We start from the raw sequence: 72089 nt of genomic DNA, 5'->3' as shown, positions 1-72089 counted from the left end.
ATTAGTGCTGACTCTTAAATAACTTAAATTATGTATATGAAACACATACACTAACGCCCTCTAGCTGTGAAAAACTGTCAAATGCATTCAGAGTAGAGGCGGCCTTCAAGGGCTTAGAAATTTGCATATGAGTCTACCTAGGTTTAGCTTTCAACTAAGAATACCAAGAGAACAAAGCAAATTTCATGATAAAAGTAAATTATAAAGTTGTTTAAAATGACATGCTCTATCATGAAAGTTTAATTTGGACTGTACTACCCATTTAAATGAATCCACCACCCTTTCTGTAAAAAACTGCTTCCTTACATTTCTCCTGAACCTGCTACCCTCTAACTTAAGATTGTGGCTCCTTGTTTTAGAATTCCATTTTTTGTGTATGTGTGAAAAATGTTTTTAACTTTCAATTTACCAAGTCACTTCATATATGTGATGGTTTATATCATTTCATCTCTTTCCCTTCTCTCTTTTATAATATACATATTTAGATCTTTAGAGTTTTTCTTTGTACGTTTATATTTTTGGACATGTACCATCTTAGTAAGACGGTTTGTATATTATTTATATTCTTCAGGAGATATTGTCTCCAGAACTGCATACAGTACTTACGACAAGGCCTAACTAGTTATCTGTAAAGTGGCATAAGAACCTTGTTATTTCTGCTGCTAATACCTCTCATTTTGGCGTACTTGCCCTAATCATACTGTAGATCAGATGTGTAACTAGAAACCACAGGGCCCAGGTGCAAGAATTCTACACCCCCCCCCCCCCCAAAAAAAAAAACAACAAATGTAAATTTGATACATATCTTTTTTCTTTTTTTTACATTTAACACAGGAAAACAAAATGTGAATCAGATTACATGTCTACAAGAGGTACCCTGTGCCCACAGATGGTCTGACCCCCTATTGCTGTATATAGTGACACTGTTTACCCACCAGTACTGTATAAAGTGAGTTAGTGACACAGTCTGTAATCTGCCAGTGAGATGGCTGGCCTGACCCTACTCACCCCAGTACTTTATAAAGTGACCACAGTAGTCAGTGACATGGTCCAGCCCCCCGTGCTGTATTTAGGGTTGCCACCCGTTTGTTAAAGCACAGAACACTTATAAGTTACACATGCTGCAGGCTGTGCAGGGAGGGATATGAATAGTGCTGTCCAGAAACACAATACATGTTCCTCCCTGCACACCCTGCAGCATGTGTTACTCATAAGTGTTCAGGAAAACATGGCTGAGGTGGCAACCCTAACTGTGTAAAGTGACACTGTTTACCCCCTGCCCCCTCCCATGCTGTAGTAACAAGGTCTGTAATTTGCTGGTTCCACAAACACACACACACACACATACATGCATAAATACACACACACACATAAACACCAATGGGCAAAACAGAAACACTAAACCCTGTAGTCAGAGACACTAGTAAAGCATCATGTCACACTCACATGATATCAGTGCAGGCAGTGGCAGGTCAACGTTTTGTATTGGGAGTTGCGACCCCTGCACCCCCTGTAGTTTCACCCCTGCTGTAGATTCAGGAACATTACCTCTACGCCCATTTTTAGCAATAAACATAAAGGGACATTAAACTGATCAATTCATTTATGCATCAGAAATGATTCACTATATTGCAAAAGATCTGCATGCAAAATAAATGTTTTAAAGTGTTAAATATTGTATTATTTTCTTTTAGAAAATATGCCATGTTTTACCAGCCCAGGATACACCCATTGAAAAGCCTCTTGAATGTTGTTTGTATTGCTTCCTTTTCAGTGGCCAATTAGGAAAATATATAAAAAAATACTCCTAAATATGTCATCAAATCACTGTGCAATATGTAGGAGTGTCAGGGTCTTGCATTCCATTCTCTCTGGGTTTAAGTGGAAATGCTACAGTTTTCAAAGTTAAATTACTGTAAAACAGGCAAACGTGTAAGTGCATTGCAAAGTCTTTTAATTATGCATAATTAAACATTTTATGGACAATACAATTTTAAGATTGATGTCCCTTTAATAAAGCTTAACTGAAAATCAAAATGCTGATAGAAACAAAGATATTATTTCATATTATTTCAAGTTTATGCAAAAGAGCAGAAGCAGATTAATAGATAATCTTCAACAGGGCTACAGTTATCACATGATAATATAGAGAGAACAAACATTTTATCAATATCTTAAAAGTCAGCAACATCCTTGTACAGCTAACAATACTTCTGGGCTCTGGATAGTAATACCCATTATAAAATATAAATGGAATATTAACACAATATCAACAGCAGGTAAATGTTGGTTGTCCCAATAGAGAAATAGGTTGCTGTGAGGAAGAGCAGCTTAAAGGGGCATGAAACTCAAAGAAATGTTTAATGATTCAGATAGAACATACAATTTAACAAATAAACAACTTTCTAATTTACTTCTATTATCTAATTTGCTTAATTCTCTTGGTATCCTTTATTGAAGAAGCAGCAATGCACTAATGAGAGCGAGCTGAACACACTGGGTGAGCCAATGACAGCAGGCATATATGTGCAGCCACCAATCAGCAGCTTCTGAGCTTACCTAGGTATCATTTTCAGCAAAAGATACCAAGAGAACAACATATATTAAATAATAGAAGTAAATTGGAAAGTTGTTTAAGATTACATACTCTATCTGAATCATAAAATCTTAAATTTATGTACCGCGATTTGTGATCTGTAGAAATAATGCAATCAAAAGGTGAATGGAATACAGGCTATAAACATACTATGAAATGGTCAAAATAATAATTTGAACACTAAGATACATTGGTCAAATACATGATCATGGTCACCCGCAAAAAAATTTCAGGAGGACAAAAAATCTGTGTTTGTGGCTTCTGCAGGATTATTGTTTTTTATTATTTCTTGGAGGCGATCACCAACAATATACCCCAACAATGATAATGTTATGATTGTGCTTCAGGTTGCACTTACAATACAGGGCATGAGGTTTACATTTTTTATACAAAGTTGTTCTCTTAATTAGTATCCTTTGTTGAAAGAATATCTAGCTAAGGAATTAATGTTGTTTGTATTGCTTATACTATAAAGGGGAATATGGATTCCCTTTATTTTACTATTGCTTTGTATAACTTTAAAATATAGCACAGTGACATTTACATTGTTTGAGAGCCGGTTAATAGCAATGTGTCATGAACGTCTCATGATATTAGGTTGTGAGGGGTTAACTTTTTCTCTTTGTTATCCCCCCCCCCCCCCCGATAAGTACCAGAGACCTGGTGCCTCAAGTCAGTAAGCTGTCAACAAAGAGTTACACAAGACAGTGATATCTATCAAGACAGAGAGCTGAGGTCAATTGGAGATGAAACTCTAGGGTATATTAAAGGGACAGTTTACTCAAAAAACTTCTCCCCTTTAATTTGTTCCCAATGATCCACTTTACCTGCTGGAGTGTATTAAATTGTTTACAATTAGCTCCTTTACCCTTATATTGGCATTTGAAATTGTTGATTTAGCATGTGGTATCCCCACCTATTCTGAAAGTTTGTGGCCGCAGGTCCCAGCTATAGATAAGCTTTGTAAAAACAGCCAGCAGAAGAAACTACACTCCAAGTGGGATATAGCAGAGATAAGGTAATAAAATGTTGATTTTCCATTGTTCTCTCCAAGTACTGGTAATTGTTTTATGGAAAGATACAAGATAAAGAAGCAGGTATATGTATACAGTGTGATACAGTAATGAGATCTGATTATAACTACAAGCTCAATCCATTTTATTAGGTTGTGGCTTCAAAACACAAAATCAGAGCTTTAATATACACAAAAAAACATAAAAAGCTATTTTTCATACATTTTTTCTCTGCAGTTGGTAAAAAAAAGCAATTGGGTGACCAAATATGTCCGACATGTCATCAAGAATAATCCTCAAGATGTCGTAATTGGACTGCTTATAAGATTATGTGTACTGTATATACATAACTAAAATTATAAGCTATCCTATAACTTCAGTTAGGGATTGCAATTTGGTTTATGGCTTGCCATAAAACGGTGTGGCTACCTTCCTTGTATACTCTGTAAGGGGCCTGGTCAGAAACCTGACTTCAGGAAAAAATATTTTTGTGATTTCAGCAAACTAATGTTGTCATTCAGTGGGGAGTCAAGCTGGGTTGTACTGGATGTCCATTTCTTCGCCAAAACTCTCTTTGGGCAGGAAATACATTTTATCTTGCTAGAAGTGGGTAAATAGGATTTTCTGTTATTTTTTCACATTTTATTTTTAAACTGTTTGACTGGTGTAATTCTGTTTTTGTAACATCTTTACAGACTGTTATTAGTATTGCTTTTATGTACTTTTTACAAAATTGTATTTTAGTTTTTTTTTAATCTGGATGAGGCAACCAAGGGATTTCCGAGCTAAAAGTGTCATGGTGGTTGCATAGTAGAATTAGTGTGGGTGGGGTTAAAAGGGATTTTTTTTAGGTCTAGTGCAGACAAAAGGTGATTTAATTTCAACCCTCTCACCCAGAAAACTAAATCACAGACTTGCTTGGAGTAGCTGGTTGTGACACCATTGTTACTAATCAACTGATTATTTCCCCTGTGCTCCAGTTCAGATATCCTGAAAATCTTGCCTGTTGGAGAGGCCTGTGGACTGGAGTTGAAAAACCCTGCTCTAGTAGACCAAATATAGTATATTCAGGTGGGTTGGAGTGGACTGAAACAAAAATGTAAAACAGGTTATCCTCTAAACACAGACTACTATTGATTAAATAATGTTTAAAGGAACAGTAAAAAATAAACTTAAATTTATTGGATAGAGCATGAATTTTTAAACTATCTTCAAATGTACTTATATTATCAATTTTCCTTAGTTCTCCGAGTATCCTTTGTTAAAGAATTACCTTAGGTGAGTTCATGATAGTGTCAACGTGTCTTAACCCCTAGACGCCATTAGGACATTCCATGCCATCCTAAAAACAATAGGCTTTAACATCTTTAGGACGGCATGGAACGTCCTAACTTTTGCAGCGTCTTGGTATAAACCCCAGTGGAGTCGACTGGAGAATGTGCCAAGCAAAGCAGGCAGTCCACCTGGAGCCAATCGACATTGTTTTGAGTCACATGATCACAATAGCAATCATGTGACTTCCTTCTGGCACTTTTGTTTACGTTCTCAACTTGGACGGTTGCCTCCATCCTGAAGTGGGTTAAGCCATCTGGTACACTGCTTATAGCAATGTTTTACAGTTACAAAAGCACTGCTGATATAGACACATGCACATTCCTACCTAGATTTAGCCTTCAACAAACAGACACTGAGAAAACAAACAAAAATAAGTAAATTGAAAAGTTGTTGAAAATTGCATCTGAATCATGAAAGTTTTGACTCTATTGTCCCTCTAACTAGAGATAATGTTCCAATCACTACATCTTGATAAGCAGGACCAGATTAAAGCTGGTAATTAAGGGTGTGAAAGTAAGTCTACAATAGTGTTCTAATAATAGGTGTTTTGAAGGAAGCATTTCATTCACTAACATATATATTATCACTCAGCTGAAACTCAGGTATAGCTATGCTAAATTTAAATAAGAAACCACCCTGTGTGACACCCAGTATATTTGTACATTATATGACTCAGATAAGCTTTTTTTTAAAAAAGAGCATGTCCTAAATATTTTCATAATACCTCCTAATAATTTAGAGGCTAGTAGCACATTTATTTATACCCAAACATCTTACATAATATCAGACTGATGTCAGATAAATGTCCAGCTTGTTATATTTGTGTAAATGTATATGAAAAAAACAAATTCACAACAAAGAATGAACAGAGTATCACATGCTGAAACATAAGAGGGGGCGTCCTTAATGTGTACAGTGGTATTAATGAACAATTGTAGCAGTGAAGATTAGTGACACTAATATATCAATATACACAGTGGTGAATATTATATCAATGAATACAATATTGCATATATTCTACAGTTGATAATCAAAGGGAAAAGTCCTTAGGTGACTTATAGATGGTATCAGTGTAGATGAGTAGGTAGGCACAATCAAGGCAGCTATCTGTAGAGGATCAAGGCTGCGACCCAGGATTCTTTTTACTAAGCCTGATGAAACAGCCTTGTAGGCTGAGAAACGCGTTGCTAATATTTTTAACTGTTTAAATAAAGTAAGTTTTATTACTTAACACTTGCTGCCTGTTTTCTACCATCTACACCCTAAATCTGCTATTGGACTACTGAGAGTTCCTGAATGCCGGTGACTAAGTCTACTGGGTGACCATATTGATTCCAGTTTGCCCCTGTAGCACCAAGGGAGATGCTCTATCAAATGCCATATAGGTACCCTTTTGTGCTTTGTATTGTCCTCTACAGATTGCAACACATCCACTGGAGGTCAGTCTTGTGGGTGACTGTTATTGACCCCAGATCGCTCCTTCCACACCACTAGGGGTGTCTTATCTCATGTGAGTGCAACCATTTCACCTTCATCATCTTAAAATATTTCCAACAATATTGGGCCATGTGGCGCTTCTGACCTCTTCTATTTACTGCAGAGTATCACATGACTAAAACATTTTTCAGGATTTTGTATCAAGCTGACAGTATCAAGGAGAATCTGGACTCAGCTTGAAAAGATTCATTTTCAACAACGGATACCAAGAGAATTAAGGGAACATAAAATCCAACATTTTTATTTCATGATTCAGATAGAAAATACAATTTTAAACAATTCTCAAATTTACTTCTATTATCAAATTGTCTTCATTTTCTGTTATCCTTTGAGGAAAAGCAGGAAGGCAAGTTCAGAAGTGTGCACGTGACTGAAGTACTATATGGCAGCAGTTTTGTAACTATGTTATTCATTAGCAAGAGCACTAGATGGCAGCACTATTCCCTGTCATGTAGCACTCCAGACACGTGCATGCTACCTATCTAGATATCCCTTAGAAACAGAATAACAGGAGAAATAAGCAAATTTAATAATAGAAGTAAATTGGAAACTTTTTGAAAACTGTATTTTCTGACTCATAAAAAAAAATGTTGGGTTTCATGTCCCTTTAAGTAAATGTTATATGTCTCTTACACTTACAAACTCTGCTTGAATCATGGAAGTTTAATTTCAATTTTCATGTCAGTGGATAACTAAATCACAAAATGGCAGCACTCATGACTTAAAGGGCCATAATACCCAAATGTTTAAACGCTTGAAAGTGATTCAGTATAGCTGTAAAAAGCTGACTAGAAAATATCTCCTGAACATCTCTATGTAAAAAAGAAAGATATTTTACCTCAAAAGTTCCTCAGTAGCCACCTCCCATTGTAAAGGATTTCTAAGCAGCATTTTAGTGTGTCTGTCCTGGGACATCTGAAGGGATGAGCATCGTGCACTCTCATATTATTTCACCAATAAGGTAAAGGAAGCTTACTATGAAATTTCATGAGAGTTAAGTCAAATCTCATGAGATTGGCTGCTGTTCATTTCTTCATTTTTTTAATTTTTTTACCTGCAGCTGGGAGCAGCTAAGTATAACTTTTTATACAGAACTTACTCTGCTGAGCTGAGGAGATTGTGAGGTAAAATATCTTCCTTTTTTACACAGAGATGCTCAGGTGATATTTTCCTGTCAGCTTTTTACAGTTATACTGCATCAGTTTCAAGTGATTTAGCATATGAGTATTATGTCCCTTTAAAGGGACATGAAACCCAATTTTTTTCTTTCATGATTCAGAAAGAGCATGCAATTTTAAACAACTTTCCTATTTACTTCTAGTATTTAATTGCTTCCTTCTCTTGTTATCCTTTGCTGAAAGGTTTATTTAGGTAAGCTCAGGAGCATCAAAGAACCTAGGGTCTAGCTGCTGATTGGTGGCTGCATAGATATATATAATGACCAATTGTCATTGGCTCACCCTTGTGTTCAGTTAGAAACCAGTAGTGCATTGCTGCTTCTTCAACAAATGATACCAAGAGAATGAAACAAATTTGATAATATAAATAAACTGGAAAGTTGTTTAAAATTGTATGTTCTACCTAAATCATGTAAGAAATTTTTGGGGTTTCATGTCCCTTTAAATAAATAATGAAAGTTATAAAAGTATATTATATATGTTTTAAAATACACAAATTTTTTTTTTTTGTTTAAATATTTTTTATTACATTTTTTTCCAAAAAATAACAAAGCAACATAAATAATAACAGTTTTACAGAGTGCGAATGAGTTATGCAAGAAAAAAAGAAAATATGGATACCATATACTCATACTCTGATTATACAATTTACAGGCATTTTGCTGTATATAGTTGATATAATTAAAGAAATATACCTGAGGAGGGGGGGGGGGTCAATGAGGGGATGTAGGAGGAGGAAATAAACTAGGGAGAGGGGGGAGAAGGAGGGGTTTGAATGTTCATTTAACTGCTTTATTATGTTAGCACACTATAATAAATGGTGATTTCTTCTCCAAGTAACAATATATGTTGATTACTTACAGACAACCTGTTTTACTTGCAAAGCAACATACCTATCCCTCAGGTCATTAAAATGATCACACATCCATTTAAACTTGTTTTTGTCAACAGCAGGTTCTAAGTAATCAAACACAAGTGTTTGTTACATCTAAAATAAGGCTTTTTTTGTTAAATAGCTGTTCCTGTACTGAGGTATTTCACCAATAAAGTGGTTGGAGACATGTTTACCAGCCAGTGACGAATCGGTCCTTAAAGACCCAGTAAAGAACACCTATTAGCTACGAAACAAACACCTTCAGTATAGCTTTTCATCATACTATATATATGTGTGTGTGTGTGTGTGTATGAGTGTATATATATATATACAGGGAGTGCAGAATTATTAGGCAAATGAGTATTTTGACCACATCATCCTCTTTATGCATGTTGTCTTACTCCAAGCTGTATAGGCTCGAAAGCCTACTACCAATTAAGCATATTAGGTGATGTGCATCTCTGTAATGAGAAGGGGTGTGGTCTAATGACATCAACACCCTATATCAGGTGTGCATAATTATTAGGCAACTTCCTTTCCTTTGGCAAAATGGGTCAAAAGAAGGACTTGACAGGCTCAGAAAAGTCAAAAATAGTGAGATATCTTGCAGAGGGATGCAGCACTCTTAAAATTGCAAAGCTTCTGAAGCGTTATCATCGAACAATCAAGCGTTTCATTCAAAATAGTCAACAGGGTCGCAAGAAGCGTGTGGAAAAACCAAGGCGCAAAATAACTGCCCATGAACTGAGAAAAGTCAAGCGTGCAGCTGCCAAGATGCCACTTGCCACCAGTTTGGCCATATTTCAGAGCTGCAACATCACTGGAGTGCCCAAAAGCACAAGGTGTGCAATACTCAGAGACATGGCCAAGGTAAGAAAGGCTGAAAGACGACCACCACTGAACAAGACACACAAGCTGAAACGTCAAGACTGGGCCAAGAAATATCTCAAGACTGATTTTTCTAAGGTTTTATGGACTGATGAAATGAGAGTGAGTCTTGATGGGCCAGATGGATGGGCCCGTGGCTGGATTGGTAAAGGGCAGAGAGCTCCAGTCCGACTCAGACGCCAGCAAGGTGGAGGTGGAGTACTGGTTTGGGCTGGTATCATCAAAGATGAGCTTGTGGGGCCTTTTCGGGTTGAGGATGGAGTCAAGCTCAACTCCCAGTCTTACTGCCAGTTTCTGGAAGACACCTTCTTCAAGCAGTGGTACAGGAAGAAGTCTGCATCCTTCAAGAAAAACATGATTTTCATGCAGGACAATGCTCCATCACACGCGTTCAAGTACTCCACAGCGTGGCTGGCAAGAAAGGGTATAAAAGAAGAAAATCTAATGACATGGCCTCCTTGTTCACCTGATCTGAACCCCATTGAGAACCTGTGGTCCATCATCAAATGTGAGATTTACAAGGAGGGAAAACAGTACACCTCTCTGAACAGTGTCTGGGAGGCTGTGGTTGCTGCTGCACGCAATGTTGATGGTGAACAGATCAAAACACTGACAGAATCCATGGATGGCAGGCTTTTGAGTGTCCTTGCAAAGAAAGGTGGCTATATTGGTCACTGATTTGTTTTTGTTTTGTTTTTGAATGTCAGAAATGTATATTTGTGAATGTTGAGATGTTATATTGGTTTCACTGGTAAAAATAAATAATTGAAATGGGTATATATTTGTTTTTGTTAAGTTGCCTAATAATTATGCACAGTAATAGTCACCTGCACACACAGATATCCCCCTAAAATAGCTATAACTAAAAACAAACTAAAAACTACTTCCAAAACTATTCAGCTTTGATATTAATGAGTTTTTTGGGTTCATTGAGAACATGGTTGTTGTTCAATAATAAAATTAATCCTCAAAAATACAACTTGCCTAATAATTCTGCACTCCCTGTATATACACACATTTTATCATACCTAAATCAAGTTATTTCTTGCATACAATAGAAATTTTGCTTTTTGTCCCTTTTTTTGTCCCTTTACATGCAAATTCTGCTACAGAGTAAATAAAAACTAAAGTCATGCTTACCTGATAAATTATTTTCTTTCAGGATGGTGAGAGTCCACAAGCCTTGAAGTGTGGATTGAAAGGAACAGACAGGTAATAAAGACAAAGCAGGGGATAAACAGGTGCAAATAAAAAACTGCCGCCACAAATAAAGAGAAATTGGGTGGGGTCTTGTGGACTCTCACCATCCTGAAAGAAAAGAATTTATCAGTTAAGCATATATTTTGTTTTCTTTCATATGATGGTGAGAGCCTTGATGTTTGGGATTTAAAACCCAAGCTGTGGAGTCCACGACAAGGAAAGGGTGGGACAAAAAGGCGGCAGTTTCTATTTGCCATAACTGCGACTTGAATGAATTTCCTGCTAAAAATGCTTCAGAAAAAAAAGACAAAAACATCAAAACAGTATGAAAGCAAAAGTATGAAAGGAAGACCAGGTTGCAGCTTTGTAAATCAGTTCAGTTGACGCTTCATTTTTGAAAACCTAAGAAGTAGAAAGTAACTGATCCAGTGGAAAGAGCTGAGATATATGTTTAGGAACAACTTTCCCAACTTCTAATAAGCTTAGTGAAACACCTGATTTAACCAAAAACCAGAGCAACTGCAGAAGCTATTTGACCCTTATGAGGACCAGAATGATAAACTAAGAAACTTGTTCTCTTTAAAATCTGTGGCAGCCTTGAGATAAAATTTAAAAGCTCTTACTACCTCCAGGTTATGAAGAAGCCTCTCTTTGGAAAACTAAGGATTGGGACAAAAGTAAGAGACAAAAATCCCTTGGATAATATATATATATATATATATAGGCAACATAAAAAGCGCACTCCAATAAAAAGATTCCTATTGGAGTGTGTGTTTTATGTTGCCTATCTATAACTCTTTTTCTGCACCCTGGGTTGTTGCTATTGGAGGTCTGGAGTGCAATCTGTTTGGACTTTTATATATTGGTTAAAAAGCACAGCTTTTTCCTAGTGGTAAATAAAAAATTGATTCATGGTTGAGAGCTCTAAAACTCTCCTAGCAAAAGATAATTCTAATAGAAAAAGAACTTTCCAAGACAGGAGCTTAATCTCTATACTAAGCATGGGCTCAAAAGGGGGCCCTGCAAAACCAAGAGAACTAAATTGAAATTCCATGGAAGAGAAAAGGATGTCATAATAGAACTAATCTTGATAAAAGGCTTGAGTGTTTGTTAATTTAGCAAACCTGATAAGAAATAAATAGAAAAAGGCAGAAAATCGTCCTTACAAGGAACTAGCTTGACAACCTATATCTAATCCATCTGGAAAAATTAGAAGAATTGTGGGAATACTAAAGGAATGCCACAGAAAATCCTCGCACCAAGACAAATAATATTATTTCAGTAACAGGGTTTTTAGACTGCCGAAAAACAGAATTTATGCTTACCTGATACATTTTTTTTCTCTTGTGATGTATCGAGTCCACGGATTCATCCATACTTGAGGGATATTCTCCTTCCTTACAGGAAGTGGCAAAGAGAGCACCCACAGCAGAGCTGTCTATATAGCTCCTCCCTTAGCTCCACCCCCCAGTCATTCGACCGAAGGCTAGGAAGAAAAAGGAGAAACTATAGGGTGCAGTGGTGACTGAAGTTTTTTAAATAAAAATATACTACCTGTCTTAAATAAACAGGGTGGGCCGTGGACTCGATACATCACAAGAGAAAGAAATTTATCAGGTAAGCATAAATTCTGTTTTCTCTTGTAAGATGTATCGAGTCCACGGATTCATCCATACTTGTGGGATACCAATACCAAAGCTTTAGGACACTGATGAAGGGAGGGACAAGACAGGTACCTTAAACGGAAGGCACCACTGCTTGTAGAACCTTTCTCCCAAAAATAGCCTCTGAAGAAGCAAAATTATTGAATTTGTAAAATTTGAAAAAAGTATGAAGTGAAGACCAAGTCGCCGCCTTACAAATCTGTTCAACAGAAGCCTCATTTTTAAAAGCCCATGTGGAAGCCACTGCTCTAGTAGAATGAGCAGTAATTCTTTCAGGAGGCTGCTGGCCAGCAGTCTCATAAGCCAAACGGATGATGCTTTTCAGCCAAAAAGAAAGAGAGGTAGCCGTAGCCTTTTGACCTCTCCGCTTACCAGAATAAACAACAAACAATGAAGATGTTTGACGGAAATCTTTAGTTGCTTGTAAGTAGAACTTTAAAGCACGAACCACATCAAGATTGTGCAACAGACGTTCCTTCTTTGATGAAGGATTAGGACACAGTGAAGGAACAACAATTTCCTGATTGATATTCCTATTAGAAACAACCTTAGGAAAAAATCCAGGTTTGGTACGCAAAGCCACCTTATCTGCATGCAAAACAAGGTAAGGTGAGTCACACTGTAAAGCAGATAACTCAGAAACTCTTTGAGCCAAAGAGATAGCTACTAAAAACAAAACTTTCCAAGATAGAAACTTAATATCTATGGAATGCATAGGTTCAAACGGAACTCCTTGAAGAACTTTAAGAACTAAGTTTAGGCTCCATGGCGGAGCAACGGGTTTAAATACAGGCTTGATCCTGACTAAAGCTTGACTAAATGCTTGAACGTCTGGGACATCTGCCAGACGTTTGTGTAAAAGAATAGACAAAGCAGATATCTGTCCTTTTAAGGAACTAGCTGATAATCCCTTCTCCAATCCTTCTTGGAGAAAAGACAATATTCTAGGAATCCTAATCTTACTCCATGAGTAACTCTTGGATTCACACCAATAAAGATATTTGCGCCAAATCTTATGATAGATTTTCCTGGTGACAGGCTTTCTAGCTTGAATCAGGGTATCAATGACTGACTCAGAGAAACCACGCTTTGATAGAATCAGGCATTCAATCTCCAAGCAGTCAGACGCAGAGAAATTAGATTTGGATGCTTGAATGGACCTTGGATTAGAAGGTCCTGCCTCAGTGGCAGAGTCCACGGTGGAACAGATGACATGTCCACTAGGTCTGCATACCAAGTTCTGCGTGGCCACGCAGGTGCTATCAGAATCACCAAAACTCTCTCCTGCTTGATTCTGGCAACCCGACGTGGGAGGAGAGGAAACGGTGGAAATACATAGGCCAGATTGAAGCACCAGGGCACTGCTAGAGCATCTATCAGTACCGCCTGGGTATCCCGGAACCTGGACCCGTAACAAGGAAGCTTGGTGTTCTGACGGGACGCCATCAGATCCAATTCTGGTGTGCCCCATAGCTGCATCAGCTGGGCAAATACTTCCGGATAGAACTCCCACTCCCCCGGATGAAAAGTCTGACGACTTAAGAAATCTGCCTCCCAGTTCTCTACCCCTGGGATATGGATTGCTGAAAGATGGCAAGAGTGAGTCTCTGCCCATCGGATTATTTTGGTTACCTCCATCATCACTAGAGAACTCTGTGTTCCTCCTTGATGATTGATATAAGCTACAGTCGTGATGTTGTCCGACTGAAATCTGATTAATTTGGCCGCAGCTAGCTGAGGCCACGCCTGAAGCGCATTGAATATCGCTCTCAGTTATAGAATGTTTATCGGGAGGAGAGTTTCCTCCCGAGACCATACGCCCTGTGCTTTCAGGGAGTTCCAGACTGCACCCCAACCTAGCAGGCTGGTATCTGTCGTTACTATGAGCCACTCTGGCCTGCGGAAACACATTCCCTGAGACAGGTGGTCCTGAGACAACCACCAGAGAAGAGAATCGCTGGTCTCCTGGTCCAGATGTATTTGAGGAGATAAATCTGCATAATCCCCATTCCACTGTTTGAGCATGCATAGTTGCAGTGGTCTGAGGTGTAGGCGGGCAAAAGGAACTGTCCACTGCCGCTACCATGAGTCCGATTACCTCCATACACTGAGCTACTGATGGCCGAGGAATGGAATGAAGAGCTCGTCCAAGTGGTTAAGAGTTTTGATTTTCTGACCCCCGTCAGAAATATTTTCATTTCTACCGAGTCTATCAGAGTGCCTAGGAAGGAAACTCTTGTGAGAGGGAAGAGTGAACTCTTTTTTATGTTCACCTTCCACCCATGAGATCTCAGAAAAGCCAAAACGATGTCCGTGTGAGACTTGGTTAGTTGGAAAGTCGATGCCTGAATTAAGATGTCGTCTAGATAAGGGACAACTGCTATGCCCCGTGGTCTTAGAACCGCGAAAAGGGACCCTAGCACCTTTGTGAAAATTCTGGGAGCCGTAGCCAACCCGAAAGGAAGGGCCACAAACTGGTAATGCCTGTCCAGAAAGGCGAATCTGAGGAATTGATGATGATCTCTGTGAGTAGGGATGTGTAGATACGCATCCTTTAAGTCCACGGTAGTCATATATTGACCCTCCTGGATCAGAGGTAGAATAGTCCGAATAGTCTCCATCTTGAATGCTGGTACTCTGAGGAATTTGTTTAAAATTTTGAGATCCAAGATTGGTCTGAAAGTTCCCTCTTTTTTGGGAACCACAAACAGGTTTGAGTAAAACCCTAGCCCTTGTTCCGCTTTTGGAACTGGGCGGATCACTCCCATGGTATGTAGGTCTTCTACACAGCGTAGGAACGCCTCTCTCTTTGTCTGGTTTGCAGACAATTGAGAAATGTGAAATCCCCCTTGGGGGGGGGGAGTCTTTGAAGTCCAGAAGATATCCCTGGGACACAATTTCTAAAGCCCAGGAATCGTGAACATTTCTTGCCCGAGCCTGAGCGAAGAGAGAGAGTCTGCCCCCTACTAGATCCGGTCCCGGATCGGGGGCTACCCTTTCATGCTGTCTTGGAGGCAGCAGCAGGCTTCTTGGCCTGTTTACCCTTGTTCCAAGCCTGGTTAGGTCTCCAGACTAACTTGGATTGGGCAAAATTTCCCTCTTGCTTTGCAGCAGGGGAAGCTGAAGCGGGACCACCCTTGAAGTTCCGAAAGGAACGAAAATTATTTTGTTTGGTCCTCATTTTCGTTTTATTCTGAGGGAGGGCATGGCCTTTCCCTCCAGTGATGTCTGAAATAATCTCTTTCAGTTCAGGCCCGAATAAGGTCTTTCCTTTGAAAGGGATGTTCAAAAGTTTAGATTTTAATGACATATCAGCAGACCAGGACTTAAGCCATAACGCCCTGCTTGCTAAAATGGTAAAACCTGAATTCTTTGCCGCTAATTTAGCCAGTTGGAAGCGGCATCTGTAATGAAAGAATTAGCCAACTTAAGGGCCTTAATTCTATCCATAATATCCTCTAATGGAGTCTCCATCTGAAGAGCCTCTTCTAGAGCCTCAAACCAGAAAGCAGCTGCAGTAGTTACAGGAACAATGCACGCAATAGGTTGGAGAAGAAAACCTTGATGAACAAAAATTTTCTTCAGGAGACCCTCTAATTTTTTATCTATAGGATCTTTGAAAGCACAACTGTCTTTGATAGGTATAGTTGTACGCTTAGCGAGAGTAGAAATAGCTCCCTCCACCTTAGGAACCATCTGCCACGAGTCCCGAATGGTGTCAGATATGGGAAACATTTTCTTAAAAACAGGAGGGGGAGCGAACGGTATACCTGGTCTATCCCACTCCTTAGTAACAATATTCGCAATCCTCTTAGGGACTGGAAAAACATCAGTGTAAACAGTAACCTCTAAGTATTTGTCCATTTTACACAATTTCTCTGGGACCACTATAGGGTCACAATCATCCAGAGTCGCTAATACCTCCCTGAGCAACAAGCGGAGGTGTTCAAGCTTAAATTTAAAGGCCGTACTTGGCGTCACTTGTGCGGGCGTTACTGGTTGTAACACTTGGGGAGAGCTAGATGGCAAACCCTCATTTCCTTCTGTCTGAGAATCATCTATTGCTATATTTTTAAGTGCTAAAATATGCTCTTTATAATTTATAGACATATCAGTGCGAGTGGGACACATTCTAAGTGGGGGTTCCACAATGGCTTCTAAACACATTGAACAAGGATTTTCCTTGATATCAGACATGTTAAACAGGCTAGTAATGAAACAAGCAAACTTGGAAAACACTTTATTCAAAGTAAATAATACTTAGAAAAAAACGGTACTGTGCCTTTAAGAGAAAAAAAGATGCACAAACTCTGCAAAACAGTGTAAAAAAGCAGTAAACTTTACGAAATTTTTACAGTAGTATCATAAAGCCTTAGTAAGTTTGCACAGCCAGACAAATAAACGATTAACCCTTTAATGTAAAAACCGGATTGACAAAACGTCAAAACCGGTATAAAAACGTTCAGCACCTTGCCACAGCTCTGCTGTGGCGCCTACCTGCCCTTTAGGATAGATTAGTGGGGAAAAAACTTCTTTTAGGCCCTCAAACACAGCAGGACCCTCTGGAGAAGCAGCTGGATGTCTTCTGAGTAAAAGAAACTGCGTAACTGAGGCGCGAAAATAGGCCTCACTCGATGTTAGTGGGGCCTAAAAGAAACACACCAAAGTGTTTCTTACCTAGCCATGTGGGTTAATAACCCTTAAATAAGCCACAATGACCCCTTAAAGTTTTCAATAAACAAACATTTTTTCCTATAAGTGTCACCAGTAACAAATGAGCCCTTTATGCAAGCTGGGATTCCTATTAAGTGTCTAAATATAGCTTACCCTTCCCTCATGGGGATATTGTCAGCCTTTTCTAGAATTATCACAGTCTGTCTAGAAAAAAAGTGACTGAACATACCTCAATGCAGCTAGCATGCAAACCGTTCCCCCAACTGAAGTTTTCCTGTACTCCTCAGCCCTTGTGAGAACAGCAGTGGATCTTAGTTACAAAGTGCTAAGATCATCATCCTCCTTGCAGAAATCTTCATCCCTTTTCTGACAGAGAGTGAATAGTACACACCGGTACCATTTAAAATAACAAACTTTTGCTTGAGAAAATAAAAACTAACATTTTTGTCACCACACTCACTTTACCCTTCCTAGTACTTAGAGTAGGCAAAGAGAATGACTGGGGGGTGGAGCTAAGGGAGGAGCTATATAGACAGCTCTGCTGTGGGTGCTCTCTTTGCCACTTCCTGTAAGGAAGGAGAATATCCCACAAGTATGGATGAATCCGTGGACTTGATACATCTTACAAGAGAAACAAACAGCACCATCAGAACAAAAGAAGGACCACGGACTCAGAAGAGCATCTAGTAAATGGAATCCCAGAAACTAGCTTAGAATCTGGGTAGCGAGAAATTGAGCTAGACAAGATCTGACAAAGTTAATCCATCAGCACTGATGAATGTCATACACTGCAGCTGAGACATAGACTGACTGAAAAAGGAAACTAACCCTCTTGAGATAGGAGAGGCCACAACTGGGGAACCCAATAAAACACTTGGAGCTTTTAAATTCTTATTGGTCACCTCACCTTATGAGGCAACTAAACTCCTTGTGTTCTCCTAGCACCCCAAATTGTGCCTCAGACCGGAAGACCAGCGACTGTAGGCACTTATGGCACATCAAGGTCGAAGAAAAGAAACGCCAAGAGCTGAAGACTGACTGTCTAAGCATCGGGTTAGACTTTTCTACTGAGGAAATGCTTGTCCTGGAAAACCAACAAGAATAACTGCTAAACTTTCTTGTGAATGGGGATATGAAGGAAAAATGTACATAAGAACTCTATTAGAAAGCGGAAACTCTAAAAAAAAAACTTGACTAGAGTTTTCAAAACTAGGTTAGGTCCTTAAAGTGATAGGAAACCCCCAGAAGTTCCATCATAATTCGGATAGAAAATACAATTTTAAACAGATTTCAAATTTATATTTATTATCAAATATGCTTCATTCTCTTCTTATCCTTTGCTGAAGGAACAGCATTGCAATACTGGCAGCTAGCTGAACACATCTAGTTAATATATGTGGTATTCATTTTTAACAATGGATACCAAGAGAACAAAACACATTTGAAAATAGAAGTGTTTTTAAAAGTGTCTTAAAATTACATACTCTCTCTGATTCTTGCATGTTGAATTTTGACTTTCCTATCCCTTTAATAACTTTTCCCTCTTAGGAACAATAAAAACAGGTTGGAGTATAAAATTCCTTACCTCGCTCTGAAACAGAGACTGGATGTAATTAGTCCCATTAACACAAAATCTTGAATACATTGAAGAAAGGCTACCTTCTTTAAAGGAATCTTCGGGACATAAGAAAACCACCCCAAGGAGGACTGGACCTAAAACCTATGTTGTACTCTTGAGTTACAATGCTTATAAAACCCAGGACAACCTAAACCAAGTATCTCAAAAGCGATTCAGTCTGACTCTTACCAGAACCGAATCTGGAATGGGGGCTGCACCTTCATGCAGACTGACAGTTGAACGAGAGTGAAGATTAAGCTTCCAACCAGTAGCCATAGCAGGATGCAAACATAGAGAGTCTTTTACTGAATAGGAAAATGTCCTTTCCTTCTGATAGAGAGGAAATTAAGGAATCCAAATCCGAAACAAAGAGAACCGTCTTATAGAAAGAAACAAATATCCAAATTATGGGAATCATAACTGTGGCCAAGATTTGACCTATAAAGCTCTTCTTGATAGGATAGAAAACACATGTTCTTAACCAAATCCATAGAATAAGTAAATAGTAGTGCAAAAAATTAAATCTGCTGAACTAGTTCCTCTCTCAGGAGAGGGTGCGGGGAAATAGACTACCTAAAAGAAAAAGGAAATAATGCTGAAACACGTAATAGTGCAATAGCATATCATATATTACACAGAGATAATGTGACACTTGACGGTGTAATAACATATGATCAAATAATGCTGAAATACAGAACAGTGCAATAGCATGTCCTAGAAGGACCAAAAATACATGTGAATAAAGTTATAACACCTTACTGTGTAAGAACACATAATAAAAACTAAATTTATGCTTACCTAATAAATTATTTTCTGAATGATGATGATCCACAGTCATAACATAACATATGGGATATATTTCCCGCTACTAGGAGGAGGTCAAGAACCCATATCAGAGATTAAAATCCTTCTTAACTCTCTCTTAGTTTAATGTATAGCCGATTAGAGAATAGGAAACATATAGGTAGGAAAGACAAAGCAGGGTCTGTAGAGGTGTCATTAGACCTGTCGCCAAAAACATGTAAACAGGTGAGGCCTGTGGACCATCATCATTCTGAAAGAAAATAATTTATCAGGTAAGCATAAATTTTGTTTCTTTCGTAAAATGATGATGGTCCTCAGTCCTCCATAACATATGGGATTAAAATCCAAGCAGTTAGTCTACTGTACGTTACGGAAAGGTGGTGACAATTTTTCTCGCAGTTCCTATTTAGCTGTCACTGCGGTCTGAAGGACTTTCATGCCAAAAGCGATAACATTTGAAAAAAGTATGCAAAGAAGACCATGTTGTAGCTTTGCAAATCTGCTCCAAAGATGCATAATTTCTAAAAACCCACAATAACTGCTCTTGTTGAAAAAGCTGTAATACGCTTAGAAAGCAAATTTCCCACCTTCAAGTAAGCCTTTTGAATCACTTCTTTGAGCTAAGAGGCCAATGCTACCTTGGTAGCTTTCTGCCCCTTACAAGTCACAGAGTAGTGGGAAAAAAAAACTAGGAGATTGTCTGAAATCCTTAGTAGCTTGGAGATAGAATTTCAAAGTGCTGACTACATCAAGATTATGTAATAGCCTTTTACTTAGAGTTAGCAGGACCTAAACACAATGAAGGAACAACAATTTATTGATTGGTATTTTCCATAGAAACTACTTTAGGAAGAAAATCATATTTAGTACAAAGTACAGCCCTTTAGAATAATGATAAGGAGAATCACAAGACAAGGTTGACAATTTAGAAACTCTCCTTGCTGAAGAGCTTGTTAATAGTAAGAGTACATTCCAAGATAACAGTGGAATGCATTGGTTCAAAAGAGAACTAGATTCAGATTCCAGGGTGAATAAATAGGTTTCACAACTGGCCAAATTCTAATTAATGCCTGGACAAAAGTTTAAACCTCATGAAGTTTAGCCAACTTCCTATTAAAAAAGTACTGATAAAGCAGAAATTTGACCTTTTAGAAAATTAGTGGACAAACCCTTCTCAAGGCAATAATGTAAAAACTGAAGGATTCTAGGAATCCTAAAGGAATACCAAGAAAACCCTCTGAAAGAACACCACTCAAATTATACCTTCCAAATCTTGTGAGAAATATTTTGTGCCACAGGCTACCTGGCCTGCATCAAAGTTTCAATGACCAAATCTGAAAAAGCTCTGTGTACCAAAACAAGGCATTCAAATTCCATGTCATTATAATTGAGAGATTTTAGATCCTGATGGAAAAGAGGACCTTGAGACACCAGGTCTTGTCTCAGAGGAACAAGCCATGGAGAGAAGAGGACATCTGCACTATATCCGCATATCAAGTCCCGTGGGGCCAGGCTGGAGCAATATTACTGATGTTGACTCCTGTTTGATCTGAGTAATGACTCTTGGAAGAATAACAAACAAACGGGTAGATTACGAGTTTTGCGTTATGAGGGGTGCGGTGCTAACGAGCAGTTTATGCTCACCGCTCACTTACAGACAGCGCTGGTATTACGGGCTTTTACAAACCCGGCGTTAAAAGACAAGAAGTGTCAACGATTCTATGTAATTGAAGTACTTCTCCTTTAAATCTCCTGTTTGTCTTTGGGACCTGCCCACTTTACCTTTATAGGTAACTTCCTCCCTAGGCATTGTGCTTAGTGTTTTGTTGCTGTGCAACCTGTCAGCTGCATTAACTTGAGCCTTGCACTGGATTACGCTTGTGTGAAACTTTTCCAGAGACTAACTTTTCTATTTTGCTTGTTACAAGTTCTAGGGTGAAAAACTCTGTATTTATACTTTCTGCAATGCTACTTGAACCTTCACTTAAAATCAACTTACAGCTTCTTAAAGACCGGACAACAGCTGTTCTGAACAGCACCAAAGATTATCAGGATTTCCCATTCACTCTGATCAGGAGGATTCATGTACTCACTTTGATATTTATAATCTGCAAGTTTGTCAGTAAGGATTTCTTTGATTTCTCTGCTATATTGAAACTGCAACAGCACATCACCTGCTCTGACATCACTAGCTCAGCTGTAATCAAGGAAGCTGTTCGCTGAACAGTAAAACTCCTCCTCCTCCATGCTTTTACTCTCTGTAGCTTGCAGCTCCTGAACTCTGTAAGTTTCCTTTCTGATTGCAGACTCCAATTTGTTTAACAACTGTGAATCTCTTACCAAGGAAGGTTAACTTGTTCAGCACCTGTGATATATATTGTAGCTTGGAATTGTTACAATAGACTGTATGGACTAACTTGTATTACAAAAGACCTCCCAGGGGGAATCATTCCTTCCTGTCTTAAAGGCACACCACCTGGTGTTACTTATAAACCTCATTCATTCTAAAATATATTTGGGACACTTTCACTTACCATAGTGTTCTCAAACTTCAGAGGAGTACTTAATTGACTTTAAATTTATCATCTTTATCATATTATAAATGTTAATAGTTAATTTTTAAATTTTTCATAGGGGACGCTGGTTATTTCAGTAGAGAATGGTTATTCACACCATATAATAATCCTCGAAGAAGATGTGAGGTGAAATTCAACGAGGCACACAGATCCAACCGAGGAATCATCGAGAGAGAGCTTTTGGATTGTTAAAAATGCGCTTTCATTGTCTTGACCATTCAGGTGGTGTGATGCAGTATGCTCCAGAAAAGGTTGCAGAAATAATTCTGGTATGCTGTATTCTTCATAACATAGCAATAAGAAGAGGATGTGAAATTGAGGATGCTAACGAAATCTCCTTTGAGTACTTCCCATAGGTCATCTGTAACGATGCACCAACAAGACAGGCCATTAACGCCAAAAATTATGTTGCCAAAAACTATTTTAATGATTGATTTCATAAATACAGTTTATTCACGTGATTTATATTTTTGTCATTAAAATCATTTTTATTTTTTTAAATTGTGAATAAAAAGTTTTTTTTTCATCTGAGAAATTGTGAGAGTGTGCATTACTTTTTTTTTTTTTTAATTTTTACAATTGTATGTTATAGATAGAAACAATTGTATCAATATGACGCAGGTTTCAAAAAGTTATCCATAAAGTAACTGACTGATGTTATTCAAAAAAGATTATTTGAATAGATATCCTTAGATGATGAAAATATCAATATACACATATGTATTTCGTTTTTGAAGGATAACATAGAACAACAGTCTTATTTTTTCTAACATCTAAATAAATGTGAAAGATATATAAAGGCTATAAATTCAAATTAGTAGCTATTATTTAAAAATTTAAAAAAAATTCTAAAATCGACTTCTTTATTAGCCCATGCAGCTAATGTGTGTATATAACCATTAAAAATCAATATCAATACATTTTTTAAAGATGTCACATTAACGATTGATTAAAAATCAAACTTTATTTTTCATTTCAAATATACAGATTAGATAATAACTATATAAACAAAAAACTAATAACGATCTATAATTACATGACTCTCAGTCTATACTACATTACAAACTAACATAAAATATACTATTGATAACTATATTGAACTTAGACTAACAATTCTACTGAAAACTTAAATTACATTTAACATTAATTATTATTCACATATTTTTGTTTTCATCGGATAAAAAAAAAGCTAGACTTACAATAAATAGTACAACTTGAAAATTAATTTATGCAAATATTTCGAACATTTTACTAAAATATAATAATTTTTGTAGAAACACTGAATAACGCAAGATTTAGAAGCTTTATAGATGTGACACACCCATTTAGAAAGTTGCTATGCGACCAGGAAGGATGAATACACCATTCACATCTAGGGAAATGATAATTCTAGTGTATGTGATTGACCTATATTTTCCAAAACGCTTGGGGGGTGTCTGAGGAGTCATGCAAGATGAAAGGGACAAAACTATATACGAAATGATACGCAGAATGTATCGTGTATCAAAAATTGAAAGGACCAGACGTCAATGTATGAGATGCTACAGTGATATTAGACGTAGAGAACCACAATATTACCAATCCATTAGGAGCCTTCTAAGGACATCTAAGTTTATTAAATTGTTTTTAGATTAATATTATGTTGTGCGCTATTTAGATATCATTGTGCGCTTTCCTGTGTTGCTATACATGAATTTAACATGAATATATTTCTTAAAGGCACAATAATCAACTATATTGGAATTGTTATCTATCTATACATGCAATCTATCTATACATGGAATTGTAATCAACTTTATAATTAAATAAGATTAAAAAATGTTCATAGTTATCTTCATATCTTTATTTAAAAAGCAGTAATGTTATGCTTTGGAGCCTAACCCATGTTAGATTCATAAACTTTTTTAAGCTTGCTTATTGGTGGCAAAATATAATCCTCCAAAAAGAAATTGCTATGCATGATGCTGAAACTAAAATGTGCTTGTTTTTCAAAATTACATCCCAGCTTTAAAAAAAAGTAATAGAAGTAAAAACAATAAAACAATTATTATTGTTTTAAATTATAAATTTGTTAAAAATGTCAGCATCGATATGAACCATGAAAGAATAATTTGGGTTTAAGTGTACCATAATTATAATTTTGATGTACATACTGGCTCTTTGAAGTTATCTATTAACATTATGATTTATGGTTTTGTAATTTCTATTTTTAAAGAAATTCTAAAAACTACAAACATATCTAAGATCTACAATTTGAGCAAACTAAGAAACAATGATGTCTGGATGAAACTTTTACTTACAAAATTTAAATTTATATTACAACTAATTTTATTTAGAAAACTATTTACAATACATTTTTAAAAATACAAATTTAGTAATCATCCAGCATACATCAGCAATTATTAGACTTGATGATTGTTTTACACTTGTTGAATACAAATCACAATCTACAATGTTCTTTATTTGTCAGTTATGATATAAAAATATATATATATTGTTTAAATATCAGATTGTATTCTATTATTTAAATAGATGTATTATCTTTTTATGTTTTATAAATAAATTTAAAAAATCCAAATCGAGAAAATTTTAAACATTTAAATAATATATTTATTCTTGAACTTTATCAATTGGACATGTAAAATTACATGTCCCTTTTAAAAATTAAAACTTAAATAGCAAAAATAGATTTAGTAATCTTGTTTTGTATATCAGTATTCACTATTTCAGATAAGAAGGTACTCCTCCTCCACGTTATGTAAGGCCTATTCTAAATTTGACACCTCACAGTGAGGCTAGATCCCCGCCCTTGCCACTGTCTTTGCTTGACAGAGAATTGTCTCCACAGAAAGGAGGTGTCAGGTGTCTAACAATCGTACGTACACCTCAAGGTACAACAGGAACCATGAATTAAATATCTAAAGTTACAGAATTTATTAACATAATAATGATTTGGATTTTTTTGGTAATAACAGAAACCAATAAAAGAGTGTTGAAAATGAAGAAAAAAAGGTTCAGAAGAATATTGCAATTATCTTCTACAGAAGGTATTTTTCGAATATTTGGTAACATTAAAAATATTACAGTGATAATTTTTTATTTTTTTTTTATTTTATTTCAAAAGAGCTTTATTAAAGAAAAATAAACTTTTTACAAAATAAAATATATTCAGTGCAAAATATTATACCACATATTGAAGAATAATGACAACATAAAATGAAAAGTATAAGGCACTCATGTATACTTATCAAGATAACTCGATAGTACAGTTCACTGTGTTCTTGGGTGAGTAAATGTCCAAACGTAAATTGAGTCAAGAGTCATATCTCCGGGGAGCAACCTAAAGTGGATATATATCAGGAGAACTGGTACCCCTATGTGTTAATGAGTTATATATGTTTCAGATTAAATTACAGTATACATATTGTAACAAAATGTATTAAAGTCATACCCATAGAACAATCTAGTACAATATAAATAAAGCTCAAAACTAAACAAAGTAAAGTAAAGAGGGGAAGGCGAAAATAGGGGAGGGGGGGTCCGACTGGGATAAGGAGCAATTATACTAAAATTTGCCTAGGATAGGGTCGTGGGGGAGTGTAGGAGTGTTTGCCAGTAGGACTGAATATTGTAATATAAAGGCAAGCATCCATTTTTAAAAAAAGAGTATTCTCCTATTGAGAGGAGTTCAGAGGTATTATGCAACCAGTCCTGCAATGTAGGGATGGCTGGAGACTTCCATTGACGGGCAATAAGCAGCCTAGCGCTGTTTAGGCAATATTGCAAAAGCTTCCATCGGATTCTACATATTTTACCTGGATTATAATTAAGAAGAGCTATGAGAGGGGATAGGCAGAACTGTTCCCCCAACAAGGCCTTCAGATGAGTAGAGATTGCCTCCCAGAAGGGATGCAATTTCGGACAATGCCACCAAATGTGCGCCATCGTGCCAGGAGACCCACAACCCCTCCAACATGTTGCATTAGTACTAGGGTATATGTGTTTGAGCCTAACTGGGGTAAGATACCACCGAAATAGGATTTTGTGGTTCATCTCCAGGATCCTAGGGGAGGACGAGGATTTAGAGGAATGGTAACAGATGTTTTCCCATTGTTCTTTGGAGATAGGGAGATCTAAATCTGTCTGCCAGGTGGAATCATATGAGGAGGTAGGTAATGTAAGAGTGTTGTCTAGTAGCTTTTTGACTATGGAGAGAGACCCTCTGGGTACCGTCCCTCCATAACAGAGGCGCTCGAAACAAGTTAGTTCTCTCAGAAGCTCACCTATGTGGTGTGAAGAACCCACCAGGTGCGTCAACTGGGCAAATTTCAACCACTTAGAAAAAACACCCCCTGCAATGTCAGCAAGCAGTGTCCTTGGTTTCAATTTCCCCCCCTCAGATAAACATGTAAACGGGATTGTCTGACCCACCCCCAGGTGACTTGGTTCTTTTGGAATTATCCCTTTGTTGAACTCCGCATTTAGTGGTATTGGGATCATGGGGGATATAAACGAGGAAATGCCTCTAGTCTTAGCCCGTACATTGTCCCATGTTCGAAAGATATGTGAGTAAAGTTGCGATGATCTAGCATATGCAAGTCTACAGTTATCACTAATCCAGCAGAGAGGCACTATGGTAGGGGAACCTAACAGATGGGAGTCAATGGAGATCCAAGCTTTAGTAGGAGTGTGTTCGTGCCATTCCCAAACTCTTTGTAGTGTCACTTCTTTATAATATTGAGAAACTGAAGGTACTCCTAACCCACCCTCTCCTAATGGTTTTATGAGGACTTTTTTTACTAATTTGAGGTTTAACATTACCCCATATAAAGGAGTTTATTAATGACTGGAGTTGGTTTAGGTATGTCGTGGGTAGGTGTATTGGGGCAGCTTGGAGGATATACAGGATCTGGGGGAGGGTGGTCATCTTGACCGATTGTATCCTACCCCACCAAGAGATGGGTTTGGCTTGCCAGGTTTCAAAGTCTCTCTTCAATTTGTGCAATATGGGCAAATAGTTATATTTAAAAATTTTGTTAACAGTAGGGGCAAGGTTGATACCGAGGAATTTAATTTTATCGTGTAACAGGTTATAGTGACAGTGGGCTCTAAGGGCTTCAAAATCTCCTCTTCGCATGTTAATGTTAAGGATTTTTGATTTCTGGGCATTAATCAGGAAATTAGAATGGCTACCAAATCTATCGAATTCACCAAGTAGGTGTGGCAGGGATTGAGATGGGTGAGTGAGCAAAGTGAGAACGTCATCGGCATAGAGGGTGAGTTTATATGTGTTGGGGCCTAGGTTGAGACCAGTGATGTAGGGATTGTTCCTTATGTGTGCCGCAAGCACCTCGATTGAGATAGCGAAAAGCAGAGGAGACAGGGGGCACCCCTGTCTCGTGCCGTTTTGTATTTTAAATCCGTCAGATAAGGTCCCGTTTGTTCGGACCCTTGCAGTGGGACAAGAGTACAAACTAAAAATCCTTTGGATCATGATAGGGCTGAAACCAAAGGCCCCCAAACTGTGTTTCAGAAAGTTCCAGTCCAGCCGGTCGAATACCTTTTCAGCATCAGTGGAAATTAAGATAGAAGGTACTCTCGACCGGCCAGACTGCTCAATCAAATGTAGGACTCTGATGGTATTGTCTTGCGCTTCTCTTTTTGGGATAAAACCCGTTTGGTCAACGTGAATAATTTGGGGGAGGATCTGGTCTACCCGAGTCGCCAGGATCTTAGCATACAGTTTTAAATCGGTGTTCAGGAGAGAAATTGGTCTATAATTGCTTACCGATGAGGGGTCTTTACTGGGCTTAGCTATTACCGAGATGTGTGCTTCAAGGGAACTCCTGGACCACCCCTCACCTTTGTTTATAGACTGAAACAGTGATGTGAGATAGGGAGACAGTAAATTCTTGAATTGCTTATAATACAAATTAGAAAAACCGTCTGGGCCTGGGCTTTTATGGGAGGGTAAGGATTTTATAGCTGATAGTACTTCTTGGGGTGTGATGGGGCAATCTAATGTTTTTGCTAATTCGTCGGAAATATTAGGTAAAGAGGCCTCCGCTATGTACTGTTCTGTGGCTAAAGGTGTGCTGGCAAGACGAGGCACTGGTAAGTTATATAGGTTACTATAATAGTTTTTAAATTTGTCAGCAATTGAGAGGCTTCCTACAATTGTTTTCCCCGAATTGTCTATTATTTTGTGTATGTAGGAATTAAGTTTGCGTTCCTTAAGGGTTCTAGCCATGACGGTCCTATTTTATTTGACCTAGCTAGGTAAAGTATTTTGAGGTATAATGCCCTAGTTTGTGCCTCCGAATACAACAAGCGGTTAAGTTCATTTCTGTAATGTCTAAGTTGGTTGGATAAAGAGATATCACGAGGTGTTTCCTGATGCTGTCTCTCTAAGGAAAGGATGGATTTCAAAATTTCATCGTACCGTGTTCTGTATTGTTTCTTAAGTGTTGCTTTATGTTTAATGAGTTCGCCTCTTAAGACGGTTTTGTGGGCTTCCCAGAGGGTGTGTGGGGAGATGTCTTCGGTAGCATTTAATCTAAAGTATTCCTCTATTGTTTCTGCCAGCAGTTTAGTAAGCACATCGTTTTTTTTTTAAATTTTATTTATAACCAACACAAGGGTACAATAATAGACAATGCCTCATCAAAACACCGCGCAGGGTGAGTTTACAAAAGGTATATGTAAGAAGACATTGAGATGAAGCACTACACAGTTTCAAGTATATGAAAATTCAAAAACCGCAGTGGAATAGACATCTTTAAAGATCTTCAATAGGCTGGTGAGCATTCCAGCATTATATGCCCTTGTACCACAAGGTTGGGGTTTTATGTTTTTAAACTAGACTAAAGAAACAAAAAAATAAACAATACACAAAAACAAAATGCCAAACATTAAATTAACTTTAGGGGAACCTTACAACAATATGGTGGCTCAAAGCAAATCAGGGGGTTTTACTCGTAAGCAAAAAGCTACTAATGGACATCAGTGTTCTTGGCAATATTTGTTATTGCTTATCTAACATATAAAAGTCATCAAGGTGAGAGCCTTTGGCAGCTTTTCACACGTTCATTGCTAGATCAATATTAAGACTAACTACAGAGATAAGCTTAGCTTAGGAGCCTGGTAGGGCCTCCAAGCAGAGTATACTATAATAGCAGGGAGTAACAGCTACCAGTATGAGACAGCATAGCTTGCTTAGATGTGATATCTGACATTGGATTATGTGGAGTTGTGGGCTTGTTCAACCATAGTAGGAGGCAGCTTCAACATTTAGCAGAGATGAGACCCTTCAATACTGTCAGTGATAATATTTTAAGTTACACTAACCAACACTCTGTTTAAAAGAATACTGAGACACATTGCTGATCATATAATGGAGAATAAATGTAACAGAAGGAAAATAAACCATGTAATACTAGCAGTTTTGAAAATGCCTGTATTCCTGACACTCACATCAATGAACAATTTAAATATATAATTGTATAATTACATTTTTTATTAATAAACCTGATCCTGAGAACTATGCAGTATAAAATCTTCAATGTTAAGTTGCAGTAGTTCAAATACATGGTTATGCTACTATAAGACCTAAAATGTATGAATTTTTACTGTTCAGAGATATAGACTATGGTATAAATAAGCAATTTGAAATAGGTATACTAGTTCCATCATGCACAAAATATAATTGTAGACACGCTGACCCTGACAACATCCTGTGTTCAATATTAAAGTCCAGAAAAGACTGAAGAGGTGTCATTTGGAGCAAAAGGGTGGATAACAGTGTTAACATTTACAAAGAGTCATTAAAATTGCGCAGCGACATAAGTAGATCTCAGAATAAAAGGAGGCCAAGAACTGGTAAACCATGGTATGAGTGCGGGATCGGGATTACAGTTCAGCCAACACCGGTATTTAATCGAGCCCTAAACTGTTGCCACCAGTAGCGAGACTTATAGGAGCAATAACAAGATGTTTTTTGCATATCGTTGTCTCGTCGTTTCTTCTGTGCGTGTTCCATTGCTATGTTAGCAATCATATCAGTCTCCGGGTTGATGTCCAGTCGTGCAGGGGTGCTATCAAGACTGCCTGCACAGTAATCCCATCTATCCCCATATGCAATGAGGCGCGTTGAAAGCAAGCTGTAGAATAACTCTGCTGCCCTTGTAGAGTAGAATGTGCTGTAGGCAGCTCTATTTACCGACCTCGGTCTCAGATCTGTGTTCGGAGCTGGGATATATGCCTGTAGGAACGTTGGAGGTCCCGGTAAGCCGTTCTTCGGCTTCAGAAGTAAATCTGTGGCAGACTCCAAGTTCAGGTAGGAGGAATAAATTGCTCTGGTGTCTGATGCCGTTGACGCTGGTTTTCTCTGTGAGGGAGCTGGAATCATAAGGCTGCGGTCTGGTTCCCTTGTGTAGAAGTTAGTATTACTGACTAAGTTTTGTAAGGCAGGGACCTGTCTACTGGAAACGGCCTCCTTCAGTCGGAGAGGTTTTTCCTCTATCTTTGCTATTGCACACAGCTCCGTGCAGGATGTTAGGAGCCGGTTTAACCTAGGCAAGAATATAGCCCTTATTTCCATTAGGATGCGGGTGCCAGTGTCTGGTTCTTTAGTGCTGGACATTTCCATTGCTTGAGATCAGGAGGAGGGATTGATAAATGGCTGAGTTTATGAAGAACTATATACAGCGTGGCAGTGGAAACCCCGCCACAACGCCCAAAGGCCTTTTCAGTTCTGACTTGTTCGGTGGCCAAGGGGTGGTGTGCCTTGATCCAAGAGAGTTCCCGGGCACAAGGATTGCCAAGGGATGTAAGGATGGCGAAGTATATAGCCACTTTTTGCTTCAATCTGCACGGAGCCTCATGAAACCGTGGCCATCTTGGAACGCCGCCTACCGGAAGTCCAAGCACATCGTTTTTAAGTAGGGACTTGTCTAATCTCCAGATAAATGGGGATATTGGCGTGTTCTGACCAGGTTGATGGAGAAATTTCAACGTCATTATCTAGTTCATATAAAAGTTGGTCTAGGAAGATGTAGTCAATTCGAGAATAGTTTTTGTGGGGATTAGAATAAAAATTGTAGGTGTGTTGTGATGGGTGTTTCAATCTCCACGTGTCTAATAAGGCTAGGCCCTGGATTAGAGATGTAGTATCAGTCAGTGTTTTAGGGTGGGCACAGCTTCGACCAGAGGAGCAATCGAAAAGTGGGTCTAAGGCTAAATTACAATCCCCAGCAAGGATTAAAGGGCCTTTCTGGTGCAAGAGTAAGTGACGTTTTAACTTATATAAGAATTTGGCTTGTTTGGTGTTGGGGGCATAAATATTGGCCAGGGTGAGTGGCCGGTTGTGATCAAGACCTGTAATAATAATCCATCGACCACCAGGGTCAGCTTCAACTTTGTCTAATTGAAAGGGAACATTTTTACTGAATAGGATCCCCCCCCCCTGTCTTCCTAGTATTATGAGCAAAGTATCCCATTGGGTAGTCCCTATTTGCCAGTGTCGGTGGGTTGTCTTTGGGGAAGTGAGTCTCCTGTATAAAGACAATGTCTGTCTTTGATTTCTTGAACCACGCCAGGGCAACAGAGCGTTTTGTCGGAGAATTTAACCCTTTAGCGTTCTGTGTAACGATGTTTAACATTTGGGTGGCCATAATTGTTGAAATTCATATGCGCAAATGATGCGGGTCTGAGGAGGATAGTTACAACTTATAGGGCTGTAATGTCGTTGTAAATAAAGGAATAAGCTTACCTGGCATTTGAAATTCTTGATGATGCCACCACCCCAGTCGGACCAGGGAAGAAGGATGGGGAGAGGGGAAGGGATGGAAGAGTAGGTGATAAAAGCAAATCTGGAATGGTAAAAACATATATAGATGTTATAACAATAAACAAATTATAACAAGTGGAGTATAACTCCTTCAGCAAAAAAATTCTCATGTTTTTTCTCTCGGGAGAGATCCAAGGGGAGGAAAAAGTGACTGCTACAACTCATGGTAGCAGGTCGGTTAACAAGAACTAATAGTAAAAATTGATATTTTGGCGCCTACCTCTATTATCCAGGTCTTCGACCTGATCCTGCAACTGTTGAATTAGATTAGAATGATGAGAGGTGTGTTGGATTTGTTGGTCTAATAAACAATCTGTATGTTCCACATCTTACTCTAGATGCATTATTCTGTTGCCAATCTCATTTATTTCTTTTTTAACTTCAGTAAGACTAGATTTAATCATAGAACTTACTTGGGATATAAAGTTTGTAAAATCTTCCTTTGACGGCAGTGATAAAATGTCTGCTTTTGTGAGAGTGTTGTCTACCTCGGTATGACTGTCAGTACCATGTTGAGAGGGTGATGAGTCATGTGGAGGAGAAGTGGAATGTAGCGTGGGGTTCTCCATATTTTTAAAAAAGGAGTGTACTTTCGCAGAGGCAGGGGTAGTGCCTTTACTGGATTTCTCAGATCTAGGCCCTTTCTTAGAAGCCATGTAGCGGCTGTGTATGTGGAGCTGGATGTAAAAGTTTTTACAGTGGGAAGTAGAGGAGAGCTCAAGAAAGGGTTAAAGGCTATAATCCAGCAGGTGCCCAGACTACAGGTTGTTTATATATGTTGACAATAACTGTGGTTGTCGTCTAGGCCCTGTTTGCAGTCTCCCAAAGTAGGAATGAAAGATGGCATTAATAATAAAGTCAATAGTAGGTTAACAGCAGCTCTGCTGAGAGATTTTGCAGCTCACTAGGTGATGGTGTTACCTCTGTTTTATATAGGGCTCGTTTATAGAGCGGGGGTCAGTCTACCACCAGGGGCCGTTAACAGAAATGAAATCCCCCATTAGGGCCTTTAGCGGATCACTGAAAAAGTATTTTACACTCACATAGTCCAGGTATGGAGCCGTAATCCTTACGTCGGCCTGTTCCTGTCTCCGATGCAAGTCTTACTCCCTCCGTATTTGCGGCATTATCGGGTTCTCACTCAGTGTGCAGATATGTCCTTGGCAGGGAGAAGGGCTAGTTTGAGGCGCTTTAGAAGCTAATAGCGTGCCACGTGGGCTGTCGTTCTGCTCCGTTGGTATGGGTTGCAGGAACTCTGTAAAAGCTGACCAGTGCGACGAAAAAGTGATCTACTGTGCCTGAGGCGGCTTTAGATGTCAGATTTAGGCAGGGTATCACATTTCCTACTCCTCTTGATGTAAAAAACACCGACCTCACTTCAGAGCTCTAGAAGCCTGCGTCCATCTTGGTGCAGGCTAGCTCCGCCTCCCTACAGTGATAATTTTTTAATTGTGTTATTCTGTAATCGTTCATAGATAGTGACAATGAGGAAAATAATGCTCCTCAAAGGATGTCAGTAACTTCACCCTCAATGCAACTAGGTAAATGTTTGATATTGGTAAATTTACTCTATTAATAAAGATTATACTACAATCTAACAATCTATATATGTATCAAATTATAAATATATATTACAGATGCAAGTAGTGAGAAAAACTCAACAAATATTTCTGATACTGATATTGACTTGGAAATATCTAAGGTTTCTAAATCTACACAGACAAGTCCAGCTATGGAAAATACTTCCTCTAATCTAAATGGTAATAATTTATTGATAACTGCTTTTTAACACCCTTTTTTTTAAAAAAAAAATTGTGTGACAATCCATAACTTTTTTTAAAAAAAATCTTATCTAGATTCCGGGTTACAAGTTGCATCACAAGTACAATCCTCTGTTTGTGAAGAAATTAAACAAATAATGGATTCTATAAAGAATTTAAATACCCAGGCTCAAAATCTCTACAAAAATTATGTTATGGAAAACATCTAAGCAATTATTGAATTTTAATATTGTAATATTTACAGTATTGATACTGTTTATATATATATATATATATATATATATATATATTATATTTTTTGTGAGATCCAAATAGCTATTTAATTTGCACTTTGATGACATTACAATTGTCTTTTTTTATATTCAAAAGTTCAATTACCACCCAAAAATTACTGTAGTGGCCAGGAGGACCCTCAATGTTTTTTTTGGTTTTTTTCAAATGCTTTTTTGTTTCTTAATTTTTCAAATTCAGGTTTTAATAAATGTTAATTTTGTTCAATATGATTTGTCTTTGTGTCAGATTATTTTAAAACCTTTAAATTATTTCAAGTCAATGGGAAAAAATACATAATAAATTAAATAAAAATAGAGAAACTTTATTAAACATATGTACAAATAACAATAATAATATATTTTATGATCAAAACAAATAAAAATAATAAATTAAACCATTCAACTAACTGCACTAATGGAACCTTTGTCTCTTAGGATCTGGTGACTCTTGGTTCTTCTGTCTATCTCTTATTATATCTAACATAGACTGCATAGTAGTTTGAGCCATCTGCATGTTATTTTCGGCTATTGCCAAGGCCCTGGTTATTTGCTGGTTCCTTTCTCTGTACATTTCTCTTTGCCACTGAAAGATTTCACGGTCCAGTTCCAATCATTGCTGGTTGTAGTTATCAAATCTTTCTAAATGTGCAGACAAAATATCCTGAACCTGTCTACTGTCTGCTCTATATCCTCTGGCAAGATTTAGCATTTCATTTAGAGCAGCATCTTCCAAAGGTGCCGGCTCTTGCAGTATAGGTTGAGCAGGTGCAGGTTCAAAAGCTTCAATTGCCGGCTCTGCAACTACATCATGAGGTAGATTTGGATTGTCAACCTCATTAGAGGGGTTTGTTACAGGCTCATGAATAGCAAAATCCTGATCTTGTGCCATCTCTGAGAGGTCAGGAGTTAAGCTTCCATAGTCTGGAGATATAACCTCTGGACTATGTGCTCTAACAGGAACAAGAATGACTTCTCTAGAAGAATCATCCTCCTCTTAAGCTTCCATAGTCTGGAGATATAACCTCTGGACTATGTGCTCTAACAGGAACAAGAATGACTTCTCTAGAAGAATCATCCTCCTCTTCGATATCTTAAATTAAAAAAACTGAAAAATATAATTAGAAATATTGAAATCAAGCAATTAAAAGACTAGCCAACATTATGTAACATCAGATTATGATTTGTTCCTACAGTAATGGTTAGGGGGTTAATGGTTAAACAGTGTGACTATACATAAGAAATTTATACAGTACTGTTGGCTGTAAAATGTCACTACTCCAGTTGTTGTATGTAAATCATTTGCGGTTTGTGACAAGCTAGCCATCTCATCCTAAGATTTGATCATTGTCCTTGAGTGCAGTGATATTGTTTTTATTTATAGCCATTGTCTTTTTGTTTTGTGTTTGGATGAGTGCATATGTATGTATTACACAAGCTGTGTATTAATGCAGTTTGTTGGTTTGTGTCAGGACAGCCATCAAGGTGTGTATTCACACAGTTATGTCAGTCTTTGTTTTTTGGTTTAAACAAGAAGATTAAAGGCCTTCTTAATAAATAAGTGTGATTTTGCATGTTTAAACTGTGTTAATATAAAATCACAATACATACAATAATATTGGATGGATGTAACATGAAACTAAAGTGTACACTATATTAAGTACAGGGGCATTTAATGTTAGTCTATACATCTCACAGTCTCACAGTGTGACTATCAAACTATATACATTACAAAAAAATTTTTAAAAATCTTTGGGAGAGTTATCCATGAGAACACTTCCGGATGGAGAGCCCACTCCCCGGGATGAAAAATCTGTCTGCTCATAAAATCCACCGCCTAATTGTCCACTCCTGGAATGTGGATGGCAGATAGGAGACAATCGTGAGCTTCCGCCCACTGCAGAATGCAAGTCACCTCCTTCATGGCCAAGAAACTGCGAGTTCCTCCCTGGTGCTTATAAGCCACTGAGGTGATGTTGTCTGACTGGAATCTGATAAACCGGACTAAAGATAATTGAGGCCAAGCTGTCAAGGCATTGAAGATTTCTCTCAACTCCAAGATGTTTATGGAAAGAGAAGACTCTTCCCGAGACCACAGGCCCTGAGCTTTTAGAGAACCCCAAACAGCTCCCCAGCCTAACAGGCTGGCGTCCGTAGTCACAATCACCCAGGAAGGTCTGAGGAAGCAAGTGCCCCGAGACAGATGTTTCTGTGAAATCCACCACGAGAGGGAGCTTCTTGTTAGGAGATCCAGATTTTTCCTCTGCGATAAATCTGAATGGTCTCCGTTCCATTAACTGAGCATGCAAAGCTGGAAGAGGTCATAGATGGAACCGAGCAAAGGAATGATGTCCATGGAAGCCACCACTAATCACCTCCATGCATTGCGCCACTGATGGACGAATAGCAGACTTAAAAGGGACAGTCTACACCAGAATTGTTATTGTTTTAAAAGATAGATAATCCCTTGTTTAACCATTCCCTAGTTTTACATAACCAACACAGTTATATTTATATATTTTTTTACCTCTGTGATTATCTTGTATCTAAGCCTCTGCAGACTGCCCCTTTATTTCAGTTCTTTTGACAGACTTGCAGTTTAGCCAATCAGTGATGGCTCCCAGGTAACTTCACGTGCACGAGCACAGTGTTATCTATATGAAAAACATGAACTAACACCCTCTAGTGGTGAAAAACCTGTTAAAATGCATTCTTAAGAGACGGCCTTCAAGGTCTAAGAAATTAGCATATGAACCTCCTAGGTTAAGCTTTCAACTAAGAATACCAAGAGAACAAAGAAAAATTGGTGATAAAAGTAAATTGGAAAATTGTTTAAAATTACATGCCCTATCTGAATCATGAAAGTTTTTTTTGGACTAGACTGTCCCTTTAAGAGATAGGCCAGAAGTTTGGATTTTCTGACGTCCGTCAGGAAAATCTTCTTGGACAGGGAATCTATGATTGTCCCTAGGAAACACACTCTTGTAGCTGGAACTAGAGAACTCTTTTCCAGATTCACTTTCCACCCATGGGAACATAGAAAAGACAACATCATCTCTGTATGAAATTTTGCTAGTTGAAAAGATGACGACTGAACCAAGATGTCGTCTAAATAAGGCGCCACAGCAATTCCCTGGGATCTGATCACTGCCAATAGAGGCCCCAGAACCTTTGTGAATAATTCTGGGAGCCGTGGCAAGATCAAACGGAAGTGCAGCAAACTAGAAATGCTTGTCCAGAAAGGCAAACCTTAGAAACTGGTGATGATCCTTGTGAATAGGAATGTGTAAATACGCGTCATTCAGGTCTATGGTCGTCATGAACTGACGTTGCTGAACCAATGGAACGAATAGTTTCCATCTTGAAGGACGGAACCCTGAGGAATTTGTTGAGGTACTTTAAAGGCTAGGATGGAATGGAACGTTCCCTCCTTTTGGGAACCACAAATAGATTTGAATAGAATCATTGACCTTGTTCCTCTAGAGGGACTGAAACAATAACTACCAGGGAGGATAGGTCTTCTACGCAATTTAAGAAGGCAGCCTCCCTCTTTACCTGGTTTGAGGATAGTCTTGACAGGAGAAATTTGCCTCTTGGAGGGCAAGACTTGAATCCTATTTTGTAACCCTGGGATACTATGCCCACAGCTCTGGGATATCACGTATCCAAGCCTGTCGAAAAAAGGAAAGCCTGCCCCCCATTTGATCCAAAATTGGATCAGGGACGGATACTTCATGCTGATTTAGAGTGAGCGGAAGGCTTCTTGTTTTGCTTCCCCTTATTCTAAGGCTGACTGGAACTCCAAGAGGTCTTGGCTTGCTCTGGCTTGGAAGAAGAGGAGGAAGACTTTAGTCCTTTAAAGTTACGAAAGGAGCGAAAATTAGAATTCTAGCGACCCTTAAATCTGTCTGTCTTTATTCTGAGGAAGGAAAGATCCCTTTCCACCCGTAATTTCAGAAATAATTTCCACCAGACCAGGTCCAAATAAAGTCTTACCTTTATAAAGGTAAAGATAAAAGCTTGGCTTTTGAAGTTACATCAGCCGACCAGGATTTTAACCACAGAGCTCTGCGAGCTAGAACAAAAAGCTAGACATCTTAGCTCCCAGTCTAATTACATTCATGTTAGCATCCCAGATAAAGGTATTGACCATTTTAAGAGCTTTGTTCCTATCTTGGATGATCTCTATCGTAATCTCCTCTGATATCAGATCAGACAAAGTCACACCAATAAGATGCTGCACCCGCAACCATAGCAATACTTGCCGCAGGTTGCCACTGTAATCCTTGATGGATGTACATCTTTTTTAAGTAAGCCTCTAGCTTCTTAACCATAGGATCCTTAAAGGAACAGCTATCCTATAGGAATGGTAGTTATCTTAGCCAAAGTAGAAATAGCTCCCTCTACTTTAGGCACAGTGCGCCATGAATCACGATTGGTGTCAGCAACCGGAAACATCTTTTTAAAAACAGGGGGAAGGGGAAAAAAGAAACCCCTGGCTTATCCCATTCCTAAACTATAATTTCAGACATCTTGTCTGGAACAGGAAAAACATCCACGGATGAGGGAGAATTATAAACTCTATTAAGATTAGTAGACTTCTTAGGGTTGACAGCAACGAAGGTTTAGAGTCGTCCAAAGTAGCTAGAACCTCCTTTAGAAGCAACCGGATATGTTCAAGTTTAAATCTGAAATTAACTTCAGATTCTGAAGAATTTTTCCCCATCATGTCAGAGTCTGAGATTTCACCTTCAGAAGCTACTGAAGTATCCTCCTCATCAGACATTTGAAAAAGGTTGACCAGAGCAGACTTAGAAGGGTCAGAAACCTTACTAGTAGAAAAAGGTTTAGATTTCCTCTTACCCGAAGTAGGGAAAGCAGATAAAGCTGCAGACACCGCAGAAGTTATCTGCACAGCAAAATCTCCTGGCAAATAACCACCCCTCAGCATTATCCTGAGAGACATAAGGCTCAGAAGGGAGTAATTTATCTTTACATTTTAAGGTCTTAGATAAGCAAGTGGAACAAAATTGCACAGGAGATAGAACCTGAGCCTCCAGACAAAGCAAACATTTGTCAAAACTAATGGATGAACTATGGTCTGAATCAATTTTAAAATATATCAAATATATAAAATATGAAAATTATTTAACACCAGTACAGTAAAAATAAAGCACACACTTCTTAACAAGGAAAAAAGTTTTTATTTTAGAAACAACTTCCTCTCACCTCTATACCTCAGGCTGAGCTGAGTTTTACCACACTGAGACCGTAGTCACTCCAGAAAATCAGCAAGTGATATCCGATTAGATTCGCTATCAGTAGGATGCCAGATTAGAAAAGTTCAGCGATCCAAACGAAGCCGGCATAGAGATAGGCGACAAGATCGCAAGATGTCTAACTCGCTCTGCATATTTAAAACGGAAGAGAGGCGGGTCACGTGATCGGACTAAAAAAAAGAAAACTGCATCACTGTAAAAGTGCGCGTCTCTGTCCGACCTGCATAAAACTGAAGTACATTGCACTACATTACATAATAAATATCCTATGGTTCCAAAATTGCCTTAAATTACCCCTTCAGCCAGTCTCTCCACAAACAAACTAATGGTAAACATGATTAACCCCTTAACGTTTACATATCACATATGCCAGTGCTTGCCAAATAGAAAACCGAACTGTAAGGTCTTGTTCCATGAAATGATCCACTAATGTAATTAACCTCTCAAGTGCTGACCTAGAAGGCAAATGCACTTACCTGTGGAGCCAGCTGCAGAGCAGGAACAGCTTCTTAGGTGTGATAGATACTCCACGCTCTATCAGGGACCAAAAGAAAGAGCAGAGTAACCAACCCTGGCTTTCTGTGAAGGGGTAGCAATAATGCTAGAAATAAAGAAAAGACAACCTTGCCGCTTTCTAACTGCTAATAGCCACCATTACTCTTACTAAAGAGATTGACATGGACACAGCATAACCCCAATCCTTGCTTGCAGGGAAATGTACCTATAAAAGGATTAGTATCTTCAGACACCATCTTCGAACATCCTCCATTGACTTACCTGGTCTCCTCTCCAGGCTCTTTTGATCATGTCTTCTTTTTCAAAAGCGGTTCACGGGCGAGCTAAGACTCTGGTATGGTAGCAAGCTACATTTAGTTCAATAGCGTGACTGAGCACACCAGCAAACCGCTTTTGAAAAAGAAGACCTGATCGGAAGAGCCTGGAGAGGAGACCAGGTAAGTGCAACCTTGAGGGCTGAAATTTATCATATCTTGATTTTTAAAGCTATCAATAAGATAATTTTACATAATTCTGCACTATGTGCAGAATTATATAACATTATTTTACATTTACTGTCCCTTTAAAGGGATGGAAAGGTCAAAAATGAAATGTGCATGGGAGCATTTCAATTTGAAATAAGTATTTTCGCAATATACATTGATTAGCAAACATGCTTCTAGTAAAAGCTATTACTGCTTTTCTGTGTCATAATCCTATATACTATGAGGGCCCAGGCATGGCGTTTAAATACTGGTGGACAAGCCCTGAAAGGAGAATGTGCGTATTCCGCAGAAAAAAAGTCTGAACTTTTACTAGAAGCATTTTTGTAAAGTATCTTACAAAAAAAAAAATGCTATTTCAAATTGAAATGCACCCTTTATTTTTTACCCCTTTAAATGCATAATTATTTCTACATTTGTTTTGAAGCATCTTCTATTTAGTAATATCCCCTCCTTTCTCTGGAGATTTCCCTTTACTATATTGTGTATTGATTGATGAATATATATGGAAGTTTGTACTATTATACTATGTTGTATTTTATTATGAATGAATGAATGAATATATATATATATATACATACACACACACACAATGTTGCTTTTGGTTAAGATTATTTTTAAGTGAGAAAATTATATATATACACACACACTACATACATAGTATATATATATCCCCCCAAAATATAGCAGGTTATACATCACCTCAACCAATGAATGAAAGACGAGTGTGTAAAAAGTGATTTTGTTTATTTTTTAAATGAAGCTGTAAACCGCTACAGCCTCAGATATGCATTATTTTATGGAATAAGTTAATATCTACACATTTTAACAAAACAAAAAACTACATACATGTAAAAAAATACATTTTTTTCTGTGCATTTTAGCTTTTACATTTTTCTGTACAATTTTTTTCTAATTTACATTTTTTTTCTATGTACATTTTGAGCATTATTGCTCTTATACACTGTAAAATTATACAATTAACACTTACAGCACCATTCACATCTGTACTATATCACGTACATTTCAATAATAACAGTCATGTCTGGGCCTTTCAGTTTAAATTGTCTACAATTCACATTTCATACTATCATGTTCCAAAAAGAAAAAAACATTTTCTTCTAACGTCACTTTCCATGTTCAACAAAAAAACTAATTTCACTTTGAACTTACTTGGCAATCAAATTTCAGCACATCTATTGTCGTAAAAGGCAACTTTATATTTGGCAACTAGAGGTCACATAAAATGTAATTAAAATCTGGGTAGGATGGTTTAATACCATCCAGTCCAACCAATATAACACGATGGGAAGAATGTATCAAGCTTTATTTACAATTTCTGGCATGTTGAGCTGCAAACTTACATGAACAAGCCTGTAACCATAAATAAATTTAAGAAGCAGCTTGTGGTGAAGATAAATCACCCTGAAATTGCTTATTCTGGGTGATTGACAGGCTCTGCTCTAACCCATGTTTAGTTGCATATGAGAGCTTGTGGGTGGACAGGTTCTGTGCTTAAACACATGTCCATCTGCAGCTTAATTTATCTTCCCTTTATATGATCGTTACTGCAAATATCTAAAACCAGAAATACATTTCCTGTTATACTAATATGAATCACTTTGGTTCTTTGTTTATGTGTTGCTCATTAGGCCCTTATGTAATACACTACAAGATTTTTTTAAAGTTTAAAAACAAGTATTCATTGTTGATTCCCCCCCCCCCCTTTAACATGGCATATATACTGCACCAAAGCTACATCCAAAATGAAAATCATGCAAAAAAAAAAAAAAAAAAAAAAAAAAAAAAAAATCTTTTTGTAAACAAATTTTCACAATACAATTTGCTTTGGAATGTAAAATTAGTTAACACCACTAACAAACATCTGTTCTGTAAATCCAACAATAAAGCCTCATTATATAGCGGAGGGCAGAGGATGAAGCCAAGAAAAAAAAAAACTGTACCATTTCAGTTACATTACAATGTAAAATGCTTATGAAACTATTAGAGACACAAAAACATTTTTGCTCTGTTGCATTTGAAGAAGCACATTTTAAAATGTCACTCTACTACACTGGTTTTCAAACCTGTCCTCAGGACCCCCCAAAAAGTCCACATTTTGAGTATATCTGAAATGGATCACAGGTGAAATAATCAGCAGATTAGTAAATGTGGTTATTTTACCTGCTCTTATACAAGGTAATCCTGAAAACCTGGCCTGTTAGGGAGGTCTGAGGACAGGTTTGCAAACCAATACTCTACTAGAATTGTGCAACTTGCTTCAATAATCACAAAAAAATGTTTGCACGCGTGTACCCTCTTAGCTTCAAAATCAAAACGAACAGCTTTAACAACCTTTTTAAGGTTTATCATTTTAAAGCTTTTAAATTGTGCACTTTCATATGCAAGATAGATTTTAGAATGTAAAGCCCCTTGATGTCTCAATTTTTTTGGAAGCTATAAAGAATGTAAAAATAATTATGTACATGGACTTCAAAACAGATTAAATTACATTTTAAAAAAGTAAACAAGACACAAAATCAGCGCTGTTAACCGTTTGAAAGATTTAAGAAAAGTGTGCAAAGTTAAATAAAATAAGTGTGAAAACAGTAAAATAAATATTTCTGCCTCAACTCCCTCCTAGAACTTCACAATCACTACCTAACATGCATACAATATCATGGCACAAAATTAAGGGTAAAGATGACGAGAGCGGCGTTTCATTTTAGGCTTGAAATCATCAAAAAAGAAGGAAGCCTCCAAATCACTTGGAGGAGAGCTGCTTAGGCTATCTTCTCCACTGCTCATATCTTCACACGAATCCTCACTGAAATGAAAAGCAGAACATTATTCATTATTGGTCAATTTAAGGGAGGTGGGGTGATTGAGTGTCGCAAAGATGCGCACTCTAAAAACCGCACCGCAACATCCAACATAATAGTGGCAGCCATCTTGAACACAGCAAAAACATTCCTTTTATTGTAAACTTTCAGGGTTAGTAGTGTCTTTGTGAAGTAAATCCAAACACTGTCAATCTTTTATAAGGATTATAATAAATTATTAGTTATAAAATAACCTAAGACTAAAACAATCAGGCAGTAGTGGTTATCATTGGTATTGAAACAAAATTCTACTTATAGCTGTATTTTTATTATTTTTATTTTCTTTTTAAAACTGACATTCACATCTCACCCTGGTTCAGTTGTCTGCTTTCATTTTCACATTTACATCAAGGAACCTTACTTTCATTTTATATTTGTGAAAAAGACACACTGAATATATATACACACACACACAGGTGGCCCTCGTTTTATAACGGTTCAATTTACACCGTTTCAGAATAACAACCTTTTTTTCCAGTCATGTGACTGCTATTGAAAAGCACTGAGCCAGTAGGTGGAGCTGTCCGCTTGTGTTGCAGCAAAGCCAAGCAAGCTGAAATTAATCAGGTTTGACTAGACCTGAGCTATCGAGCAGATTTCAAAGGAACAGGATCTTCCTGTCTATAAATCAGTCCATATTAGAATGCATAGAAAGAACTGTTTGCAGAAAAATGCAAGTGAAGTCTGTGTTGTGTGATTATTTTATTAGGTTTATAATGCTGTTTAGCATTTAAAGTCTTAATTTCAAAGCTTTAAAAATAATGTATTCAGTGTTACTTATGACAATTTTGAGAGGGGTCTGGAACCTATCTCCCTCACTTCCCATTGACTTACATTATAAACTGGGTTTCAATTTACAACGGTTTCGATTTACAACCATTACTTCTGGAACCTAACCCCGGCGTAAACTGAGGGAGGGAGGGATACATACATACATGAGTTTAACAAGAGAGAAAAAATCCTGGATTATAATCCTGGATTTTTTCTCTCTTGTTAAACTCAATACATATAAAGGGTCTGCACCACATTCATTGATGTATGTCTATACAATAAGTATCTAGAAATACTTTTTGCCTAAATTTTAGCTACAAGCAGTTGCTTCCCCTCCGTATATTTCTTGAAAATTATATATATATATATATATATATATATATATATATATATATATATATATATATATATATATATATACACACACACACACACACACATACATACATACATACATACATATACTTCTGCTAAACAGAATTTCAAAATTAAATAATTGTCTTACAGCAGTTAACACAAACAGCCTCTTTCATAATTATGAAAGCTTCTGGGCCTATATTATTAATGCAGTCACTAAAGAAAGAAGGATAGTGATGTACACAGCATGGCTATTAAACAGAAATAATATTTATCAGGTGGAGCTGTGCATACCTCTCACTCAAGCAGCTGTCCTCTGGAATAGTTGGCAGTTCCGGAACACTGTAATAACTATTGTGCAGGTTTTGTGCAGTGCGCCTGGAAACAATCCAAACCAATTTCTTATGGTCAGGCTTGCAGCACTGAGGGGAGGAATAGTCTGCTAGGCATTTTGAAACCAACTCCCTCCAGTAAAGCATATCTCTATCATTAACCTAAAAACAAAAAGAGAGCATTTTAAAAAGATGTTCATGAGAGAAAATACAAGCCTTACTGTGTTGAATGTAGATATTTTGCAATGCAGTGATTGTTATTTTGATATATCCATTCAGGAAACATTTTCTTGTGTGCATATTTGGAAAGGTTGTACAGAGATGTGTGTGCAAGCCTGTTTCACAAGGCAAATAGGATCAATTCTTCCAACTTGTGAAAGAAAGGATGGGCTACACAGGGCCACACATGGACTCTTAACTATTTAACAATAATTCTACAACATAAAAATCCACTGTAATTAAAAAAGGGCCATAAATAGCTAAAAAAAAAAAAAAAAAAAAAAAAAAAGTTACATGCTCTAATTTATTAGAGAACTTAATTTTAAGAGTAGCAACACTGCACCAATGTGTTTAAAGGGACACTAAACAAATCTCCTGCACCACCCTCTAATTATGGATGCTGCCATTATGGAACCTAGGTTACAAATATGGGTTAAACATAATGGAAGCACTGCTCAGGATCCGCAGAGCAGAAACTGCTGTAGTGGAACACTGCTGGTCCTGATCAGAACTTCTACGTGTTTTACCTATTTTGCATGGTTTAAATGCAGAGGCAAAAGGATGATAGTCTTTAAAATTATATCCTCAAAAAAAAAAAATAAGAGCATGTAATCTTTTGACTATAATAAAAGTATGAGTTAGATAAGATTATATCAACAGGAAAGTCAGTCAACTGCATAATACACCCTTAGTACTACAGTTTTTGAAAAACTCACCCTAGAATGTTTCTGTACACGCAGGGCGATGTCAAAGAGTTCTAGAGACTTTAAAGTTTCCACTTCAAGCGTAAGAAGGCACAAGGCTAATACTGAGGGCTAAAATAAAATAAAAAAGTTATTTACCAATCCATTCAAATGAAAAACAGCCATCATTTGATATACTAAAAACACAACAACTTAAAAACCTACTTTTGCTTTGGAAAATATCAGTCGGCAGTTGCAAGCTTTTAGCTGAGCTTCCAGTTTGTCAAGGTTCAATACTTCCTTCCTAAACAAAAACAAAAAACAAAAAAAAAAAAAAAAAAAAAAAAGGGATATTCTTAGTTATGTTAATCTTAATTTCACATACAAAAAAATAAATACAAGTTTATAATGAAGCAGCATTGTATTTGCATAAAATGAACAAATCTCTGGTACGACTCATTTCGAGATGTTTGGTAGGAGTGCCCATGAAATGTCAGAATGGAGTCATAGAACATGAGACACATTGCTCATGTATAAAGATTCATTGCAAAATAATATATTAGTGGCATTTAAATCAAGCCCATAATTGTGCATATACCCATAATGGTGGTATCACATTCACAAGTCAAGAGATGTATTTGTGTTACTAATCTCACCATACAAAGGGCATACACAATAATGTAGACATAAGTATAACTACAGCTTACAATTTTTTAATTTATTTTTTAAATGAAATGCACACCTTGGACATTTTCCATTGGATGTGGAGTCTTTTATACAGAAGTATGTAAAGAAAACAAAAACTACTAAATGTTAGTGTTCTCCAGCCTCAGAGACCACATTCAGAACGGTGAAATAGAGGTTTCAGATAAAGTCAACCAATTGTAGCCTGTGGGCCTTAAGCTAGACAAGCCTGTGTTAATAAAACCAACATTTCAAATAAATAAAACCAATATTTCAACTAATAAGTAGCTATCACTTACCGCTCTAATGAGTGGCAGAGGACTATTGTGTGATACAAGTGCAAAAAGGTTAAGGCAGTGGTAGCGTTAAATTCAAAGTGCAGCTTTTCTGAAATGATTTTCTCCATTCGTTTTATGTCGGACACAGTGCATTTACATTGGCTGATGCGGATCACATCATGGACGGATGGCACATTACAAGCTTCCTCTACAACCCGGGCTGCTAGTTGAAAGCAGCAAACTCCAATGCATGACAAATGTTTTGGCTTTACCTTAAAACAATGAAATAAATAAAATAAATACACAGCAAATGATCTGTAGGTCTAAACAATACAGCTGCATAGTACTAATTAAAAGGGACAGCCAAGCCCAAAATTAACTTTCATGATTCAAATAGGGCATGTAATTTTAAACAACTTTCCCATTTAATTTTATTACCAATTTTGCTTTGTTCTCTTGGTATTCTTAGTTGAAAGCTAAACCTAGGTAGGCTCATATGCTAATTTCTTAGACCTTGAAGGCTGTCTCTAATCTGAATGCATTTTGACAGTTTTCACCACTAGAGGGCGTTAGTTCATGTGTTACCTAGGAGTCAGCACCGATTGGCTAAAATGCAAGTCTGTCAAAAGAACTGAGATAAGAGGGCAGTTTGCAGAGGCTTAGATACAAGGTAATTACAGAGGTAAAATGTGTATTATAACTGTGTTGGTTATGCAAAACTGGGGAATTGGTAATAAAAGATTATCTATCTTTAAAAACAACAAAAATGCTGGTGTTAATTGTCCCTTGAACTTTAATATAAGAAACCAATTAAGTACAAAATTATTACCTTCATAATTGCCAAAAATCTATCTAAGATGTTCGCAGCCAAGACAAATGTTTCCATACTCAGGCCAAAGAAGTTTGTTAAACTCCACAAGTCTTCAACTTTTGCATTCCTGAACTTTGGACAGATGGTATTATCATTCTAAAACAAAAAGTTGGAAAAGGGGGCTTGTTAGAACATTTAAAAAAAAAAAAAAAAGGTCCAACACACACAACGTAGGGAAAAAAAACCAAAAGCAATAAAGTAGAATATTCTTTAATTTTGTTTACATATCTGAAAATGAAATTCTGTTAAAGTAAAAAATGTATTCTGAAGAATCAACCTGGAGTTCAATAAACTACAGATGAATAGAGATATAGATATATATATATATAAAAAGGGATTGATTGTTTTGGGTCCCTATCAATTTGGACTAAATAGTAGCAACAATGTCACTAAGCAACATATGTTTTTAAATCTATAAAACAATTTGCATGTTAATCTTTGTCATTGTACCAGTTGTTTTTAAACACACACTTTTTCTGGAAATAAAAAAATAAATAAAAATGTATAAACGAGCATCATAAGCTTTTAAATTTATATTCAAAATAATGACTGCCAAATTAGAAAACATTCCATTTGATGGTAGACATGAAGTCAAAACTATAGGGAAACTCCCATTTAAACGATTCAGGCAATCAGTACATAGATACCAATAATAAACACACCATCCCCCAGGATCACATAGCTCTCTTACCTCTACTGTTGACTCTATGAGTATTAGTCCTTTCTCCCTAGGCTGGTATTTTGGTTCTTGCTCCAGGTACATATTTAACTGCTTTAGAAGCCTAAAGGCTTCATTGCTGGTGTTATCCCGGGCTGACAAATCCTTCATTTTGGGATCGTAGCTGGAAATTAAAATAAATAAAGGATTAGATAAATAAAATTAACATTTCCACTGCAAAGCAATAGATCAGCTGGTGCTGGGAGTGCTCTGTAGACGCTTGAGCCAACCCCAGGAGGAGGAGCATCAGCCGCAGATCTTTAATGTTTTCCATCTAGGTTGCAGGGACTAGTCACGTCCACATTTTAACAAAAGACTTTCTAAAGGAAGGTGATGCAGAATAAAAAAAATGTTTGTATCTAGTAACTGTTCATTATCGTCTCAGCTACATAAGAACGTCAACATGAATCTTCCATAAAATCCTTATGATAGCCACACCTCCTTCCTATAGTACAAACTGTTCCGTAGACAGGATGACAACAAAAGATCTCAGTGAAATAAGGCTATTTACTCCATCGGTTCTAGTAAAAGCAGATATGACCTCTGACATTAGAACAAAAATAAGTAAAACAACTGAAATAGCGAACACCGATCTTAAACAGGTGACCGTGTATGTGCGAGAATGAAGAACAACAAAGACAAATAGTCCACAACAAAGATAAGCGAATAACGGAGCTGTATTTTTTTTAACAATACAAACTAAGGATTCTACAATGGGGTTCAGCTGACTAAAGTCATATAATAATACACACTTTAACACTAAATTAATGTTTTAGACTATACACATCAGAAATAGCAAAACATTTATAATCTAAAGCTACATTTTTAATACAACATATTCAAATGAAAGATTCCAAAAGTTTGATTTCTGTCAAGTATTTTATTTATGAAATGCTAGTATATAACACAATACGAGGTAACTGAATAATGTAATGGTTGTGATTTTTTTTTATTATTATCTTTGCCATTTGTCAAAGCAATTTAATCCTATTTTGTTACTATATATATATTTTTTATTACACATATGCATACTATGAATTATAGGTATGCTTTATAAACAAAGTATAATATACATCAGAAAGCTTCTAGAGCAACAGTTAGACTATCATTATGCATAATGTCATTTTAATAAAACTATATTGTTATTCACACACGGTTAAACATCCATACAGGGACATGATTGACCATAGTCTCACCTGGATGCTGCTCTCCTCCGATCACATAGGTGCTGTTAACTGTGTTTTTGGTCTGTCACTCACTCCAGGGCCATTGTAAACCCAGAAATCCAAATATTAAGTGCTTATTGAGTTAAAGGTATCGAACACATCTGGATAAAAGCTTCTTACAAGTAATCAAAACACAAAAATTGGTGCTTTGCGTTGCAGGATTTAACATAAATACACACATAAAATAATCTAGTAATGTTCAGACTTCCTCAGCTAAATATCTAATCTAACTGTCCTTGATTGTTGTTGTTTCTGATCCTTCTACGCCCAGGAATCTTAGACGTCAAAGCGCGTAGTGATATCTTTATAGCTCAATAATAACAAGAAACAAACGTAAAATAGTTCCCCAAAATCGCCATTTATTATGAAAGTTTCGTTCCTTAGTTCTACCTCATGATGCTATAAAAGTGTTGAAAAAAATATAGGCATGTGGGAGATATAATTTTATAAATGTAGGTAATTTCGATAAAAAGAGGAAGACAGCGGAGGTATATGTGAAGTGTCTTAAACGTCATTGGTATTTAAAACATTGTTCCGCCCACTAGCTGTCTTTCTCATTTTAAAAAGACCGCCCGAATTTGTTCACGTTTTGATTGGGTAGAAAGATTTACGGCTATTTATTGGCTAACAAAAAGATGAAAGTGGGTTTGATTGGGTGGTTGGTGAAGTAGATGCTGATTGGTTTCTTCTTATGTCCTTGTTGCTGGTCAGATTTTTAGCAGGTCGCTACTGAATGACTGTACGCATGCTCATAGGAATCCTTTACTATCACCTCTACATCGTTGCACGGTGTTTACACTTGGGAATGTAGTCATAGCAACTGCACTGTCTAAGCCCTTCACATTTGGCTGCACAAATTTGCAACAGTAAATATACTGTTGTACACATTTACAAATGTATATATTTTATTCAAATACTTATTGCAACTGTTAAACATATACATAATATGAGGAATAGTAATTAAATTAGCATTCGTGTGCTCATTATTGCATGCATATATTTTTAAGCTAAAAAAATGTTTTCATTAATTTAATGCATTCATAAGGCGTTCATAGTAATTATTTAAAATAATGGTAACATGTTCTCATTTTTTTTACCCTTTTCTCTGATTTTCTCAAAATAAAAAGGGGTTGGGGAAAAAATAACTTAATTATATGTAATAATTCCTAATTTACCCACCTCTTCTATATATGTGTTGCAGTAATTATGAAAACATTCTATTGAAAATATTTCTAAAATTATGGGAAAGAAAAGTCTAATAAAAAAAAATAGATTACGATTTATCAACTCTTATGATTGATGTTGCGTTGAGGTAGGTTTTATAGGAGCAATATATGATTTGAAATACCCCATGCAGTCTATTATTGTCAGTAAAATTAAAAAGCCTTCCCCTACTGTTGATGTAAATTAATACCAAAATAGATAGTGATTAAAGGGACATAATACGCATATGCTAAATCACTTGAAACTGATGCAGTATAACTGTAAAAAGCTGACAGGAAAATATCACCTGAGCATCTCTATGTAAAAAAGGAAGATATTTTACCTCACAATCTCCTCAGCTAAGCAGAGTAAGTTCTGTGTAAAAAGTTATACTTAGCTGCTCCCAGCTGCAGGTAAAAAAAAACGAAGAAATGGACAGCAGCCAATCAGCATCAGCAGTGCTGAGGTCATGAACTCTTTTACTGTGATCTCATGAGATTTGACTTAACTCTCATGAGATTTCATAGTAAGCTGAATAGGGAAATGATATGAGAGTGCAGGAGGCTCATCCCCTAAGCTGTCCCAGGACAGACACACTAATATGCTGCTTAGAAATCCTTTACAATGGGAGGTGGCTACTAAGAAACTTTTGAGGTAAAATATCTTTCTTTTTTACATAGAGATGTTCAGGTGATATTTTCTAGTCAGCTTTTTACAGCTACACTGCATCACTTTCAAGCGTTTAAACATTTAGGTATTATGGCCCTTTAATAGCGTTCAGTGCTTTTTGTGTGCTATAACTTATTATACACAACAATGTATATAAACATTATGGCCTAGATTACGAGTGGAGTGCAAAATTGCGCTTTCGCAAGCATGATATTTGCGCTCCACTTGTAATACCAGCACATGCAAATGTGCACTGGTATTAGAAGTTAAGCGCAATGCGAACGTGACCTTGAGTTCACAGTGCCTGGAAGCTTTGTGCTCACAATAGCGCGCTTCCATAGGCTACAATGGGAGTCTCGTTCTGATGCTGATAGACATGGCACAAAACCTAGTGCAGCGAAAGGGGTAAGCTGCGCAGCGTTGGGCAGCATATTTAAAATATATACGTATATGAATATATACATATATATTTGTGTGTTTATATGTGTATATACACATATTAACACATACATATATATGTATATAAGCATATAACATATATATTTACAGTTTTAACACAGTCTCCATATAGACTGCTATTTAAAGGTACTTTTCAGTGCGTTTTTTTTTTTACACCCCACATCCTCTCACTTTAACCCCTTATATCTGCTTTGTGCAGTTATTTAAAAAAAAAGTTTGTTTATTTATTAATTTTATATATTTATTTTTAAATTTATTAATTTTTCATATATAGTAGATGCTAAAGGTTAAAAAAAAAATCACTTGGCACACTCCTATACCACCCCCAAAATAGCACAATGGAGGATCAGTCAATGATCACTTGTAGTAGATCCCACAGTAGCTATTGATATGGTATTTAATCAGTATACTTTCAAAGTGTCTAGACACAAATAGAAGGGGTTGTATAGTCAAAAAATAAATCACTACAGAGAAAAAGAGCATTTGATTTTTTACTATTATGTTAATTTAATGTACAACATATATATATATATATATAATATGACAAAAAAAAAGAAGGTTTCGCAATGAGGGTGTTAGAACAGACAGCAGCATACGCATAAATTGATGAGCACCTCCAGAGTGCTAGTAATGCCTGCTGAGCCTTTGGGAGCCAATCACAATTTAAAATTACTTAACAAATATAAAAAGCTATCAGCAATAATATTTTGCTGTGTTTTTAATGTTGTATATAATATAGAGAAGGGGTTTCAGGCCTGTCATCGGGACTTCCTAACAGGGCACATTTTCAGGATTAGCTTGGGAGAGAGTCAGTTAATAACCATGTTTAGTAATCAGCTGATTATTTCACCTGTGCTCCAGTTCAGATATCCCAAAAATCTGGCCTGTTTGTGAGGCCTGAGGACAGGTTTGAAAACACCTTATATAGAGAAATGGTAGAGATTACATATGCGGCATAATTGCTGAAACTCACGTTGCCTGTAATTTCACCTCGCACATCGGGGAATCACATAAACCCCGCCGGAAGTTCATAAACTGACGTAAATCAGATAAACTAGCGATGTCCAGAAATGTGTGTAAATACACATTTCTGGAGTCGCCAGTGACTTATGGCAGTTTAGAAACTGCCAGCGCCTAAGAAAATTAAAAAAAAAAAAATCTCCTGTAAAAGTCTTACTCGCCTACCAAAAATAAACCCGGCACGATAAAACCCCTATATCCGCCATTACCCCACATCGCAACTAATAATACAATTATTAACCCCTAAACCGCCAAACCCCCACAACGCAATATGCATAATTAAATTATTAACCCCATATCCGCCATTCACCCACATCGCAATCTACCTAATAAAAGTATTAACCCCTAAATCCGCCAACCCCAACATTGCAAACTACCTAATACATCTATTAACCCCTAATCCGCCATCCCCCCATCGCAAAGTAAATAATTAACCTAATAACCCCTAAACCGCCATCTCCCACATCGCAATAAACCTAATTAAGCTATTAACTCCTAAACCACCACCCCCAATGCAAAAAACTAATTTAATTACTAAGCCCCCTAACCTAACCCCCCTAAATTAACCCCATTACATTAAATACAAAAATACTAAGCTACAATTAAAATAAAAACCTAACTTTACTTAAAAAAACAACCTAAGATTAAATTAAATTAATCTAAAATTACAAAAAATAAAAAGTCTAACATTACAGAAAAAAATAAACCAAATTATCAAAAATAAAAAAATAAACCTAACCCCTATGAAAATAAAAAGCCCCCCAAAATAAAAAACACCACCTAATCTAAACTAAACTACCAATAGTCCTTTAAAGGGCCTTTTCTCCAACATTGGTGTGTCCGGTCCACGGCGTCATCCTTACTTGTGGGATATTCTCTTCCCCAACAGGAAATGGCAAAGAGTCCCAGCAAAGCTGGCCATATAGTCCCTCCTAGGCTCCGCCCACCCCAGTCATTCTCTTTGCCGTTGCACAGGCAACATCTCCACGGAGATGGTTAAGAGTTTTTTGGTGTTTAAATGTAGTTTTTATTCTTCTATCAAGTGTTTGTTATTTTAAAATAGTGCTGGTATGTACTATTTACTCTGAAACAGAAAAGGATGAAGATTTCTGTTTGTGAGAGGAAGATGATTTTAGCAGACAGTAACTAAAATCGATTGCTGTTTCCACATAGGACTGTTGAGATGAAGTAACTTCAGTTGGGGAAACAGTTAGCAGACTTTTCTGCTTAAGGTATGACTAGCCATATTTCTAACAAGACTGTGTAATGCTGGAAGGCTGTCATTTCCCCTCATGGGGACCGGTAAGCCATTTTCTTAATCAAACAAACAGAATAAAGGGCTGAATATGGGCTAAAAAACTGGTAGACATTTTTTTTGCCTAAATCGATTGCTTTATTTGGGCATATTATTCAGATTTAGGCTGACAATTTGCATTTATAATCTTGGGGAACGGTTATAAAACGTCAGGCACTGTGTTAGACACCTTTTCCAGTCAGGGGGCCTTTCTAGTTATAGACTGAGCCTCATTTCTTTCATGTAATTAACAAGAGTCCATGAGCTAGTGACGTATGGGATATACATTCCTACCAGGAGGGGCAAAGTTTCCCAAACCTTAAAATGCCTATAAATACACCCCTCACCACACCCACAAATCAGTTTTACAAACTTTGCCTCCAAGGGAGGTGGTGAAGTAAGTTTGTGCTAGATTCTACGTTGATATGCGCTCCGCAGCAAGTTGGAGCCCGGTTTTCCTCTCAGCGTGCAGTGAATGTCAGAGGGATGTGAAGAGAGTATTGCCTATTGAATGCAGTGATCTCCTTCTACGGGGTCTATTTCATAAGGTTCTCTGTTATCGGTCGTAGAGATTCATCTCTTACCTCCCTTTTCAGATCGACGATATACTCTTATATTTACCATTTCCTCTACTGATTCTCGTTTCAGTACTGGTTTGGCTTTCTACAAACATGTAGATGAGTGTCCTGGGGTAAGTAAGTCTTATTTTCTGTGACACTCTAAGCTATGGTTGGGCACTTTATTTATAAAGTTCTAAATATATGTATTCAAACATTTATTTGCCTTGACTCAGAATGTTCAACTTTCCTTATTTCCAGACAGTCAGTTTCATATTTGGGATTATGCATTGAATTATCATATTTTTTCTTACCTCAAAAATTTGACTTTTTTCCCTGTGGGCTGTTAGGCTCGCGGGGGCTGAAAATGCTTCATTTTATTGCGTCATTTTTGGCGCGGACTTTTTTGGCGCAAAAATTTCTTTTCCGTTTCCGGCGTCATACGTGTCGCCGGAAGTTGCGTCATTTTTTGACGTTATTTTGCGTCAAAGATGTCGGCGTTCCGGATGTGGCGTCATTTTTGGCGCCAAAAACATTTTAGGCGCCAAATAATGTGGGCGTCTTTTTTGGCGCTAAAAAATATGGGCGTCATTTTTGTCTCCACATTATTTAAGTCTCTTTATTTATTGCTTCTGGTTGCTAGAAGCTTGTTCACTGGCATTTTTTTCCCATTCCTGAAACTGTCATTTAAGGAATTTGATCAATTTTGCTTTATATGTTGTTTTTTTCTTTTACATATTGCAAGATGTTCCACGTTGCAACTGAGTCAGAAGATACTACAGGAAAATCACTGCACAGTGCTGGAGCTACCAAGCTAAGTCTGCTATAAACTTTTGGTATCTGTTTCTCCAGCTGTTATTTGTATTGCATGTCATGTCAAACTTATTAATGCAGATTAAATTTCCTTTAGTACTATTACATTACCTGTTGCTGTCCGTCAACATCTAATTTTCAGAGTGTTCCTGATAACATAAGAGATTTTATTTTTTAAATCCATTAAGAAGGCTATGTCTGTTATTTCTCCTTCTAGTATACATAAAAGTCTTTTAAAACTTCTCTTTTTTTCAGATGAATTTTTAAATGAACATCATCATTCTGATACTGATAATGGTTCTTCTGGTTCAGAGGTTTCTGTCTCAGAGGTTGATGCTGATAAATCTTTGTATCTGTTCAAGATGGAATTTATTCGTTCTTTACTTAAAGAAGTGTTATTTGCATTAGAAATAGAGGATTCTGGTCCTCTTGATACTAAATTTAAACGTTTAAATAAGGTTTTTAAATCTCCTGTAGTTATTCCAGAAGTGTTTTATCTCCCTGATGCTATTTCTGAAGTAATTTCCAGGGAATGGAATAATTTGGGTAATTTATTTACTCTTTCTAGACGTTTAAGCAAATTATATCCTGTGCCATCTGACAGATTAGAGTTTTTTTGGGACAAAAATCCCTAAGGTTATGGGGCTGTCTCTACTCCTGCTAATGTACTACTATTCCTATGGCAGATAGTACTTCATTTAAGGATCCTTTAGATAGGAAAATTGAATCTTTTCTAAGAAAAGCTTACTAATGTTCAGGTAATCTTCTTAGACCTGCTATATTTTTAGCGGATGTTGCTGCAGCTTCAACTTTTTGGTTAGAAGCTTTAGCGCAACAGGTAACAGATCATAATTTTATAGCATTATTATTATTCTATAACATGCTAATTATTTTATTGGTGATACCATCTTTTGATATCATTAGAGTTGATGTCAGGTATATGTCTCTAGCTATTTTAGCTAGAAAAGCTTTATGGATTAAACTTGGAATGCTGACATGTCTTCTAAGTCAACTTTGCTTTCCCTTTCTTTCCAGGGTAAATAATCATTTCGTTCCTTTCCTCACAACAAGGAACAAAAGCCTGATCCTTCATCCTCAGGAGCGGTATCAGTTTGGAAACTATTTCCAGTTTGGAATATATCCAAGCCTTATAGAAACCTATAGTCAGCTCCTAAGTACCTATGAAGGTGCGGCCCTTATTCCAGCTCAGCTGGTATGGGGCAGATTACGTTTTCTTCAAAGAAATTTGGATCAATTCCGTTCTTAATCTCTGGTTTCAGAAACATTGTTTCAGAAAGGTACAGAATTGGCTTCAAGTTAAGGCCTCCTGCTAAGAGATTCTTTTCTTTCCCGTGTCCCAGTTGACACAGCAAGGCTCAGCATTTCTGAAATGTGTTTCAGATCTAGAGTTGGCTGGAGTATTTATGCCAGTTCCAGTTCTGGAACAGGGGCTGGGGTTTTATTTTATCTCTTCATTGTACCAAAGAAGGTCAATTCCTTCAGACCAGTTCTGGATCTATCATTATTGAATCGTTATGTTAGGATACCAACATTCAAGATGGTTACTGTAGGACTATCCTGCCTTTTGTTTAGCAAGGGCATTATATGTCTACAATAGATTTACAGGATGTGTATCTGCATATTCCGATTCATCCAGATCACTTTTAGTGTCTGAGATTCTCTTTTTAGACAAGCATTACCAGTTTTGTGGCTCTACTGTTTGGTCTAGCCTCAGTTCCAAGAATTTTTTTCAAAGGTTCTCGGTGCCCTTCTTCTGTAATCAGAGAATAGGGTTTTGGTATTTCCTTATTTGGACGATATCTTGGTACTTGCTCAGTCTTCTCATTTTCGAAGAATCTCATACGAATCGACTTGTGTTGTTTCTTCAAGTTCATGGTTGGAGGATCAATTTACCATTCAGTTCATTGATTCCTCAGACAAGGGTAACCTTTTTAGGTTTCTAGATAAATTCAGTGTCTATGACTCTGTCCTTGTCAGACAAGAGAAGTTTAACATTGATATCAGCTTGTCAAAACCTTCAGTCACAATCATTCCCTTTGGTAGCCTTATGCATGGAAATGTTGGGTCTTAGGACTGCCGCATCAGATGCGATCTCCTTTGCTCGTTTTCACATGCGACCTCTTCAGCTCTGTATGCTGAACCAATGGTGCAGGGATTACTCAAAGATATCTCAATTAATATCTTTAAACCGATTTTACGACACTCTCTGACATGGTGGACAGATCACCATCGTTTAGTTCAGGGGGCTTCTTTGTTCTTCCGACCTGGACTATAATCTCAACAGATTCAAGTCTTACAGGTTGGGGAGCTGTGTGGGGGTCTCTGACGGCACAAGGGGTTTGGGAATCTCAGGAGGTGAGATTTCCGATCAATATTTTGGAACTCCGTGCAATTTTCAGAGCTCTTCAGTCTTGGCCTCTTCTGAAGAGAGAGTTGTTCATTGTTTTCAGATAAGACAATGTCACAACTGTGGCATACATCAATCATCAAGGAGGGACTCACAGTCCTCTGGCTATGAAAGAAGTATCTCGAATTTTGGTTTGGGCGGAATCCAGCTCCTGTCTAATCTCTGCGGTTTATATCCCAGGTATGGACAATTGGAAAGCGGATTATCTCAGTCGCCAAACGTTGCATCCGGGCGAATGGTCTCTTCACCCAGAGGTATTTCTTCAGATTGTTCAAATGTGGGAACTTCCAGAAATAGATCTGATGGCTTCTCATCTAAACAAGAAACTTCCCAGGTATCTGTCTAGATCCCGGGATCTTCAGGCGGAGGCAGTGGATGCATTTTCACTTCCTTGGAAGTATCATCCTGCCTATATCTTTCCGCCTCTAGTTCTTCTTCCAAGAGTAATCTCCAAGATTCTGAAGGAATGCTCGTTTGTTCTGCTGGTAGCTCCGGCATGGCCTCACAGGTTTTGGTATGCGGATCTTGTCCGGATGGCCTCTTGCCAACCGTGGACTCTTCCGTTAAGACCAGACCTTTTGTCTCAAGGTCCTTTTTTCCATCAGGATCTGAAATCCTTAAATTTAAAGGTATGGAGATTGAACGCTTGATTCTTGGTCAAAGAGGTTTCTCTGACTCTGTGATTAATACTATGTTACAGGCTCGTAAATTTGTATCCAGAGAGATATATTATAGAGTCTGGAAGACTTATATTTCTTGGTGTCTTTCTCATCATTTTTCTTGGCATTCTTTTAGAATACCGAGAATATTACAATTTCTTCAGGATGGTTTAGATAAGGGTTTGTCCGCAAGTTCCTTGAAAGGTCAAATCTCTGCTCTTTCTGTTTTTTTTCACAGAAAGATTGCTATTCTTCCTGATATTCATTGTTTTGTACAAGCTTTGGTTCGTATAAAGCCTGTCATTAAGTCAATTTCTCCTCCTGGAGTTTGAATTTGGTTCTGGGGGCTCTTCAAGCTCCTCCATTTGAACCTATGCATTCATTGGATATTAAATTACTTTCTTGGAAAGTTTTGTTCCTTTTGGCTATCTCTTCTACCAGAAGAGTTTCTGAATTATCTGCTCTTTCTTGTGAGTCTCCTTTTCTGATTCTTCATCAGGATAAGGCGGTGTTGCGAACTTCTTTTGAATTTTACCTAAGGTTGTGAATTCCAACAACATTAGTAGAGAAATTGTGGTTCCTTCATTATGTCCTAATCCTAAGAATTCTAAGGAGAAATCGTTGCATTCTTTGGATGTTGTTAGAGCTTTGAAATATTATGTTGAAGCTACGAAATCTTTCTGTAAGACTTCTAGTCTATTTGTTATCTTTTCCGGTTCTAGGAAAGGCCAGAAAGCTTCTGCCATTTCTTTGGCATCTTGGTTGAAATCTTTAATTCATCTTGCCTATGTTGAGTCGGGTAAAATTCCGCCTCAGAGAATTACAGCTCATTCTACTAGGTCAGTATCTACTTCCTGGGCGTTTAGGAATGAAGCTTCGGTTGACCAGATCTGCAAAGCAGCAACTTGGTCCTCTTTGCATACTTTTACTAAATTCTACCATTTTGATGTATTTTCTTCTTCTGAAGCAGTTTTTGGTAGAAAAGTTCTTCAGGCAGCGATTTCAGTTTGAATCTTCTGCTTATGTTTTTTGTTAAACTTTATTTTGGGTGTGGATTATTTTCAGCAGGAATTGGCTGTCTTTATTTTATCCCTCCCTCTCTAGTGACTCTTGTGTGGAAAGATCCACATCTTGGGTAGTCATTATCCCATACGTCACTAGCTCATGGACTCTTGTTAATTACATGAAAGAAAACATAATTTATGTAACAACTTACCTGATAAATTCATTTCTTTCATATTAACAAGAGTCCATGAGGCCCACCCTTTTTTGTGGTGGTTATGATTTTTTTGTATAAAGCACAATTATTCCAATTCCTTATTTTATATGCTTCGCACTTTTTTTCTTATCACCCCACTTCTTGGCTATTCGTTAAACTGATTTGTGGGTGTGGTGAGGGGTGTATTTATAGGCATTTTAAGGTTTGGGAAACTTTGCCCCTCCTGGTAGGAATGTATATCCCATACGTCACTAGCTCATGGACTCTTGTTAATATGAAAGAAATGAATTTATCAGGTAAGTTGTTACATAAATTATGTTTTTCGCGCCATTAATGCACAGTTGTTTTTTGAGAGCAGGGCATGCAGATGCATGTGTGACAGTGTGAGGATCTAAAAATCACTGGAAAAGCTTCTAGAAGGCGTCAATTGGTATCGTATTCCCCTCTGGGCTTGGTTGGGTCTCAGCAAAGACTATAGCTGGGACTGTATAGGGGTTAAATTTAAAAACGGCTCCGGTTCCGTTATTTTAAGGGTTAAAGCTCTGAAATTTGGTGTGCAATACTTTTTATGCTTTAAGACACTGTGGTGACATTTTGGTAATTTTTGAACAATTCCTTCATACTTTTTCACATATTCAGTAATAAAGTGTTTTCTGTTTGAAATTTAAAGAGACAGTAACGGTTTTGTTTTAAAACGTTTTTTGTTTAAGCCTGTTTAACATGTCTGTACCTTCAGATAAGCTATGTTCTATATGTATGAAAGCCAATGTGTCTCCCCATTTAAATTTATGTGATAATTGTGCCATAGCGTCCAAACAAAGTAAGGACAGTACTGCCACAGATAATGAAATTGCCCAAGATGATTCCTCAAATGAGGGGAGTAAACATGATACTACATCATCTCCTACTGTGTCTACACCAGTTTTGCCCACGCAGGAGGCCCCTAGTACATCTAGTGCGCCAATGCTTATTACCATGCAACAATTAACGGCTGTAATGGATAGCTCCATAGCAAATATTTTATCCAAAATGCCTACTTATCAGAGAAAGCGCGATTGCTCTGTTTTAAACACTGAAGAGCAAGAGGGCGCTGATGATAATTGTTCTGTCATACCCTCACACCAATCTGAAGGGGCCATGAGGGAGGTTTTGTCAGATGGAGAAATCTCAGATTCAGGAAAAATTTCTCATCAAGCTGAACCTGATGTTGTGACATTTAAATTTAAATTAGAACATCTCCGCGCACTGCTTAAAGAGGTGTTATCTACTCTGGATGATTGTGACAACTTGGTCATTCCAGAGAAATTATGCAAGATGGACAAGTTCCTAGAGGTTCCGGTGCCCCCCGACGCTTTTCCTATACCCAAGCGGGTGGCGTCCCCCCCCTATATTTAAGAAATTATTTCCTATGGTCGACCCCAGAAAGGACTTATGGCAGACAGTCCCTAAGGTCGAGGGGGCAGTTTCTACTCTAAACAAACGCACTACTATTCCTATCGAAGATAGTTGTGCTTTCAAAGATCCTATGGATAAAAAATTGGAAGGTTTGCTTAAAAAGATTTTTGTACAGCAAGGCTACCTTCTACAACCAATTTCATGCATTGTTCCTGTCACTACGGCAGCGTGGTTCTGGTTCGAGGAACTAGAAAAGTCGCTCAGTAGAGAAACTCCATATGAGGAGGTTATGGACAGAGTTCACGCACTTAAATTGGCTAACTCTTTTATTTTAGATGCCGCTTTGCAATTAGCTAGATTAGCGGCGAAAAATTCAGGGTTTGCTATCGTGGCGCGCAGAGCGCTTTGGCTAAAGTCTTGGTCAGCGGATGTGTCATCCAAGACAAAATTGCTTAACATCCCTTTCAAAGGTAAAACTTTATTTGGACCAGAATTGAAAGAGATTATTTCAGACATCACTGGGGGAAAGGGCCACGCCCTTCCACAGGATAGGTCTTTTAAGGCTAAAAATAAGTCTAATTTTCGTCCCTTTCGCAGAAACGGACCGGCCTCTAATTCTGCATCCTCTAAGCAAGAGGGTAATGCCTCACAACCCAAACCAGCCTGGAAACCAATGCAAGGCTGGAACAAGGGTAAGCAGGCCAAGAAGCCTGCCACTGCTAACAAAACAACATGAAGGAGTAGCCCCCGATCCGGGACCGGATCTAGTGGGGGGCAGACTCTCTCTCTTTGCTCAGGCTTGGGCAAGAGATGTTCAGGATCCTTGGGCGCTAGAAATAGTTTCTCAAGGTTATCTCCTGGAATTCAAGGAACTACCCCCAAGGGGAAGGTTCCACATGTCTCACTTATCCTCAAACCAAATAAAGAGACAGGCATTCTTACATTGTGTAGAAGACCTGTTAAAGATGGGAGTGATACACCCAGTTCCAATAAAGGAACAAGGAATGGGATTTTATTCCAATCTGTTCGTAGTTCCCAAAAAAGAGGGAACGTTCAGACCAATTTTGGATTTGAAGATCCTAAACAAATTTCTCAGGGTACCATCGTTCAAGATGGAAACCATTCGAACGATTCTACCCACCATCCAGGAAAGTCAATTTATGACTACCGTGGATCTAAAGGAGGCGTACCTACATATTCCTATCCACAAAGAACATCATCAGTTCCTAAGGTTCGCTTTTCTGGACAAGCATTACCAGTTTGTGGCCCTCCCATTCGGATTAGCCACTGCTCCAAGGATTTTCACAAAGGTGCTAGGGTCCCTTCTAGTGGTTCTAAGACCGAGGGGCATTGCAGTAGTACCTTACTTGGACGACATTCTAATACAAGCGTCGTCCCTGTCAAAAGCAAAGGCTCATACGGACATCGTTCTAGCCTTTCTCAGATCTCACGGATGGAAAGTGAACAAAGAAAAAAGTTCTCTGTCTCCGTCGACAAGAGTTCCCTTCATAGGAATAGATTCCTTAGAAATTAGGATTTTTCTGACAGAGGTCAGAAAATCAAAACTACTAAGCTCTTGTCAAGTGCCTCATTCTGTTCCTCGTCCTTCCATAGCGCAGTGCATGGAAGTAGTAGGATTGATGGTTGCAACAATGGACATAGTTCCTTTTGCACGAATTCATCTAAGACCATTACAACTGTGCATGCTCAAACAGTGGAATGGGGATTATACAGACTTGTCTCCAATGATTCAAGTAGATCAAAAGACCAGAGATTCACTCCGTTGGTGGCTGACCCTGGACCATCTGTCCCAGGGAATGAGCTTCCGCAGACCAGAGTGGGTCATTGTCACGACCGACGCCAGTCTAGTGGGCTGGGGCGCGGTCTGGGAATCCCTGAAAGCTCAGGGTCTATGGTCTCGGGAAGAGTCTCTTCTCCCGATAAACATTCTGGAACTGAGAGCGATATTCAATGCTCTCAGAACTTGGCCTCAACTAGCAAAGGCCAAATTCATAAGGTTCCAATCAGACAACATGACGACCGTTGCATATATCAATCATCAGGGGGGAACAAGGAGTTCCCTGGCGATGAAAGAAGTGACCAAAATAATTCAATGGGCGGAGGATCACTCCTGCCACTTGTCTGCGATCCACATCCCAGGAGTGGAAAATTGGGAGGCGGATTTTCTGAGTCGTCAGACATTCCATCCGGGGGAGTGGGAACTCCATCCGGAAATCTTTGCCCAAATAACTCAATTATGGGGCATTCCAGACATGGATCTGATGGCGTCTCGTCAGAACTTCAAGGTTCCTTGCTACGGGTCCAGATCCAGGGATCCCAAGGCGACTCTAGTAGATGCACTAGTAGCACCTTGGACCTTCAACCTAGCTTATGTATTTCCACCGTTTCCTCTCATTCCCAGGCTGGTAGCCAGGATCAATCAGGAGAGGGCCTCAGTGATCTTGATAGCTCCTGCGTGGCCACGCAGGACTTGGTATGCAGACCTGGTGAATATGTCATCGGCTCCACCATGGAAGCTACCCTTGAGACAGGACCTTCTTGTTCAGGGTCCATTCGAACATCCAAATCTGGTCTCCCTCCAGCTGACGGCTTGGAGATTGAATGCTTGATTCTATCAAAGCGTGGGTTTTCAGATTCTGTTATAGATACTCTGATTCAGGCCAGAAAACCTGTAACTAGAAAAATTTACCATAAAATATGGAAAAAATATATCTGTTGGTGTGAATCCAAAGGATTCGCATGGAATAAGATAAAAATTCCTAAGATTCTCTCCTTTCTACAAGAAGGTTTGGAGAAAGGATTATCTGCAAGTTCTCTAAAGGGACAGATCTCTGCTTTATCTGTCTTACTACACAAAAGACTGGCAGCTGTGCCAGATGTTCAAGCATTTGTTCAGGCTCTGGTTTTTAGTTTTGTTTTTAGTTGCAATTTCTTCTGCTAGAAGAGTTTCAGAGTTATCTGATCTGCAGTGTTCTCCGCCCTATCTGGTGTTCCATGCAGATAAGGTGGTTTTGCGTACTAAGCCTGGTTTTCTTCCTAAAGTTGTTTCTAACAAAAATATTAACCAGGAGATAGTTGTACCTTCTTTGTGTCCGAATCCAGTTTCAAAGAAGGAACGTTTGTTACACAATTTTGGACGTTGTCCGTGCTCTAAAATTCTATTTAGAGGCTACTAAAGATTTCAGACAAACATCTTCCTTGTTTGTTGTTTATTCTGGTAAAAGGAGAGGTCAAAAAGCGACTTCTACCTCTCTTCCCTTTTGGCTTAAAAGCATCATCCGATTGGCTTATGAGACTGCCGGACGGCAGCCTCCTGAAAGAATCACAGCTCACTCCACTAGGGCTGTGGCTTCCACATGGGCATTCAAGAACGAGGCTTCTGTTGACCAGATATGTAAGGCAGCGACTTGGTCTTCACTGCACACTTTTGCCAAATTTTACAAATTTGATACTTTTGCTTCTTCGGAGGCTATTTTTGGGAGAAAGGTTTTTCAAGCTGTGGTGCCTTCCGTTTAGGTAACCTGATTTGCTCCCTCCCTTCATCCGTGTCCTAAAGCTTTGGTATTGGTTCCCACAAGTAAGGATGACGCCGTGGACCGGACACACCAATGTTGGAGAAAACAGAATTTATGCTTACCTGATAAATTACTTTCTCCAACAGTGTGTCCGGTCCACGGCCCGCCCTGGTTTTTTAATCAGGTCTGATGAATTATTTTCTCTAACTACAGTCACCACGGTACCATATGGTTTCTCCTATATATATTTCCTCCTGTCCGTCGGTCGAATGACTGGGGTGGGCGGAGCCTAGGAGGGACTATATGGCCAGCTTTGCTGGGATTCTTTGCCATTTCCTGTTGGGGAAGAGAATATCCCACAAGTAAGGATGACGCCGTGGACCGGACACACCGTTGGAGAAAGTAATTTATCAGGTAAGTATAAATTCTGTTTTTAGGGTATTGCCCAAAGTTAAACAGCTCTTTTACATGTAAAAAAATACTAAGTCCCCCCTAACAGTAAAATACCCCACCCACCAAACCCCCTAGCACAGGGACCTCTTCTAGCTTCATCCAGGACCAAGGCTATGCGGAGCAGAGGTGACTGTGAAACAAGACCGGCAACTGGAGCCATCCAGTGTGGAGATCCTCTTTGTACGATCACCGCCGCAAACTTAGTGTTTCTGGCGAGTCTTCAGACTCGCCAGAAACACCAGTTATGAAGCAGCGGTCACAAAGACCGCTGCTCCATAATCCTGTCCGCCTGCTCTGAGCAGGCGGACAGACATCGCCGGAAATCTACCCGATCGAGTACGATCGGGTTGATTGACACCTCCCTGCTGGCAGCCGTTTGGCCGCGAGTCAGCAGGGGGCGGCGTTGCACCAGCAGCTCTTGTGAGCTGCTGGTACAATGTTAAATGCGGAGAGCGTATTGCTCTCCGCATTTAGCGAGGTCTTGCAGACCTTTTCCGCACTGTCAGATCAGGTCCGCAAGACCAATGATAAATAGAGGCCTATAGAGTACCTTGCATTCCTATTGGCTGACATTTTCAAATCAGCCAATAGGATGAGAGCAACTGAAATCCTATTTTATTTCTGTACTACACAATTGGGTCCCTCTAATCTATATTATAACCCCCAAAACCCTGTATGGGCCCTTATTTCACATGTGGCTACTCTTAATGACAATTTAGTCAGAAGATCACAGTAACAGCAGGGGTCACCTGCCATTTTCAATATTATTCACGAAAATCTAATCAAAATTATACTTTGTTTTAGAGTTTTTGCCACATCTATCACACATGCCATGAAATAGAAATATAATAATGGTATATTGTGAATCTGCTGGGCCTGATAAAAGAAAATAAAAATATATAATTTGTGTGGGTCACTTACTGAAATTTGACTTACAATAGAGTTTAAATGTAGGTAGCAAAAAAAAGTTCAAAATTGGCTCAGCACTAGGGTGTAAAAAAGGCTTAGCAGCAAAAGGGTTAATGAGCTTTTAATGGTGGCTTGTTTATTGGCAGGTGGTCCAAGGAATGATGGAGTGATGCAAGCTAGACCTGGGCAGAGGTCCTAGTCTCCGTGGCCGGACTTTTAGCCGACGGACATTTGGCAGACGGACATTTGGCCGATGGACATTTGGCCCGAAACACAAGTGGCTGTCAGATAACAGTCCAGCCACGAGATAGATAGATTTGATAGATAGATACATAGATTAGCTAGATAAATCAATAGATGCGATAGATAAATTTACTAGATACGATAGATAGATAGATTTGATAGATAAATAGATAGATTTGATAGATAGATAATTTCCCAGACAGAGAATTACAAGACGTGCGGGCTGGGACCCATGGTAAGGTTCCCAGAGGCAGTTGCGGCGCCCGAGGCTCTGATTAGAACAGAGCACTTTGGAACATATCTGCCCTCGGCCGAAATCGGAACATTCTTCGGCATTCTGTCCGTCGGCCAAATGTCCGTCTGACAGAAGGCTGTCTGCCAAATGTCCATCTGCCAAATGTCCTTCTGCATTTTGTCAGAGGACCCTAGTCTCACAGTGTTTCTGGATAATGTTTCCCTAATACGACTGTATTCAATATCAGTCTGTCCTAGTCTCACAGTGTTTCTGGGTAGTGTTTACCTAATACGACTGTATTCAATATTAGTCTGTCCTAGTCTCACAGTGTTTCTGGGTAGTGTTTCCCTAATATGACTGTATTCAATATGAGTTTGCTGCCAGATAACAACTTGATTTACTTATTGGCACTGTATGTGCTTCCTTGTACCTCTCAACATTTCAAAATTCAAAAGAGGGACACCCCCCCCCCCGCGGCAAAGAATTGAAATGTGGTGGGCGGGGCTTAAAAAATCATAAGACCAAAGTAATATAAATAAAATTCTAAATAAAGTCATAGATTTTAATACACTTAGGCAGCAAATCAAACACAAGCTCAAACCACTGGTATGGCTATGTGAGCTATGTATTTAATTATCCTTTGCAAAGACATTGCTAAATATTTTTATCTTAATTGGACATTTAATAATAAATTCTTTAAAACTGCTCTCTGCATTCCCCATTAATATTCTAGATTCTGGCCTTTAAAGTCAGCAAAAATGCACAGTAGCACACTACATAGCATACACTTACACTTGCAGATACACACACTACATAGCATACACTTATACATGCAGATACACACACACTACATAGCATACACTTATACATGCAGATACACACACACTACATAGCATACACTTACACATGCAGATACACACACACTACATAGCATACACTTATACATGCAGATACACACACACTACATAGCATACACTTATACATGCAGATATACACACACTACATAGTATACACTTATACATGCAGATACACACACACTACATAGCATACACTTATACATGCAGATACACACACACTACATAGCATACACTTACACATGAAGATACACACACTACATAGCATACACTTACACATGAAGATACACACACACTACATAGTATACACTTATACATGCAGATGCACACACACATTACATAGCATACACTTATACAGGCAGCATACACTTATACATGCAGCTACACAGACACTACATAGTATACACTTATACATGATGACACACACACACTACATAGCATAAACTTATACATACAGATACACACAAACAGTTATGGATACAGATAGACACACGCACTACATTCATTGTATGGGGTCCTGGGGTTGGCAAGCACATTAGCTGGCAGTCTGCGGCTGCCACTGTTCGTTACCCTGGTATTAGCTCTGCTCATTGTATAAAACTGAAGGCATGCTAGTATTATCCCCAGGGGTTAGACATCATCACTACCAGAGGTAGGTTAGAGAGGTCACCATTACCCGTGGTCAGCGTGTATACAGCCTTCTTACTCCTGCTTAACCCACACACCATTCCTTTTCTATAGGGAAACAGGTATCTAACCCTGTGAAAGCAAAGCCAGCTGCTTCTTAGTATGGGCTCAACAGAATTTAAAAAAAAAAAAAAAAAAATTTTTTTTTATAAATGCCTGGGGCAAATCGGGACAGATGGCTAGCAACTCGGGACAGAGGGACAGACCCCTAAAATCGGGACTGTCCTGCGAAAATCGGGACAGTTGGGGGGTGTTATTCGGTTATAGTTTTCTCTCTTGTGATTGGGTTCTGTCTTGTTAGATTGTGGAGAGTGGTAAAAGGAGTGGAGTGATAATAAAAAAAACAAATGCTCTCCCTTTTATAATGTGATCTTTTAATCCATGACAGATATTTATTATGATGTATTCCCATGTTTGATGTTCTCCTATTTTAACCCCTTTGCTGCCAGGAAAAACTTGTCCAGGTTACCAAAGAATGTTTAGTATTTTTTTGCTATTACTCCTATATACCTATATTTATTTTTGGCATAAAAAAAAAAAATATATATATATATATATATAAACAGGTACAATATACTTTATTTTGGGGCCAATTAATGCAGTTTTGGAAAATTAACCAGAGATCTGATCTCTGGTTAATATTTGGAGCGCTAATTACTACTGCAAGCTTGTGGTAGCAATAACCAGCCACTGTGTGATAAATTAGCGCTCCACTTGTAATCTAGACCTTAATGAGGTGCAAATTGGGAGCTCCATTACATATGGGGCTCCGCCAGAAAAAGCCGGCGCCGCCGGTTTTAACGCAATTTTGCAATTAATGGGACACTGAACCCAATTTTTTTCTTTTGTGATTCAGATAGAGCATGAAATTTTAAGCAACTTTGTAATTTACTCCTATTATCAAATGTTCCTTATTCTCTTGGTATCTTTATTTGAAATGCAAGAATGTAAGTTTAGATGCCGGCCCATTTTTGGTGAACAACCTAGGTTGTCTTTGCTGATTGGTGGATAAATTCATCCACCAATCAAAAACTGCTGTCCAGAGTGCTGAACCAATAAAAAAGCTTAGATGCCTTCTTTTTTATATAAAGATAGCAAGAGAACGAAGAAACATGACCGATGCCCATACAAATGTCCCTTTAGGGGCAATGGGTAGTTTAGGTTTTTTTAGTGTTAGGTTTTTTTATTTTGGGGGGTTTGGTGGGTGGGTGGTTTAACTGTTAGAGGGGGGACTTGGTAATTTATTTTTTTAAGGAAAATAGCTGTTTAACTTAGGGCAATGCCTTAAAAAAGGCCCTTTTAAGGGCTATTGGTAGTTTAGTATTAGATTAGGGGGTGTTTTTATTTTGGGGGGCTTTTTTATTTTCATAGGGATTAGGTATAATTTTTTTATTTTTGATAATTTGTTTTTTATTTTCTGTAAGTTTAGCTTAATTTAAACTTAGTTTATTTATTTATTTTTTTGCTTTTTTATGTTTTTACTTCACTTCATTTAATCAATAACTGCAGAAGATTCACAGTTGCCAATTTACCAAATTAGTTATATAATTTTTTTTTTTATATATATATATATTTTTATTGAGGTTTAATGCATAAAATGACAATTAGGCGGTAATTTTCATGACATGCAAGTACAAGAAGAAGAAATCATACCAATAACAGAGAGGTAGTAAAAAATAGAAGAACATTGGCATACACAAAATCTCCTGATACAGTCATGTCACAAAAGGAAAACAAATATTATCTAGGTATGCAAATAAAAAAATCAACCTCAAGTTTTCTGTTATAGTGAGCTCCCCTTAGAATATGCAGAAATAAGAAACATACGCCTAGATTACGAGTTCTGCGTTAGGGTAAAAAAGCAGTGTTAAGAGGTCCTGCTTTTTTACGCACGCTGCTATTAGAAGTCTTGCAGGTTTAGGGTCACCGCACACTTCTTTGGCCTTACCACAAAACGACTTACGTAAACTTCGTAAAGTCTTTTTTCTATGGGACTTCCATAGCGCCGGTAATACAAGTCTGTCCTGGGAGGCCAAAAAGTGAGCGGTAAACCCTCTCCTTTAGTACTTGTCACTGAACTACTTACTTTACTCATAGAATCAACCCTGAGAGGTGTCCCACTCTGAAGCTCTATCTCTCGATCTCGATCTCCCTCTTTCCAAAGGGAGGATATGGTGTGCCACAGGGAATTTCACCGCCATGACCCAAGCCTCCTCAGTAGTGCTCATCTCGCGGTAAGTGGATTTCATCTCAGGCTGTTTTAGTTCCCCCACTGTCACCTTCAAGTCACGATGTTCCCGATCCATCCTGCTGGTATCACTTATGTTCTGTGAGTGGTGGGTCGTTTCTTGGCAACCTTAATAATACCGACTAATAGTATATTGGTTACTATGGATATTTCCAGTCTGTACTCCTGTATTCCTCATAATCTGGGCATAGAGGGTGTCTCATATTATATTGAGAAGGAGATATTATACACCTCCTCTGAAAGAGGATTGATCAAAAATCTTTTGGAGGTCATCCTGTATGAGAATTACTTCCTATTTGAGGACACCTTCTATGTCCAGACCCAGGGCATGGCGATGGGCTCTAACGTCGCACCCACATATGCAAATTTATTTGTGGGACAATTTGAGGAGCAGTCTGTCTATATGGGGGATATGTATACTAAGCATGTACTATGTTGGTAAAGATATATAGACAACATATTCTTCATATGGACAGGTGATTCAGACTCCTTGAATGCCTTTGTGAATAAACTAAATCTTAAAACTGATTTTATGAAATTTACAGTGGAGTCCAACACCAAAAATGTCAATTTTCTAGACACATTGGATATTAAAAGAGGAGACAGACTTGAATGTGATATATTTAGTAAAGCTACTGATAGGGACAATCTATTAATGTTTGATAGCGTTCATGCCCCGGGAATGATTAAAAGCCTACCCTACAGCCAACTATTGAGAACTAAGAGGATTGTTTCGGACCCTATGAAAGCCCAAATTATTCTAGACCAGATGGCTAATAAATTTAAGGCCAGGGGCTATCCAGAGAATGTTGTGAAAGATCACTTAGCACGAGTACAACAGATAGATAGACAAAGTTTGTTATCCCCCAGACAAATATCTGACATTAAATTCTCTGTCCCCCTTGTCACTCAATATGGTTTACACAGTAGGAAATTAAGATCTATGGTAGAAAAACACTGGTACCTATTAGAAGAGGATCCTCAAATATCAGAAGTATTTAAATATCCCCCACTGTTTTCATATAAAAGAAATAGGAATCTCAGGGATGAATTTGTAAGAACAGACTTGGGTTCAACAAGTTCTGCATATCCCCTACATAAGAAAGGTTCCTTCCCCTGTTATAACTGCACACAATGCAATTCTTTAACAAAAGGTGACTATGTTACACATCCCCACACTGGACGTAAGATTGGGATAAAAAAATACATATACTTGAAATTCAAGTTACGTAAAATACGTCATCAAATGCTCATGTGGGCTGGGGTATGTGGGTAAGACCACACAGAGTGTCAGGGACCGTATAAGGCAACATAAGGCAGCCATAACTAACGGAGATATAGATGCACCTGTTGCACATCATTTCATTACTCATTCTCACAATAAGAGTCAATTAGGTTTCAAGTTGTTGATGATGATCCATTAGCTAGAAGAGGGGGTGATAGACAGAAGTCTCTTTTTAAAAAGGAGGTTCAGTGGATTAGGAAACTGGATACTCTGTCTCCCAGGGGCTGAATAGAGATATCCCCTGGGTTTTTTTCATATAGAGATCTGCTTTCACTTTAGATCCTTATTTTCTATTATAATGGGACCAGTATCTTTTGTTAACTATAGCTGGGAGGCTGCTATTGTGTGAACGCCAAAATATTTGGGATTAGAGGTATTATATAGGTATCATAATGATCCATAGGAGGTGTAGGTAATTTCCTCCTTAATTGATATATATATAAATATTAGGTAATGATAAACAATGTAGATGCATACTGACGCTGTATATATATATATATATATATATATATATATATATATATATTAGATTTCCTAAATGTGCATATTTGTAGTAGATAGAAGTAGTGTTCACTGTGAACTTGATAAAGGAGTGTGCGGGAATTTTGTCATGTATGAGAGGTGTGTTTTTTCTATCCAATGAAAGCACGCATAAGCACTATATGAAGGGGTGGACACTGAGGTGTAGTATACTCCTGGAAAAAGGGCGGAGCCCTGAAACACGCATCGGAGTGTGTTACCGAGGTGGTCACCTCAAGTTTTCTATGCCTACTGGCCCTCACACTGGGGTTTGATATCCAGACAGCTGAAC

General features: G+C 37.9%; 1 protein-coding gene across 1 annotated transcript; it reads right to left on the bottom strand.

The window, feature by feature from the left end:
* Nucleotides 1–40821: 40821 nt before the first annotated feature.
* CCNG2 (cyclin G2) lies at nucleotides 40822–49388 on the bottom strand. The gene is made up of 8 exons (XM_053703415.1): nucleotides 49083–49388; nucleotides 47860–48010; nucleotides 47127–47264; nucleotides 46319–46569; nucleotides 45561–45639; nucleotides 45369–45467; nucleotides 44396–44595; nucleotides 40822–42918 (listed from the first exon to the last, which is right to left on the bottom strand). Exons 2-8 carry the CDS (start codon nucleotides 47995–47997, stop codon nucleotides 42783–42785), a joined length of 1041 nt encoding a protein of 346 aa, XP_053559390.1. The 5' UTR covers nucleotides 47998–48010; nucleotides 49083–49388; the 3' UTR covers nucleotides 40822–42782.
* Nucleotides 49389–72089: the final 22701 nt, after the last annotated feature.

The sequence above is a fragment of the Bombina bombina genome, chromosome 2 (assembly GCF_027579735.1).
Source record: "Bombina bombina isolate aBomBom1 chromosome 2, aBomBom1.pri, whole genome shotgun sequence".
In the NCBI taxonomy this organism is placed as follows: domain Eukaryota; kingdom Metazoa; phylum Chordata; class Amphibia; order Anura; family Bombinatoridae; genus Bombina; species Bombina bombina.
This window is presented reverse-complemented; position numbering and strand designations above follow the sequence as displayed.

What these genes read in the sequence shown, in the direction of transcription:
- CCNG2 (XM_053703415.1), bottom strand. Translation starts at nt 47,997, where the DNA reads ATGAAGGATTTGTCAGCCCGGGATAACACCAGCAATGAAGCCTTTAGG. An exon ending in TCATAGAGTCAACAGTAGAG is followed by an intron (nt 47,265 to 47,859) that starts GTAAGAGAGCTA and finishes TTTTTGTTTTAG; the next exon opens with AATGATAATACCATCTGTCC. An exon ending in GTGTACAGAAACATTCTAGG is followed by an intron (nt 44,596 to 45,368) that starts GTGAGTTTTTCA and finishes TTTTGTTTTTAG; the next exon opens with GTTAATGATAGAGATATGCT.